This window comes from Dermacentor silvarum, chromosome 4 (genome assembly GCF_013339745.2).
Source record: "Dermacentor silvarum isolate Dsil-2018 chromosome 4, BIME_Dsil_1.4, whole genome shotgun sequence".
In the NCBI taxonomy this organism is placed as follows: Eukaryota; Metazoa; Arthropoda; class Arachnida; order Ixodida; family Ixodidae; genus Dermacentor; species Dermacentor silvarum.
In genome coordinates this window covers 27919193-27991281 of record NC_051157.2, presented here as the reverse complement: position 1 = coordinate 27991281, position 72089 = coordinate 27919193, and the positions used below count along the sequence as shown (strand labels likewise).

The 72089-nt window shown below is 47.4% G+C and overlaps 1 protein-coding gene across 1 annotated transcript; it reads left to right on the top strand.

Annotated features, from left to right (window-relative positions):
• Window positions 1-34553: 34553 nt before the first annotated feature.
• Window positions 34554-51328, top strand: LOC125944671 (uncharacterized). Its single transcript, XM_049665362.1, has 2 exons — window positions 34554-34784; window positions 50284-51328. Exons 1-2 carry the CDS (start codon window positions 34554-34556, stop codon window positions 50440-50442), a joined length of 390 nt encoding a protein of 129 aa, XP_049521319.1. The 3' UTR covers window positions 50443-51328.
• Window positions 51329-72089: the final 20761 nt, after the last annotated feature.

Genomic DNA, 72089 nt, shown 5'->3' with positions numbered 1-72089 from the left:
GCACTTGAAAGGAAGAAGAAAAAAAAATAAGTGTTAAAGTTCACTCATATAGCTGCCTGCTTACAGCGTCAGGTTAAAAATTCCCACGCTATCAAATACGGCTTTCACTCTGTCAGGTCAAGTTGCTTCACCAGCCTTGATTCACGGTGCCGGCCACATTTGCGCCTTTCTTTCGGGAGAAATCCAGAGCGCAACACGTCGATTCTTATCATTAACAAACCAGCTTCTGCTCACCAATTCTAAACTACAGTGAAGGAGCGAATCACGAGACGAATGAGTCATTTAACGCGATCGTGGCACAAACCCGGGGGGAATGCCCGTAGTTGCTTCACAGTCGGCTCCTTTCTTCACTGTCGGCGTTCACGTCTGATTTCTAAGTAATCTCTTGGATGCCACAGCGTGGTTCGCGCCTGCGGCTTGTGGGCTAATTACTCCCTCCCCCCCCCCTCTTCTCCATCGCTAATGAGAAGGCTAGCCGATGTTTGTCTTTATTCCTATCTATCAAGAACACTTGGTTCTGCTAAGGGGCGCGGTCTGTCTAATTAGCGCAGCAGGAAGTCAAAGTGCGATTCGCGTCTTTTGAAGCCTGATGAGTTAATCGAACTCATATGTTATTCTTCGCAACAATGCCAAAAGCGCAGACAGAAAAACTCTTAGGCAGCAGTTAGCATTTCGTTAGCGTCGTAAGTTAGCGCCGTTATGTTCGTCTTCGTCTCGTGTTTTGCACTTGTCTAGCACTAACGCTGAAGTAGACCCGCAAAATAGTAGGCATCTTTGTTTGTACGCCAGTTGCGGTCGAAGCAACTAGGATTACTTCAATTTCAATGCGCGCAGTTCGTAGGCGGCGCCTCCCTTTTAACCAGCCGCACGTGACAGCAGGGATCGATATATATATATAGGGTGTTTCAGCGAACACTTTCAAAAATTCTTGTTCAATTCTTGTTCATGAGCTGTTCTACTCGAAGAGGTGGACATTACATGCACAAGGAATTGAAATGCATAGTCGAATAATTAACAAAACTTTACTAATTAAGTTTTTAACTAATTACCTGATGACCCATATTGCAATTTACAAATTGTAGCCGTGGAGTTCGCCAGACGGATCCACTTAGAATTAATTCTCAGGATGACACCAGTTACGAGATATTAATTCCCGAACTTTGCAGAGAAATGCATTGGCGTTTTACAAACAAAACGTCGCTTTATGCATTGAATCACAGTATTAACTGGCACGCCAATGCATGGCGTGCCAGTTACGCGCAAAAAAAAAAGCGTTGCTTGTTAAAGCAGCAAGAGATAAAACATTTACAAACAGCTGCCAATGTATATAGATTACATTTAGGGATTGTAGAACCTCAAAACATTTTTTCTCCATTTTTGATGGCTTATAATGCGCATATTCTGAATTCAACATGGCGGCGCTAGCGACGTGGTGCGAGCGTTTGAGAGTATATAGCTAGAGTAAATCTTTACTGTTTGACAAATCGCATTACCGCTAAAGATTAATACGTTTTCCAAGGTAAAAAAACACTTACGGGGCACCATAGTTATGTGACACGTTTTCGTCTATTGATTAGTTGTGCACGCGGTATGCGAGAGTACACGTTTCCGCTCGAAAAGTAGATGCCCGATCGTGCCAGGGGGCCAGTGTACATAAACTAAATTAAACAATTTTCCTATTGCCTACTACTGGATGTACTCCTCAATGGGCTTGGTGGATTCCTTGCCCAAACGCCACCTCGAGCCGCTACAGGAGGCTTACGATAGCTGGAGTGCAGCTAGATTTGACTGCTCGTCTTGTCTTTCGCTTGTTCCTGACCGGCGGGGAGAGTGCCGCTCAGTTGACATGTCCATTTCGCCAAGTTTCGCTCGTGGATGCGGTCTCACGCGCGTCCAGAAAACACGTTGCGGTTTGCTTATCTCGGCAAAGCGAAATGACGCGCGAGCTGTGGCCTGCCATGGGCGACTGTACAGGCGTGTACAGGCGTGTTTGAAGAAACACGGCTGTACAGGCGTACTTCTTCAATGGGGGTTTAGTCGGCGCCGTGTCTGACTTTTTTCTTACTTTCTTGTGGTCCCGTTCGTTAGCGCTACGTTTTCAATATGATTCCTATACCTTGCGGATATACGCAGCACTGATTTGCATATCAACTGTACCAGCGTTTCGAGTAGTCGAATAATTCGGTTTCGTACCACCGTATGCTAGCCTCATGGTTAGCTCGGATGGTAGGGCAGCAATGGTTCTGGTACGGGATTCAATCGCCGCACCACGAAAAAATTTCTTCGACTCCGAAGATTTCGGTTCGCAAGATTTATTCATTGTTTATTGCTGCTTACGGGTGCATGACAATTCTTCCATTTCACGTTCATGTTCACTCCGGCGTATTTGGAATGCGTAGTGGCCATCGGGAAGAACTATGTGAGCGGCGCACCTAGACGTAAGCTCTATGCTTCATTTGGTCATTGGTGACTATGTTGACTATTTCCGAGGGCTCCAGCAGAGTTACAAATTTGCGCGTGTCAGTGTTCAAGCCATACTTAGTCTGGTGACAAAGCTTAGTTGCAGCCATGCCAGACTTTCGTAACACTGCCGATGCTATTTGAAATTATCATTTAAAAGTGCCGTAGAGGTTTAATCGTGCGAGAGTCATTGGAGTGGGGGCGAAAGTGTTTTGTGCTACCCTTGTGGGCATTGGCACACGTGATTTAGGAGCCGTCAGCATATTAAACGCTAATCGTCGATACAGGGAGGTGGTTCGTGCACGGTAACTATCATGCCAGGTCATCTGTTTGTGATGATTGTCCTTGGAGGGCGATGCGACACCGCATCATTATCAACAATGTCTGCTGCACCTGTAGTGCAGGGCGCTCGACGCCAGCGCACAAATGAGCCTTGGGCTTTAACTGTAATCAGTCTGATAGTCAAGCACAAGACTCGTTTCTTCATTTTGTTTGTTATTCTTGCTGGTCATTGTTCTTCGTTTTACGTCCCCGTTACTGTATGCACCTTTCAACTCGCCCAGCTTACCATCCTCATGCAGGCGCCTAGACCGGTTTTTCTCGGCTTGTTGAGGCTCCTATTCTGAGTGTTTGTTTCCTTTGTGATGGTCATTTTATTTTACAACGATAGCTGTTATTAGCTCACTTCCGAGGTCGTTTTAAAGTCCGCCGCTGGCGCCGATGTCCATCGCAGGAATCGCAGAGTGTTCTACGAGAAGTTTATAAGGAAAGAAAATATGGTCGGCCACCCGAGGGAATTCGAACTCCGGTCTCACACGACATGTTCCTGTATCCCAGTTTCACATCCGGTGCATCTTACGAGGCCGCAAGCGAGAACTGCGTGTGTCGAATTCGTTGACGGAGAGCACAACGACGCATCGACACCCTCCTTCATCGTCTCTACCTTGGAACTGCCTACAACAAGCAAATATTTTTATTGCGATAGCAATTATATGGACACTTCAACCGGATTTCTGTTGTCGGCGTCGCCGCCGCCGCCGCCGTCGCCGTCGCCGTGAGGTTCCGTATAGATAAAATCTTCACCGCGCGCCGTATGCCCGAGCGGAAGCGTGCGGGGACGCGCGCTATCACGGAGAGCGAACGCACTCAATCTCCCACGCGCAAGCAGGGAAGCGGGCAGCCAGCGCCGGAGGGAGCGGGGGGGGGGGGGGGGGGGGCGCACTTTTCCTCTGCCAGCAACCGCGCTCGTCGCTTGCCGCACCGTCTCTTATCTCCACACGGCTCTGACCTTTATGCACGCTCAGTTTCCGTTGAAGCGATAGACCGCACGTAGTACCTTCGCCCGCTGCTTGCTGCCAGCGTTTTGACAGTCGTTGTCTGCAGTCATTCAGTGTGATCTATTCATGTTTGTTTGTGCGCGCTCACACCACGCTTGTTCATTCAGTTAGTAATAGTCGGGCCACATTTTCCAACGCACGCTACACATGTAATGCTGCCCGGATCGGCAGTGCAGCGCTACAGGTGTGTCCCTTCGCACGCGCGCTGCCCACGGGAAGCGCTTCTCATCAACACCACCGTTTCACACGCGCCTTCTCGTGGCCATCGAGTCTCTCTTCATGTCGGTCTACTTACGCCGCAGCACACCTGCTTACTTAATCAGCTCATGTTTACTACAATTCATATTGCTACCAAAGCCGCTCACCTTACATCGTATGACATTGCTGTGTTGCTATCGCATTCATTGCTTCGCCCTTAGGGCGAAACTGTGACATTCTTTATTTACGCATGCGACCCCTCCAATATGCTTGTACAGCCAGGACGACCGAGGATGTATACCTCCTAATCTCGACTGTCGCAAGCACACCAAACATAGACAGCGCCTCGAACAAGAACGTTCGGCTTTTGATTGACTCACATCGGCCGTTCTCTCTAGCCAAGGTTTTAGGCCCATGGCCTTCAAAAGTGCATCAAAAAGCTATGAAAGTAGTTCAACGCTTCTTTAAACAAGCCCGCATTTGTGATGAGTATTGAATCTACTGCACCGTGCGTAATTGTGTCATGCGTGCATTTAAAACGTGTACACCATACATACTTGACTGAAAATGACATATTATCGAATAAGATTTTCACTCTCGTGGTGTTAGACGTCTTTTTTATATTATCACTCAAGCGAAAACGGGTAGCCGTTGCCAGCAAACGGCGACAACCATTCCCATGTTTATTTTTATCTAAAAGAAAAGAGCATATATCAGTCGGAGGGTTTGCTTTTTAGCCACTCCGCCGACGCTATACATATCTCGGCCGTCCGACCAAAGCGCACAGGGCCTTGGGCTCGAGCGGTTTGCTCGAGCGGTCATGGCTGTAGCAGAGAAGGCATACTGCGCGTAGAAAGCGTGGTCGTACCACTTCCTTTTATAACGGGCTCACGCCGCACTCTCCAGATCACATCGAGCTACACCGAGAAAAAATCCAGCACCGAGATAAAAGAATTTAAAGAAACCCACCTCACCACCTGAGAAGGCCACCTCCCCAATTTCAACTTCAACTTTACTTTTGCATATTTAAGAGGGATCTGGAAGCGGAGTGAAAAAAAAAAGTCACAGTGACTGAAATTTTCGTCACAAGAGGAGGATATTGCTCTGTGCGCACTTGCTGATGTTTACTCCAACCGCTACCGCACGAAGCTACGCTAGACTTACTGCGCATGATATAGCGCTTCTGTCAACGCTACAATGCAAAATAAATATCCACCTCGCGAGCTACGATTCGCTGACGCCACTCTCTGCAGCTGCACTATAAGCCACAACCGAAGAGTAAGAGGGTAAACATTCCAGGTGGAAACCAGCGAAAAGCAGGAAAGGGAAGAGAAGAAGCAGTTTTTTTTCCTCTACAACCGAGTAGCGCCACCTCCACAAACGAAGACACACGAACTAAAGTCGGAATTCAAGTAATATTTTTTTATTCTCGAAAGCAGAATGCTGGCGCACATCACCGAATGTTTACTCGATCCGATACCAGACGAAAATGTGCAAAACTTATTGCATGAAACATTGCGGCAGCTATCGCGTCACTGCGTCGCATCACGGGCAGGCCTGCGATTTTTTTTTATGAGAACAAGTGTAAAATAGACGAACCAGAAATTAGATATGTGAACCATTGTTTAAGTCAGACATGATCTCTCGCAAGGCACTAGCCAACTGATAACGTGAAGTATATCCCGCATTGACATTTAAAACATATCCGATTCAGAACGAACACCGAAATAAAAAGCAACATTATATCTGCTTCTGTCATGCGCAGAAAGTGTAAACGTTTTGCTAATGCCTTACAAACTAGTCAGGACACGACTTTACGGATTAGCATTACAGATTTCGCACAAGGAAAAAAAACATAACTCTACAAGACATGCCTTCGGTAAAGTGATCCGCGAAACCGTTTCCCAAGGAGAGCTCCCCTTTGGATGTATGTGGGAATCATTCAACACTAACCAAAATCAACTTAACTAGACTGCAGAATAAGCCACACCTGAAAAAAAGAACGATACGTGATTACGAGAAATCACTAAAATCTGAAAAACAAGAAACGTTACTACCCCGAAAACTTGCGTGAACTACAAAAAACAACTTGCAATGAAAATTGCACTGAGACTTTTTTTTTCTTTTTCTTGGAGCCTACATCCAGGTACACGCAACTCGCACTGAATGGGAAACAGTGACGCCTTCTCTACTCGAGCGTTCAGCTGTCATGTTTCTATTGAAAAAGACCACAAAAAAATTCGGCGGCATGTTACTCCTGTAAGGCGTGAAGGCGAACGCCTGCTGCACACGTGGTAATGCGTTAGGTTATGCGATCGGAGGGGTCAGACTTCTGGAAAGACGTAACGAATCGCAGTGTGAAGTAAACGTATGACCCTGTAGGTCGACCTCCAAAACCACACATGCGAGCACCTAATGCACTACCTAAAGGTTATTTCTTTCGTTCTCTCTTTCTCTCCGCTCTTTCTTGCTTTCTTTGTTCTTGTAAGTCTTTCGCCTTAATAAAGAAAAGTTCTGCCTCTATCATGAGCAGAAAAGACAAACAGTCTACAAAAAATGTGATGTTCTTTGAGCATCTCAAGTAGAAGGGCAAAAAGGAGGAAACCGACCACTGAAAGAATACAAGAAAAGATGTTTCGGCTCCCCTCACGGGAGCCTTGTTCACAAGGGGAGCCGAAACGTCTTTTCTTGTATTCTTTCAGTGGTCAGTGTCCTTTCTTTTTTTACCCTTCTTCATGGTGCCTCCCGACCAGACGGGCTTCCGTCAAAACCTCGACTTCAGCATCTCAAGTAGTTCGACACGCGAATAAACCCTATTGTACATGTCTTATAAGAATTGAATACAAAAAAGACAAAAGTGTAGTAATGTTATTCCATAGAACAATCTTTTTAATCACCGTGTGTTCGCAAACGCACTCTTGCAGATGCTCTAGAGGGGGTGGTCCATTCTGAGGTTTCCGCGTGGACTGGTTGCAAAGGAACAAAGAACGGATTCGCCTGGAGCAGCTCTAGTGGCAACGACTTCTGGCCCACGAGCTCCAAAGACTGGGAGACAGTAATAAGAGACACAGGACCGCATGCACACTGTGTCTATATGCCTCAAGCAGTCACCTGTTTCTTTTTTTTTTCCTGATGGGAGACGGCTTTTGTACTCATGCTTGACTTAAAGGGTCACAAGAAAGGAAGACCATACAGGTGGAGCGCTTTGTTGTTGACTGTCGGGCATACACGGCCCTTAGCTGAGTCCCTGTAGGGCGACTTCAATGCAAAAGTAGAGAAAAAGCAGGCTGACGAGCAAGCAGTCAGCAACTACGGGATTGATTCTAGGAACACTAGAGGGGAGATGTTGGTAGAATTAGCGGAACGGAATAGGCTCCGAATAATGAATACCTTCTTCAGGAAGCGCAGCACTAGAGTCACTGGAATACCTTCCAGTGACTCTACGCAGCACCAGGAAATGGACCTGGAAAAGCCCTTATGGAAAAACAAGGAATGAAATAGATTTCACACTCTCTGACGATCCCAGCTGGGTGCAGGATGTAGAAGTGTTAGGTAGGGTAAAGTGCAGTGACCATAGGTTAGTGAGTCTAGGATTTCTCTTAATCTGACGAGTGAAAGAAAAAAGGTCGTCATGAAGAAACAGGCCAAGCTAGACGCAGTAAGGGTAAAAGCTGACCAATACAGGCTGGTACTCACAAACAAATATGCAGCTTTAGAACAGCAAGTTAAAGACAACATAGAGGTAATGTATGAAACCGTAACTATAGTTAATCTCAGAGGCAGCAATTGAAGTGGGAGGTAAGGCACCAAGGCAACCAGTAGGTAAGCTCTCCCAAGTAACAAAGGACCTAATAAAGAAACAGCAAAACATGAAAATGTCAAACTCCAGAGGTCAGATAGAATTCGCTGACCTGTCGAAACTGATCAACAAGAAGAAAGTAAGGGAAATCCGAAATTATAACGTAGAAAAGATTGAGGAAGCAGTAAAATATGGACGCAGCATGAAATCAGTGAGAAGAAAACTAGGCATAGGACAAGGCAAAATGTATGCACTGAAAGATAAGCAGGGTAATATCGTCTGCAATTTCGATGACATAGTAAACGCAGCGGAAGAATTCTATACTGACCTATACAGTACCCAGAGCAGCCAAGCTACTTTCATTCGAAGTAGTGATGAACAGGATACAGAAGCCCCTTCTACAACTAGCGATGAAGTTAGAAGGGCCTTGAAAGGCATAACCAGGGTAAAAGCTGCTGGAGAAGATGGAATAAGAGTCGATATAATCAAGGATAGAGGAGATATCATACTTGAAAAGCTTGCGGCCCTTTATACGCAATACCTCACGACTTCAAGTGTACCGGAAAGCTGGAAGAACGCCAACATTATACTCATTCATAAGAAGGGACACGTTAAAAAATAAATAATTATCGACCCATTAGCTTGCTCTCAGTATTGTATGAAATATTCACCAATGCAATTTCAAATAGAATCAGGGCAACACTTGACTTCAGCCAACCAAGAGAACAGGCTGGCTTCAGGAAGGGATATTCTACGATCGATCATATGCGTGTCATCAACCAGATAATAGAGAAACTGCTGAGTACAATCAACCTCTCTATATGGCTTTCATAGATTATAAAAAAGCATTTGATTCAGTAGAGATACCAGCAGTCATAGAGGCATTACGTAACCAAGGAGTGCAGGATGCATACGTGAATATATTGACAAATATCTACAAGGATTGCACAGCAGCCGTGGTTCTCCACAAGAAAAGTAGAAAGTTACCTATCAAGAAAGGGGTCAGGCAAGGAGACACAATCTCTCCAATGCTATTCACTGCATGCTTAGTATGAGTATTCAAGCTCTTAGACTGGGAAGGCTTAGGAGTGAGAATTAACGGCGAATATCTCAGCAACCTTCGGTTTGCAGATGACATTGTCTTATTCAGCAACTATGGGGACAAATTGATTCTGATGATGGGGACAAAAATGATTGAGGACTGATGATGCGGACAAAAAATTATTGACGACCGTAACCGAGAAAGTGTAAAAGTGGGGTTGAAGAATAATACGCAGAAGACAAAGATAATGTTCAATAGCCTGGCAAGGGAACAAGAATTAAGTATCGCCAGTCAGCCTCTAAAGTCTGTAAAGGAGTACGTTTATCTAGGTCAATTACTTACAGAGGACCCTGATTTATAAATTTATAGAAGAATAAAATTGGGCTGGAGTGCATACGGCAGGCATTACCAAATCCTGACTTGGAGATTACCACTGTCATTGAAAAGAAAAGTGTACAATCATTGCATTCTACCGGTGCTAACATAAGGGGCAGAAACTTGGAGGTTAACGAAGAAGCTCGAGAACAAGTTAAGGACTGCACAAAGAGCGATGGAACGAAAAATGCTAGGCCTAACGTTAAGAGACAGTAAGAGAGCGGTGTGGATCACAGAACAAACAGGGATAGCCGATATTCTATTTGACATTAAGTAGAAAACGTGGAGCTGGGCAGGCTATGTAATGCAAAAATTACCGTCCAGAAACTGCACACTGGAATATGCGGACGCCGTAGTAAAGGGCTCCAAAATATTTTAATATGATTAGCATTCTTGGAGTACCTTACGGATTTTTGGGGGGCTATCCATCCATTCAATCAGTCGATCCAAACAATCAATCCAACCAATCAATCATTTCATCCAGTCAATCAATCTATGCAATCAAAGAAATCAATAAATCAATACATACATACAATCAATCCATCTTATCAATCAATCCAATCGATCACCCAATCAATCCAACACATCAAATACATCCAATACATGCAATCAAATCTAATCTATTCATCCACCCAATTCAATCCATTCATCCATTCAATCCATCCATCCGCTGCCTTGCCGCCGCTATGCGGCAAAGGCAGCGGAAGCCGAAATTCACGTCGTTCACACTCCTTGCCCACCGCGTCGCCGGAACGCGGCACAGCTCAATCTTCCGTGTAAAGCGCTAACCTCCAAGCAAACGCGGGATATCCCGGATGTTCCAGCGTCTCGTAACTGCGCAGTTCTCTCTGCTCGCGTAGAGTTTGCGTGTTTTAACAACGAAGCTTTTCTTAGCCGACCGTTCGCCGTCTGTCCGGCGTCACACAGGTCACGTGACCAGGAGAGGCCTAAGATACGGCGTTCGCCGACCGATCTTAATCCACAGGTCATCCTTTAGCACGTTGTCCTTGTGCTTCATGTGGCTCTTGTCGAAAAGGACAGCGTGGTTACGCACCAATTAGATGAGGATTTGCGCTGTCGCGACGTACATTTAAGACTGCGACATGGCGAGCACGTCCGATTTGGCCGCCATCTTTCGAATTTCTGGCTCGCGCTCCGAATGGTCCGCGGTAAGGGAATCCGGTGCAAGCTGCCGCAAAAATGGGTCTGGGACTATTTGGCGCCGAAAGGGCCGCCGAACTGGGTTCCGCGCCTCTCCAGACGCTGAATGTGTCAATGTCACCAAAAGCTTCGCTTACCATTGAGAGAGAGAGAGAGAGAGAGAAAGTTTAATGATACGAAATGCAGAGAGGTTGGCCTGAGGTAAATTCCTCTAGCCAGCTACTCGGCGTTGGGGGAAGGGGAAGAGGGAAAGAAAGAGGGAAGAAAGAGGCGCCTGAGAGGTCGCTTACCAAATATTCAAAAAGGTGCGTTGGACCTGCATTGCTTTTTATTTCAATTTCTTGTGTCTTCATGTTGATTGGATGGACAGAACATATTTTGAGCCGGGGAAAAAGATACATGCGTCTACAATAAGTCTTGTTTTTTTATTTAAATGTAGGAACACCCGAAGGTAGGGTACGCCAGAACCGGCTAAACCCAAATGCCAATTTCGTTACTCAAGCAACTAGTAAAAAAGGAAGAGAAATAATAAAACTTCAGACAACACGATACTCCCACGAACACAAGTCTTGGTCTTTATTTGGGTAATCAGAAAGAAGGCGATGAAGTTAGTCATGGAATATATTTTGGTTTAACACGCCTATTCTAAATTGCTCTATTCATAATTTATTTTCAACCACCAGGCTCCGTCTTCCCACCACACAGACAGTATTTTTTGAACGTCACCTAGACGAACTCCTTCAAATGCAAGGTGCAACTGACGAACTCTCCAATGTCCTTTGAATGCAATACCCCTGATGACGTGCAACACCGTCTGTGTGAATTCTGCCTCTATGCGTCAGTGAGACAGTCTTTAAAGGTGGCACTATACCTTCAACGGATCTCCACCTTGAAACGGCGGCACATTCTCGGCCCAAGGCAAAGCACCGCCTGTGTTGTAAGCGCCAGTAAAGCGCTGCTGACGTTCTTGCGAGCGATGAGCCTTAATGAAACTTTGCAAATATCTCTACAGTATGCATGTATGTGTGTGCGCGTGTGTGAGAGAGAGTAAGAGACAGTATGTGCTGTCAAATCTTTCTCACTGTGTATATCACAATCATCACCCAGCACCTAGAGTAGCATGTCAGGCGAACAGCCAGGCTAGCATCTGCAGCATGATTCTCTCTCAGGCTGTTGGACAATCCGGCGTGCCAGCAATTCCAAAGGATCTACATCTACACCTGTTTTTGATGGTGTATCGTTTGAGTTGGAAACATTATTTCGAACAGTCTCTTTTCTCTAAATATTTACTTTCTGTAATTGATATAGATTTACCGTGGAACTGTATCATGTTTGATGTGAGGGCCGTATTATAATATGACGTGTTGAAGAGAGTTTGAAAAGGTGTGTCACCAGAAGCAATAAACAAAATGATTGTCGTTATACTTCAGTGCTTCTGTAGAAAACATCTTAAACGTCGAAGTTCTCCTTCCTCCCCTTTTCTTCTTGTTGTAGTTGTTGCCTAGTGTAGGAGTAGATTATATGAAAAAGAAACGACATACAAATGAAGATAGTTTTTTTTAATCTTAGAAGCTGTCTTTCTGCAACATTCTCGCGGAGGTATTAAAAAAAAAGATTACGACGCTATTCCAACCATAATTCGTTTTCCGCGAGATAGCGTCAGTCTCTGTCGTGAAACATTTCCTTTCCTATAGATCTTGTCGGAAACTGTTCTTGGACAGTAAAAATGATCGGTAAAAGGCACGAACACAGCAAAACGCCAAAAGACTGTTCCGGGAGACAGATTGCTCGAATGCGCGTGAGATGTACTTAAACGTTCCGCTGACGTGGGGCTTGATATATTTCGCGTGTGCTCCGTGTTTGTTTGCCTGAGGTTTGACATTAGTTTATGTCTCGCGTTGGCTCAAGGGCTTTCGTTTTCGCTTAAATGAAAAAAAAAAAAGTTGCAGTGACGTTTCACTTCGTGAGCGTACGGGTGCTATAGTGCACACAAAACTAACAGACCTCGGTGATAGACTGTCCGCATCGCAGATCGCTTTCAAGATAGGGTTCGCACGGCCGCCCCACACGCAGCAGCTGCCGGAGTAGAACCTCTCCCTCCTCCCTCCCTGGAAGACGGAGCGCTTCCTCCCCGCTTTCCTCTCTTGCGCGCGCGAGATTGAGACGCCATCACCGTCGCACGCTTTCACTCGCACGTACAGCCTACGACGCGCGCGGACGATGTTATCACGAGACGAACCCGGTACGTCCATTACACACACAGCACCCGTAGCAAGTGCCAGAGCAGGTGAACCGAGCGCACCTCCACCTACCCTCCTCCTCTTAGACGCTTCACCTCTTTTCTCCTTCCCCGCTTTGCTCAACGCCACCTCGACTTTCTCCTAGATGGCGTTGGTTTTCCGCGCGCTCAGCGCCTTCTTTCGTGCTTTCCCCGGCGCGCGATTCTCTTCTCCACATCCAGGCGCCTTCCTCTTTCGACGCTCGCTTCCTTCGCCGCCTCAAACTTCCAATCACAGACATCACTGGCTGGCCACTTAGGCTTGCGCGAACAATATTCTCTTAGTGGTGCAGTTGGTTCACGGTGGAGTACTCAGAGGCGGCGCGCCATGGCGAATGAGTGGCTATTGCGTTGCAATGCTATCGTCGCAATCCACGGCTCGATTTCCCATCTGGCCGGATGCATTCAGCTAGAAGCAGAATGCAATAGTGCTCGTGAAGCGCACTTTGTGTGCATGTCAAAGCTTCCCACGTAGTAAAAGTTATCCTTAAAGGGAAACTGAGACATAAACCCAAATGGAGCAATTTGCTACAATGGAAACCCAACCGGGTTCCTCGAAAGAAAGCCTCGCAGTTGAAGAAAAAGCAAAAATGACAATGACTCAGCAAAAAAATGTCACAGTTCCGCCATAAGGGCGAACAATGAATGCGATAGCAACACAGCAATGTCATACGAAGTAAGGTGAGCGGCTTTGGTAGCAGTATGAATTGTAGTAAACATGAGCTGATTAAGTAAGCAGGTGTGCTGCGGCGTAAGTAGACCGACATGAAGAGAGACTCCATGACCACGAGAAGGCGCGTGTGAAACGGTGGTGTTGATGAGAAGCGCTTCCCGTGGGCAGCGCGTGCGAAGGGACACACCTGTAGCGCTGCACTGCCGATCCGGGCAGCATTGCATGTGTAGCGTGCGTTGGAAAATGTGGCCCGACTATTACTAACTGAATGAACAAGCGTGGTGTGAGCGCGCACAAACAAACATGAATAGATCACACTGAATGACTGCAGACAACGACTGTCAAAACGCTGGCAGCAAGCGCATACGCCGCAGCGGCGAAGGTACGTGCGGTCTATCGCTTCAACAGAAACTGAGCGGCGAATGCACGGCGCATAAAGGTCAGAGCCGTGGGGAGATAAGAGACGGTGCGAGCGAGCGACGAGCGTGGTTGTTGGCAGAGTAGAAGTGCATGAATTATAGAAATGACCATCTACTGTAGAAAGGAAAAGGATCATCCATTTCTACAATAGTCCTTCCGGGGATGCGTTACGTGCAAGTAAGAAATAATAAATTCCGCTTGAAATAAAAATGTAGTGCAATGTAGGTATTCTTCATACGAGGACAAGTGCTATACTAGAAGTAATCGCCTCGACTGTTTATTACGTTTCATGAACGTCTAAACAAGCTCCGAACTGTTGTTGTCACCACCACCACTACTTTAGAACATTGTAGCCAAACTTTACAAATATAAAATGGATAGTCGGCACGTGCAGTTGCCGTATCCTTCCGAAGATACCACCTTGAAGCCACTGTTTTTTCTCTTCGTTACTGCCCTAACTTTACACCATTATTCACCATACCGTTTTACAAGGCAATATGTGACCATCGAGTACCACCCTATAGCTTGTAATAAAATTTGCGGAAATAAACACTGAAATAGACCTGTACGTCTTCATACGAAGATATAACAGCAATATCGACAAACTTTTACCCCAGCAATTTATCACCGAAAAAGTCCCCAAAAGTTCTCCCAACCAAGAAGCCCCGAAATAAAGGACGCCGTATTTGAAAAAAAAAAAAGGAATAATAACGACCCCACTGAACCCTGCCTATAAGGTACATCACTGTAGAAAACTCTTGAAAGGTAGCATCTTCACAATACTTTAATTTATGAGGACAACCCTCTTGCCGTGATGATTACATTAAATCTTCAGGCCGGTAACCAGCACACTAGAAATATTTTTGCGACGATCATATAGGTGACAGCATTACCATGAACGAGCGAGAAGAAGAGGAACCACAGGGCGTGATTTTTTGTTAGTCACAACCGGATGAAGCCAACAGAAGACAACTTTGCCATGGTAAGAGCATAAGGATCGTTACGACGGGCGGACGGTGGCCAGTTATAGTGGTCAAGCTAGTCGGGAGCTCTGCGGAGAGAAAAAAAAAAAGAAATAACTCCAGGCAGCGGCAGCGGCGAGGATTCACAGATTGAGGATTTCGGTTGGTTTGTTGGTTTATTGAGAGAAGGGTTCGGCATAATGCAATTCATGCATACGTGTACATTAACTTGAAGTAGGTCCCATAGTAGGCAATTCAAGGGAAGCTGCTGTTAGATAACGTACAGAACAAATGAACTTTGGTAAACCGCTAAAGTATTTGACAGCCTAATACGAGAAATGTATGATTCAAGTGCGCAAGGAACACCGCTCCCATCGCTCGTCCGCCCACAAAGCGGTGAAGGCACTTTCGTGCTGCTTGAGGACGACGGGCTTGTGTGATTAATGGTGCAATACCACACGGGCCAGTGAATTCCCACTGCTAATTTCCTTCTTTCCTTCCATCCTCTCTCTCCCTGTCATCTTCGTGTTCCCCTTTCCCATTCTCCCGGTGTAGGGTAGCCAACCGGGCGTTATTCTGGTTAACCTCCCTGCCTTCTGTCTTTCTCTTTCTTCCTCCTCCAAGTGCACAAAGAAACAAACGTGCAGGTATTTAACTACACTACAGTAAACTTGCGTAATTCAGAAATCTAAGGCTGTGTAAGTATACCCCGAAGCAGCTATTGTGAGGGTAACGATCGCGACCCATCAAGCTTGATAAGTCATGACTTCGTTTCCACTTTCTCGCCTGCTGGTATTAGTTACGACCCAGTTATTGCTCAAGAGATGCGCGACTCTAACGGATTATTCGTCATACACATCCGAAAACGTTTGCTGTTTGGCTATATGTGATAGAGAGCAAATTGCGTCTGCTCAAAAATAAAAAAAGAGAGAAAGAGAGAGAGAGAACAGCAGGAGCAGCACGCGTGGGACCGGCGATCAGTGAGGTGGACTGCCAGCAATCGAAAGTTATGACTGGCAGCTGTCTAAAACTAGACTAACCACAATGCCTGACACACAAGAACCGGACGCGAAACAAGAAAGGGAAAACGCCACGGCTTCACTTCTGTGCAAAGGGACGTTAATGTTGCTGACGCTAGGAAAGGAGAATTAATCCGAGTAATTGGAGCAGGAAAGACCCGCTACCGGGGTCTGCGCAGCTAAATGGTTGACGTCCTAATCGTTGCCTTCGTGCGACGACCCGCTGAGCACTGTTCATGCGCCAGCGGGCCATCATCGTTGTATCCCGTGGGCCCCCTTAACTAAAGTTTATAAGGGAACCCGCACAGTCTATGAACGCCGGACAAATGGCGCTAACAAGACCTGACGAGCGTCTAGACCCTCCGGTGCGGATGTAACGCCCCGTGCGTGATATGGTCGGTCGAGCCCGTAACGCGATTAGGGATATAAGGAGCGTTGCCCGACAGGGAGATATGAGATCTCCTCATGAGCGACGGGAGAGTAGAGTGCTGGCTCTTATACGGACGTCCCTCATCCCCGAGTATACCGCAGGATGAAGAACTCGCTGTTTGTACCGTTGTTCAGGAACCCAGCATGACATTAATAAACAAGCGAATGGATCGTAATTGCCAATCATCCATAAATGCAGGTGGCCCGCCGAAGCAGACAATCGGTCCGCGTCGCTTGTATAAAGCGTACGCCTGCGGGTTTTTTTTTTTTTTTTTTTTTTTTTTTTTTAACAAGCTCCTCGTCTGATTTCGCTTCCACTGACTATTCGCGGTGTGTAAGCACCAGACCGTGCTCAGACCAGGGGAGTTTTTGTTCATTTGTGTGAATGGGGTTCTTCAGTGATTTAGTTAAACTAGTTAGCCCGGTAACCTCCATCAATTTAAAAACCTAATAAAACTGTAATGAGACGACACTATCACCAATCTTATTTGCAACATTAACTGAAATTTTTTCTATTATTGGGAAACAGCATTGCGCGCTCTCGACAATGTTTGTAAGGCGACAAAGTTTGTTATTGGGTTATAGTTGGTTCAGTATGTTTAAGCAAAGATTCAGTGCAAAGCAAGGACTATAAGGGAGACACGGCTCTCAAATGTCCTTGTGTTGCACTGCAGCTTTGCTTAGGATTGCAACCACCTGCTATAACAATGTGTCCTAGGCATATGTCGGCGGCTTGTCCATACTAATATTTACACAGTGAGCCCTAAATGTGTTCGTGTTTGTTTTTTATTTCATGGAGGAAGAAAAAGAAACTAGGAGGCAGGGTAACTTGAAAAAAATGAAGCTAGAAAAAGTCGGCGCTGCGTGTGTTCATGGCACGGTAGGTTTTAGTGACTTTGACCACCGCGCTCAGCGCTCGCCCTTTTGAAAAGTCGAGTACGGCCACCATGTACGGCTGCCGCACATTCGCAAGTTGCAACGAAGTCAACAAATGTATACGTTTGCAATAAAAAACGAAAGCGGCACGAGGATATCTGGAGAAAATCTGCACAGAGAGGTTGGCATAGCAGCCGGAGAAGTTCGCGTCGATTAAAATCTGTCGGGTGCCAAACACAATCGGCCGAGACACTAACCCTTCTTTCTCGCGTTTACCCGACCGTTGTGCGCATGTGTGAGTTCCGCGAGAGACATCTGGGTAATTTTGCTTCTCGAAATCTGTCTTTCCCTAGGTCCACAGTACTACGAAGGAGGACGCGTTTTGCTCTTTTTCTCACTAGCCGACCTACTATGCGGCAGCGGATAAATACTTCGGAATAAGCTGGCTCTTCGTTATTGCTTCGTGACACCGCGTTAAAGCATTGCGCTCACGACAGGGAGGCCCACTGACTTTTTAAACATAAAATGCTTTTAACTCTCGTTGTCGGTGACTTTCAAGTGACCTTGAGCCAAAAGCCAGAGCCGTTATCGCGGCACGTAAACGAGAACAAAACGATATCATCCGGGTGACCAGTCAAAAGTTAAGAAAATGCGTTCTCTGGCCCCCAACCCTCTGTCCAGGGCCGCATTACATACGCTAGTTACTCCCCAAACAAGTTACAAAAAACATTGCTTCCGAGTTCGCCCTAATGTTTGTTCACAATATCACTCAAGCTGTAACTTCTAGTACGCTCAAGTTTTCTCATTTTCAATAGCGAAGTTCAAAAGGCGGATACATGCAGGGCACCATACACTTGATTGTCTTTTTTTTTTTTTTTTGGCGATGAGACCGGGTTGCCTGAGCTCCTTTAAACGCCAGCGGTCCGTGAGTTCCGCGGCACGAGTTTTGCGTTGCCTCGAAACGTGGCTGCATGCATGCTGCATGGCGCCTCCTTCAGGCACTTCTGAGCAATGCGCTCTGGGCAATGCGCTCTGTCTCCCTGGCGTCCTTCGCTGCCTGTCATGCCGCCTTCAGCCGGTTTTCTTCTAGCTGGGCAGCTTGCATATGGAGAGAGAGAGAGAGAGAATAAACTTTAATAAATAGAGCACGCGAGTGTAGGTAGCTCCTCCGCTCTGCAGTGGGTGGTCCCCTGAGTCCAGGAGTCCAGCGGCCTTAGCTGCCCCTCTCGCTCGATTGACCAGGTTGAGCTGGGCCGTCGAGTCGGAGCTGGACAGCGCTGCCTCAAATTGCTGTGTGGTGGGGTGTGTTATGGGTGTTAGCTGTGGTGGGTTTGCGCAAGCCCATACCATGTGGTAAAGTGTTGCACATTGATCACAGTGTGGACATTTATAGGAATAAAGCGCAGGGTGTATGGACCAGTGCACAGTATGGCGAGCTGCGGTGTGGTGTGGTGTGGTGTGGTGGGGGGTGCCGTTGCGAACATGCACTACACCTATTTTAAGATTGTGGCTAGTGTCATCTCCAACCAATCTGCTTTGCTGGTAGCGATTTCATGCTTACATCTGCTCTCGATTATGGCAGAGCCAGCAATTTTTAACAGCGAAGCTGTTGAAAAGGCAGCCGTAATTTGTGGTTCGTGTCAAGAAACTATCAAGAAATAAAAGAAACTATCTTTTCTTGCCGAGGCAGGATTCGAACACGCGTACCCACGGTTCTAAGGTGAGCGTCATAACCACTAATCTATACAGCTACGCCTGCAGAACAGGATTTAATGTGAACCATATGATTGTGTTCGAGCGTCGTCGTCTTCGTCCACAGCTGGCACGTTCGCACGCTAGTGCTCTGCGAGGTGAAGAAGAGGTTTTGCGCGCTATGCTTGAGAGAGAGATGAAGAAAATGAGAGAGGGATAGAAAGAGAGAGACACACACATTCACGGAGCGGGTCTGCTGGAACGCGTTGTGGGCATTGCAACGCGGTGTCTGTGTTGCAAGTTTCCCTTTAAGCTCCGCTATGCAACGCACAGCGATGGTCGTGTCCGAGAGGCGCGAAAAGAAATTATCATCATCATGAGTAATATACGATGAAAAGTTCGCGCGCACCTCCGGAAAATGCTGGGCTACGATCGCCCAGCTTCGCTGTTTCAAGCATTGCGCGGCCCAGTGCAAGGTTAAGCGTTTTTTTTTTCTTTGGAATGCCAAACATTCTTTGTTTTTTTTACTCTTTTTAAAGACTTCTTCACTATTACATCAATTCCCGCTTTTACTTTTGCCATAGATTTTCTTTTTTCCTATGCGTCACCTTCAGGCCTGACACGGAGGGTCCCTGCCAAGGGGAGCGAAGCACATGGTGAGTGGGGGGTAGGAATAAGCATATATGCCACTGTGAAAGCCGCAGACCAGTCAACAATGGCACGTTGTCACTGTGAATTCGTTTTATTGTACAAAATGTCACAGTTTCGCCCTAAGGGCGAACCAATGAATGCGATAGCAACACAGCAATGTCATACGAAGTAAGGTGAGCGGCTTTGGTAGCAATATGAATTGTAGTAAACATGAGCTGATTAAGTAAGCAGGTGTGCTGCGGCGTAAGTAGACCGACATGAAGAGAGATTCGATTACCACGAGAAGGCGCGTGTGAAACGGTGGTGTTGATGAGAAGCGCTGCCCGTGGGCAGCGCGTGCGAAGGGACGCACCTGTAGCGCTGCACTGCCGATCCGGGCAGCATTGCATGTGTAGCGTGCGTTGGAAAATGTGGCCCGACTATTACTAACTGTGGTGTGAGCGCGCACAAACAAACATGAATAGATCACACTGAATGACTGCAGACAACGACTGTCAAAACGCTGGCAGCAAGCGCATATACGCCGCAACGGGGAAGGTACGTGCGGTCTATCGCTTCAACGGAAACTGAGCGGCGAATGTAAAGGTCAGAGCCGTGTGGAGATAAGAGACGGTGCGAGCGAGCGAAGAGCGCGGTTGTTGGCAGAGTAGAAATGCGCCCCCCCCCCCCCCCCTACGCTCCCTCCGGCGCTCGCTTCTCGCTTCCTTGCTTGCGCGTGGAAGATTGAGTGCGTTCGCTCTCCGTGACAGCGTGCGTCCCCGCACGCTTATTTATCTATATAGATTTTATCTATACGGAACCTCACGGCGACGGCGACGACGACGGCGACGCCGACGGCAGAAATCCGGTGGAAGTGTCCATATAATTGCTATCGCAATAATACAAATTTGCAGGTTGCACATGCAGTTTTTGTTCATGGCTGGATGGCGCATATACGCCACACAGCCGGCGAAGGTAGCCGTCGAAGGTGTACAGCAAAGCGGCAAACGTGTTACGTGCTCCCCTCCGTATCGGTCGCTATGATCCCGTTTGGAGGGAAGCTTTAGCGGCGGTAAAGCAGAAAAGGGTGGGGGGGAGCCTTCGTAGTGCCTAGGCAAACGCAAATTAGAACCAAGAGTCCCCACTAAAATGTCCCCAAATTTCTCTCTGGAGACTTTTGCGTGTGGCAAACACGAGAAAGAAGCTCTTGTGACCGAGACCGCCGAGCGCAGGCCCACGGTCATGTGTTGGGTTGACTGTTGGAGGCCCACGGAAGAGAGAAAGAGAGAAGGTGATGGCTTCATGAATGTGTTGACTTCCGAAGGATGCCGCGTCACATCGTATACTGGCGCCTAATTTCTTTCCGTCCTCCATGTTTCTTGTTTTCTTGTTATTGCTGACTGAAGACGACTGAAGTTTTGGCATATTTCCATAACGTGACGTACTTTCTTTTCTATATGATCTTTCACACCCTATTTTCGTCTAGTTCATGGTAGGCAGCGGGTTTTCGTCTTGTTAACCTTCTCACTAGCGCTTTGGTCTCTTAAAAGAAAGCTAACGAGATTTGTAGATATGTGAAGTGACCCCTCCTGCTCCTCTTCTAACGGTATTCTGCAGTACTGCGCCGTCTTTTCATACAAATTTTGATGCATGGCTTTTTGAAGAGAACAACTATATATGCAACTTCTCAGACACAGATTGAAAAAAAAAAGCAGAAGAAGAAACCTGGTGCAAGCTAAAAATGAAGAAAACTAAAGAAGATGCAGACGGAACATGGGAGATAATTCAGGGAATAGAAACCTCTTTCGCACGCACAGACACCATCCTACAACCACTTAATTTATTTTTTCTAACTTTAAGAGACAAGGCACGCACAAGCCTAACCACCGTCCCTGCGTTAGGCAAAAGGCACCGTCAAATATTTTTTTTTCGGTGCGAATTTCCTTTAAGCCATTCGCCATTTTTCACTTTTAATGTTATCGCCAATGTTATCGGCCTGTTACTACTATGCTTTCTTCCCATTTAATCCGGGGCTCTGTGCATTGTCTCTCCAGTAATATTAGTGCTTTCTTAAAGCTCCATCGCATACTAACTGAACGTAACTAGAATGATAATGCGCTGTACTATGTTTAACGTACGGCAACCGGGAACGGCGATTATATCTCAAGACTATACTACGCAACCGTTCTTCCTTTTGACTTTATTAGGTAATGTTCTGAGGAACGTCTGAATGACTCGATGTCTTTTCCAGAAGGACCCTTTTTATGATCTCTTGTTTTACAAAACTCGCAAGGTACAATTAGTCTGGAGAGATTTCCCAATTAATGCTGAAAGTCTTGCGGCAAAACCTGCCGGAAGACGCAGTACTCCTAAATCCCAAGTGTACTGAAAGCTGCTTTTTCCGGCTTCTATCCAATATCACGAGCCGGAAATACACACGAGGATAAAATTGGCTTGCAGTGAATACGGTGGGCATTACCAAGTCAGTATCGGTAGCTTACTACTATCCCTAAAATGAAAAGTGTATAATCATTGCATTCTACCAGTACTAATAAACGGGGCGGAAACTTGGAGGTTAACGAAGAAGCTTGAGTAGAAGTTAAAGACAGTGACACCAGCGATGAGACCAAAAAAAATGTCACAGTTTCGCCCTAAGGGCGAAGCAATGAATGCGATAGCAACACAGCAATGTCATACGAAGTAAGGTGAGCGGCTTTGGTAGCAATATGAATTGTAGTAAACATGAGCTGATTAAGTAAGCAGGTGTGCTGCGGCGTAAGTAGACCGACATGAAGAGAGACTCGATGACCACGAGAAGGCGCGTGTGAAACCGTGGTGTTGATGAGAAGCGCTTCCCGTGGGCAGCGCGTACGAAGGGACACACCTGTAGCGCTGCACTGCCGATCCGGGCCGCATTGCATGTGTAGCGCGCGTTGGAAAATGTGGCCCGACTATTACTAACTGTGGTGTGAGCGCGCACAAACATGGATAGATCACACTGAATGACTGCAGACAACGACTGTCAAAACGCTGGCAGCAAGCACATATACGCCGCCGCGGGCGAAGGTAGGCACGGTCTATCGCTTCAACGGAAACTGAGCGGCGAATGCACAGCGCATAAAGGTCAGAGCCGTGTGGAGATAAGCGACGGTGCGAGCGAGCGACGAGCGAGGTTGTTGGCAGAGTAGAAATGCGCCCCCCCTCTCCCCCCCCCCCTCCCTCCGGCGCTCGCTTCCCGCTTCCTTGCTTGCGCGTGGAAGATTGAGTGCGTTCGCTCTCCGTGACAGCGTGCGTCCCCGCACGCTTCCGCTCGGGCATACGGCGCGCGGCGAAGATTTCATCTATACGGAACCTCACGGCGACGGCGACGGCGACGCCGACGGCAGAAATCCGGTGGAAGTGTCCATATAATTGCTATCGCAATAAAACAAGACACGAAGACAGCGGTGTGAATGAGCGAGCTAAAGGGCGGGCGCCGGTATTATAGTTGAGATAAAGAGGGAGAAATGGAGTTGGGTAGGCCATGTAATGGCGTAGCACGGATAACCGGTGGTTTATTACAGTTACAAAATAGGTGCCAAAGGAATGAGGGAATAAACTTTATTATGATGATCGTGGTGAGTAAGTGTGCATCTAAGGTGGAGTGCCTTCGAAGCCCAGGCAGTATCCACCGCCTCGGCAGAGTCAACCAGTCTCTGTTGACCAGGTCGCCTATGTGAAGGTGGGGTTTCGGAACATGAAGGCCGTTGTGAATGGCCAAGCACTGCCGGAGAATATGCACTAGAAAAGGTAAGCGCAGTCTATGGCGGCAGAGAAGTAGGCGGTGTGATGAAATTAGGAAATTTGCAGGTGTACGCACTAAGGAAAATAACGCGTTCGAGGCTGGAGTGGGGGTCGGAACAGCCTTTTCGCACGCTTTCTTTTTCTGAAATTTTCCGGAAATTGGTGTACGTGTTAGGAGGAATCTCTCAGTGCACACTTTCATTCATTTCAAGCTGCTAGAAGGGGGATTTGTGCGAAACACACCTCATACAAAATTTAAGGGTGATAGGGCGCTTCAAAATTTAAAGCAAGAAAATTGTCATACGGGTTTGTTTCCAAGTGGTTTGCGCCAACTCGTTGTTCCCACACGTCAAATGGTCATATGGATGTCATACTGCTATTTCATGTATAGGGCGTCCCTGGTGCTGAAGTGCAGAGTCCAAGCTGTTACTTTTATTATTGCGATAGCAATTATATGGACACTCAAAAGCAGATTTCTGCCGTCGGCGTCGCCGTCGCCGTCGGCGTCGCCGTCGCCGTCGCCGTCGCCGTGAGGTTCCGTATGACGTCATTTGGAGATGAAATCGTCGCCGCGCGCCGAACGCTGTATGTGCGAGTGAAAGGGCGCGAGGGGCGCGTCTTTCACGGGGAGTGAACGCACGGCGGAGAACAAACGCGCGTTCTGCGCCGTGCTCGCTTAAGGGCTGCAGAAGTAGGCGTCTCTTTTCTCCTTTACAATCACCATATATGTAGAGCAAACGCGCCTTCTTCGGACGCGCGAGAGGCCGTGGGGGAGGGGGAGGGAAGGGAGGCGACGTTTAGCTGCGGCACCAAGTGCCTATTTATATCAGAGGCTCCAGCAACAGTCACCAACGCCGCACGCATTTTGAGCTAACGCGGGCAAAACGCCGATGGCGTCGACAACAGTTCTGCGTGTTGTTGCTACCAAAGCCGCTCACCTTACTTCGTATGACATTGCTGTGTTGCTATCGCATTCATTGCTTCGCCCTTAGGGCGAAACTGTGACATTTTTTTTTACTATCCTGCCTTTCACTTTTTACCACTGGCTTCATTTAAATTGCTTAAGGTCAGTGCTGTTTTAGCGATTAGCTGCTAAATGTCAATGAATCATATCGCATCAGCTGCATATCGCAGTCCACCAGGCCTATGTTTTTTTTTTTTTTTCTAGTGTACCCACACATAGACCCTACTTAGGTGATACCAAGGAGGTTTAAAAAAAACATTTTTTTTAACTTCCTTGGGTGCTGCGTTCACTTTCTAGTTTCCCGGCGCACACACGCACTTCAGTGATGCCGACCTCGGAGGCACACCCACGCCCGGGCGCAAACACAACCGAACGTGCTGTGATAACAAAACAAACCAAACGCTTTATTGAGTCTTCCCAACAAAATGCGCAGGCTTCCGGGACGCTTGGCGAGCAGCCAGGAGGCAGGCTAGCAAGAAGCGGAGGTATTCTGCAGCCTCCGGCGTCCGTCTTCACTCGGTGTTTTCGGTCATGGTCACCTTAGAATACGCCGATTCCAGCTCCTTAAGTGCAGTCGTCTCCTTCAAACATTCTGCGGGCGCGGGTGGTCCCAATCGAACCGGTTGGTGTCGTTCATGAGGGTGAAGTAAGAGCCATGTGAGGGTATATCGTTGCGCCACGTGGCGGGGGAAGCAATGAAATTTCGCTATTTCCGACACACCTCCCTACTTGAGACCTTATGCTACCTGAGTTCAAGTGACAGCAGGTTAGCACGTTTTCACGCCAATCTCTTTCTCTGACGATGAGCCAGTCGCTATTATTGGAGCCTTTTGGTCCCCGGTGGTGAAAGTCTCTGATTTCTTGGGATCTTCCAACTATACGCTAAGGCGCCGCGATGAATTGCCGCTTCGACAGCTGGGTCCCGCCCACTTCGGTGACGGCCCATGTGTGTCGAGATGCACTTGGTCGGTCTTGACAATGTATGTGCGGCCATACCTTGAGGGCTGTGGCTGCCCTTATGACAGCACCCCGTCGCCTCGGGCGCTGTCTCTCGTCCGCCGTTCTGCCCTTTTCGAAATGCCGCGCAGACGATGCCGGACCGAAGGGGGAAGCGTTGCGTAGCGACCCCCCTTTTTCTGCGTCGTGCTCAACCGAAAATCCTTTCCTCGGGCAAAATAGGGTATGTGAGGCAGCGGCGGCGGGATGGCCTTTGTCTCCGGGCCAGGGCAATGCTGGCTGGCTGCGAGACAGAGTTGGGTTGACTTCAGTGCTCATTTTCTTTTTGTGTGCCTATACTGGGCCTCTGCTGCACCGACGGTAGTCGGCACTTATGCTTACATTTTCTATAGGATTTTCTTTACGAGATGGCAGCTCTGCAGGGACTGGCTTCCGCGATGTGTTTTCGCTTGCTTCTCCAAATCAACGACTTCGCGACTCTGGCGGCTTTGTCGAAGGCAGCCGGTGGTCCGTCACTATTTATTTCGCCTCCGGGTTGAGTACATATGCCTGGGGGCCTTCCCACCGGCTGGTTCGTTAGAGGACAATTTCGTAATTGGCGCGCCTCACTTTCTTCAGAAACTTACCATGGGAAATACCGCTTGAGCTCCGTGACATGAATAGGCCCGCTGAGCTCGCCCTATTTCGGCTCTTTCAGCTTGCAGTTGAGTGGGGAGATTTTCTCCCCGACTTGGCATGGTGCCACCCATTTGTGCGCTAGACCGGCCGCAAAGCCAGTGCTAGAATCACCGAGCACGTGATTACGATTCAAAACTGCGTCTCCCATTTCGAATTCAACATCTCGATGCGCTAGGTCATGGGTCGCCTTTTGACTTGTCATTGCTTTCGCAAGGCTGCAGTCGCGCGAAACGCCAGTATTTTCTTGGTTGGGTGCTCACTATCGGCTGAAGAAATCCAAGTGGTTTTCCACCTCGCGGCTTCTATGCTTGGCAGACGGGGTGTATATTCGTGTGTATTTACATACGCGAGCCCTCCTACCCGGCCAGACAGCGAAGCGACAAAGTTTTTGCCATGTTTCTGGCGCACTGCCATGACCGTCGGCGTTCCGATAGTGCTGCAATGCATTTTACCGTCGTTATTGTGGGATAATGGTGTCGAATCACTCATATGAGTCCTCCGTGCCTGGCACATACACCAACAAAGCTACATCAGCACCCATCAGGAAACACTTCAGCTCAGGCGCAGCACTTGCAGCTATACTAGAGCTCGCGCCGAGTACAATATCAACAGTCGTCGTGCGCGCATTACTCACCAATTTTTCAAGTTTTATCTATGTTTCAACATTAGCGAGCATCTCTCTATATACAATACGAGTCTTCCTACTGAGCTTAAAGCGGGTTTGAATTAATCGGCTGAATGTCATTTCGAAGCGCACATTTGATCAGATGAAATGAACGTGCTCTCGTGGCGCGGCAGGCGGTGAGTTCCTTGCACCGTGCTTCACTCGTGATGGGGTAAGAAGCGCAGCTACCCCTTCCTCCTCGTCTTCTCCGAGCGGTATGTACAGCGGATTGGTCATTTGGTCAAAGCGGCCCTCAAAAAGCGCTCGAAACGCCATTTGGTGCGGCCGCGCAAACGACACTCGGGTTGGTTGCGTGTCGATCGGCCCATCCCACTTGCGGTAGCTCTCGGAGCGCTGCGGGTGATTCTCACGAACCGTATTTACAGTTCTGCGCGACAAAACAGACACGGCCAAGATTGGGTCTTCCCTACCCCCATCGCATATATCAGCCAGGCACATCAGGTCCCGTGATTTATACCCAGGGCTCGCCATCCTGTTCTGCGGAAGCGACATTAACGTGCACACTTCCACAAGAGATCCCGTTACGGCGCCAATCTTGCCACCGAACTGGAAGCCCCTGGTTGGGAAAGACAGTGTAAGTGGCGGACGACCAATCTATAGATCGGTAGTCCGCCACTTACACTATAGATCGGTCGTCCGCCACATACGGAGGAGCTATAGCTCCTACTTATGCGCTATGGGCACTGTCTAGCTTCCCGGCGGACACACGCACCTTGCATGGGGCTACCAACCTCGGAGGCACACCGGCGCGCGCGCATCAACACGACATACACACACGGTGTCACCCGGCACCCGCCATGGTTGCTTTGTGGCTATGGTGTTGGGCTGCTAAGCACCAGGTCGCGGGATCAAATCCCGGCCACGGCGGCCACATTTCGATGGACGCGAAATGCGAAAACCCTGGTGTACTTAGATTTAGGTGCACGTAAAAGAACTCCAGCTGGTCCAAATTATTCCAGAGTCCCCCACTACGGCTTGCCTCATAATCAGACCGTGGTTTTGGCACGTAAAACCCCATAATTTTTGTCGTCGCCCATTGCTCTCGGTCAAGGTCACCTTGGAAGACACCGATTCCAACTACTTATGACGCAGTCGTTTCCTTGTGTGAGCGGTTTTTCAGGAGGGAAAGTGCTAGTTTCTGCACCCCATCGGGAACACGGCTCAGCAGCTCTGTGACCCGCTCCCAAAGCTGGATGGTGGAAGAGATAGAGTAGGAAGGTTGGGTTGGTGGGGGCTATGGCGAGCCAGGGCAAAGCAGGGTCACCGCAAGGTGGTAGTGGTGCGGGTGCGTGTATTGCTCGACCTCGGGGGATCCGGGGAGTCCGGTGAGGTATCCCTGGATCTTTCAAAGCTAAGCAAACACGCGTCCGAGAGCCTTCTTCAAGCGTGGGTGGCACCAATCGGGAACTTACCTTCCCGAGAACCGGCTGGTGTCGTTCACGAGCAACAACAGTTCGTAATTTGACACAAATTTTAGATAATCGGTGCACGAGTACAATGCAACAAAGTAAAAACAAAGTAATCTAGTTCACCAATGTGCGCGGTGCGAGCGCGCACCGGTGTTGGAGAAATGCTGTGTTGTTGAAACAGCTAAACAGACGACAAACTAAATTATCGAAGCAGATTTGATTGACTGACTTGACGAGTAATGTGTGAGCATCCCGATTATATTTTTTTCTCGACAAGTAAAAGGTGTTTCTGCGCAAGGTGAAAATCATGTCATTTTGCTGTGTCGACTATACATGTGCGCCCTCTGGCAAATAAAGACCAGCTGTCTCTTCTATGTTCGCCCCCAGTTCTACGCGATGTGAATAGACACGGCCGTGGAATAGATATCCATCGGCCATGAATATCCGGCGGCCGTGTAATAGATAACCATTTGTTCTTAACCTGCCGTCGATTTAAAGGCGAAAATGGACGGTGTGTTGAAATTTTATTCCCCCAATTTGGTATTTGTGCAAAATTCTCATGATATTTTCTCGATACCTACTCATATGAATTTAGCCACTAGAACTCATGTACGGCAATTTGCAAAAACAACTGCGACGCAGGGAGCACACCATGTTAAATTCCTGAATGAGTAATATGAAAGCGGAAGGGAAAGAAGTGTCAAGAAATTCTTACCCGATTATGTTGTCAAATACTAGTGTGGCGACACACTCTCCGCATATTTCGATGCGCAGAGAGAGAGAGAGAGAGATGCTTCGGAGACGCACTCTACGCGTCTCCGATGCACTGCGTCTCCGACCGCACTGCTTCTCTGCACCGCGTCACCACCGCAGCGTCTCCCGAGGTATACGTCACCGACGGCTGCTATAAATGCGTGCCGCAGCTAAACGTCGCCTCCCCCACGGCCTCTCGCTCGTTGGAAGAAGGCGCGTTTGCTCTACATACATGGTGATTGTGAAGGAGAACAGAGACGCCTACTTCTGCAGCCCTTAAGCGAGCACGGCGCAGAACGCGCGTTTGTTCTCCGCCGTGCGTTCACTCCCCGTGAAAGACGCGCCCCTCGCGCCCTTTCACTCGCACATACAGCGTTCGGCGCGCGGCGACGATTTCTTCTCTAAATGACGTCATACGGAACCTCACGGCGACGGCGACGCCGACGGCAGAAATCTGCTTTTGAGTGTCCATATAATTGCTATCGCAATAAAACAGGCTGGCCTCCTTCGGAGGGGGTCCTTTTTATTGCGATAGCAATTATATGGACACTCAAAAGCAGATTTCTGCCGTCGCCGTCGCCGTCGCCGTGAGGTTCCGTATGACGTCAATGGAGATGAAATCGTCGCCGCGAGACGAACGCTGTATGTGCGAGTGAAAGGGCGCGAGGGGCGCGCGCTTTCACGGGGAGTGAACGCACGGCGGAGAACAAACGCGCGTTCTGCGCCGTGCTCGCTTAAGGGCTGCAGAAGTAGGCGTCTCTTTCCTCCTTTACAATCGCCATATATGTAGAGCAAACGCGCCTTCTTCCTACTCGCGAGAGGCCGTGGGGGAGGGGGGGGGGAGGAGGAGGGAAGGGAGGCGACGTTTAGCTGCGGCACCAAGTGCCTATTTATATCAGAGGCTCCGGCAACAGTGACCAACGCCGCACGCATTTTGAGCGAACGCGGGCAAAACGCCGACGGCGTCGACAACAGTTCTGCGTGTTGCCGGTGCTGCTGCATGTCCAAGTTTATACAGCTGATAAAGCTAATATCATTACTCCGTATAGCTCTCTACAAATTTGCTATCGCAATTGATGCTTCGCCTTTCAGGTGAAACTGCGACAACTTTTCTTCTGCCTCCGATACGAGCGTAGCGTCGTTATGCTCGTCCGCTGCCGTACGTTCCTAATCAAATAAAGTGTTACGTTTTTATGTTGGGATTCGTCCATCAGCAGACGCGCCATCCCACACTAGTATCAAGCTTATTTCAATCAATCTGTGAGAAGATGAGACTATAGATATTTTTTTCGTATTTTGCCACCGTTTTTCTTCTCTTAGGAAAAACATTTTCGAATCAACGTTCAGAGAGCTTTGTTTAAATGTTTCCATTCTGAATATTTTTTCTCTAGGAATCTCCTCTCTTGGAAACTGCCAAAGGGATCTTTGCTCAGCCGTGGAAGAATTTATAGTTGTTTCACGGAAATTTTCTTAAGTACATTATACGTTTTTTTAAATTATTTCCTCCCGATAATTTGACCCATTTGAATATTAACAGCAATTTCCTAATACCACCCAAACCTTGGGCAATCCTCCGCAGTGGGTATGCGCTATTTAGAACGGAAACCAAACCAATCCAAATCGCCGGTGCCCTGGGCCTCTTGGTGTTATGCAGTTCTTTACGTTAATGTTATTGTCTCGAAAGTGCTCTCACCAAGGGTGAGCAAGATGACGCTCCCACGACCACCTGAACGAAGTCTGGTTGTCTACCTCATCGATACTTTTTGGACGAAATGACTTTGGAAGCTCGGACCAGCTCGATTCCTGGGAGAGCTCAACGCCGGAAGTCATATACTCTGACAATTAGTAAACCGTGGTCATGGACCACCGTGTGAAGAAGAATCGCGGGATGTCGAGTGAGCTGATTTCACCGAATCAGCGTGAGGGGCACTCTTTCGTGGCCTCTTAAGTGCCGCTCTCGGCGTCACACAACAGAACTACCTAAGCAGGAAATTTATAACGGAATACTTCGAAAGTGTGTCCCTTGGGTAAATCCACAAAATTAGGATCAATGCTGCAAAGAACATCGTGGCGGTAGATGCAAAAACTCAGCAATACAAGAGAAGCTAAAGGGACACTAGAGAGAAAATAGATCTCTTCTGTATCAGTAAACTACTCTTCTACAATGTAAAAAAAAACCACTCTTACCACGATAAGACTCTTGGTGAGTCAGGAAAATCGCAATAGAAAAAGGCCTGTGGTGACGCCTCCTTGAAGTTCCCGCACCAGCTCGCTGTGACGTCATGAATTTTGACAGCGTTTTCTAGGGCCTACTTAATTACTTAGCGGTAAAGATATACTACATTGTGTTCCAATGGAGCCAAAGATTAAACACGGAAAGTTTCGGGAACTTTTACTGAGCCAACGCGGCCTAAATAGGAAAAACTTTGAAATTGGTGAAGCCACAGTGTCGTCCCGGCGCAAAATTCCAGCGCGAAATTAAAAAACCAAAGCGTTAACGTTCAGTTTCTCTTCTATTAATCAACCTACTATTTCGAAATTACCGATGACAGAGTTTTCAAAGAGCGCTTTACCGTACGAACTGATTTAGTGTTTTGCTTTCGTGTCTCTTTAAAGACCATTCCGACATTAGCCACAATCCCTGTCCTCCCCATTATTACCTACGGGAGGGAGTCGACTGGTGTCATTTTCTATGTGAAAGTATGCGTGCCTCAAGAGTCTTTTGAAATCATCGGTGTACATTCTTGAGATTTGCCGCTTGGGGAAGCCCTGGTACAGCAAGTTAGTACTTGCATCTTATTACCAGCGTCTGTAAAAGTGGGGTGCACGACACACTGTTCGACCATTCGTTCCGAAGCCTCTTCAGTGCCGAAAGTGTCTCAATATAGACCACAATTAGAGCGCTGTGTGCAAATTTGAAGTGAAGTTCTGCCAGCGTTACGGCAGAAAACATGACATCGTCGACCATAATGTCTCGTCTATCAAGTGTTATAAATCTCCTGGACCTCACGAAGCGACGTCGAAGGATTGCTCGAAGATGCAACAAGAAGCTCGTATTCTTCGAAAAATGGCAAGAAAAAAACGAAAGGCTGTTCGCCGAAGTAAAGAACGCTCGCAAAAGACACGCCACCCAGCCACATCAGAAGACTTTCATAGCGGGACTGCTGGCGCCACGACACCCTTTGCCTGTGTCTGCATCGAGGACAGTAATCACACCTACAGTCAATTGAAGGTCCGTCAGAGCCCAGAGCGAATATTCGTCGCCCTCGACTGATACTGACACGGAATGGAATTTGCGACCTTCTTGACCAACGGCCATGGCCCTGTAGTGGTCCTCTACGCCAAGAAGCCAAGATTGATAGGGCCAGTAAAGCCGGCGACAAGGGAGCAAGGAGGGGGATACAATAACGAAAGGGTTCAGAAAATGCTGAAGCATCTGCTAGAATCAATGCGCGTGATCTTCGGCGGTCTCCAGACTCCGGCTGCTAAAAGCGCTGTACAGCTAGCTGCTCGCTGTATACTGGAGCTGCTTATCGCAGCTCGTTACATTCAGCAAGGTTGTTTCTTGGCTTCCAGTGCTGCTCACCTCCTTTCAAATACATTCTTTCTCTTTCTCCTGAATTAGTTTCTTCCAAACAACATCGTCAGCCGAATCTAAATCACTTTATTACTTCAAAATTTGCTGTCCTTTTGTAAATCATACGTTTGCCTAATAAGAAAAGAAAATCTTCTCCTCTAAAACTAATCTATTTAAATGTTATTTGTAGAATCTCCGCCGCAGCCTGCCTTGGAGGTTTTAATGAGACATAGGTTTCAAGGGCAAGAAAGGACAGTTACTGTCTTACTTTCTCAACTCCCTTAACTACCACGAATTTTTTTAACTTATGAAAAGTGCACATTTTTCTCAAACTGCATTTCTTTTGCAAATTTTTTTCTTTGAGAAATTCCGGCGGAACCCATCTCACGATGACTGCCGACCGACGGTGATGCGATTAGCATTCCAGCAATGCAGCGAAACACTTCGTTTCTGAAGACACATTTATATGCAATCTAGTCATTCCGAGACTCAGTTACTTCGGCTATATGGGACATAGACTGTTTACGGTATCGGGTCACTTTTTCGCCTATCAGCATGGCGGCATGTCGACAATTTTTGGACGCCGACGCAGTGACGGCGATAGAATGATATAATAATGACGCCGGTGGATCGACGAATACCGTATGGCGACGACATAATGACGACAATGAGGTGACCATTATGAAATTAGCATAATGATATAGCGACGGCACCGTCATGACGAACGATGGCTTGAGGCCAATGGGATAACGACGAGTGTATGACTACGATGGAATGACGACAGCCGTATAACGACAACCGGATGACGAAACTGGAATGATGACGATGGAACGATTACGACGGCATCGGGACCACAAGCACATACCTTGTGGCCCAATCAAGTAGGTAACTTGGGCCTATGGATCGCAGTAAGAGGCTTGGAAGATAGATCTAGAGGGTCAAAGTTCCCAAACTAGGCAAAGATCGCATTATTATAGATGCCAGCAATGCCTGTAGCGCTATTGCTGGTCAGGTATAAAAAAATATTGCGAAAGACAGTGTGTATTATTATTTTTTTGTGTATAAAAGCTACAAGTTAGTGCAACGTACGTCGTGATCGTCCCTCGGCAGTTCAGGAGTTAAACGTTCTCACCCCTTCTCAGTAGTGGGTACGCCCATGGAAAAGGAACGAGCAATAAAGAAGGCTTGACGAACTTTCTTAACCCTTTAACTGGCAGATCAACCATATTGTTGACCTAACAAAAGCATCTGCAAAAACTAGACAAACACAAATCTTAGTCTGCCTTTCGATTTATCTTTATTTATGTACCTGCTCAACAATGGTATTCAATAAAATGTCCAGCGTGAGCAGCAGCAGATGTATTGGTCACAAAACCTAAAGGCTTCGTCGTTATCTTCATAGCGCACGTGGGGGTCATATTCTCGCCAATCCGAATTTTTACTGCCTTTTTTAAGCCAGCTCTTATTTCTTAACTTCATAAAGGTACACCTCAAGAACGCACATTAACCTTGCCAAAGCAAGTGCCAGAGACCAGTTTTGGGCCATACCTGTCACCACCTGGTCAACAATAATTTTGACCTACTGTATCTCGCTTAGTTTTTAGAGAAACCGTTTAATATTTCAACTGGTACGTATTGAGCAAAGTAAAGAAGAAGTAAAGCAATAAAACCATTCTAGGTCAAGTCTTTCTTATCTTGCCAGTGAACGGGTTAAGGCCAATAAAGAATGTTTTTATTATCAGCTCACACCACGTAGCTTGAAAACCGAAAAAGACGTTCTTAACAAATGTCAGCGCTCGCGCTGTATGGCTTTCATCTTTTTTGTCCCGTGTGTTATTTAGATTACCTCAAGAACGCCGACTGAAGTCAGGCTCAATCGAAGTTTGACTGTCATATTGGACTAAGACTAAACATTCCGGTAGTACTATCATTGGGCTTTGACACTAGGATGTAGCCACGGAGATGTTCTTGCGTTCTGCTTCATTTCTTTATGTGAGAACAAACTATTACCATGATGTTTCTTGTAGCTTTAATCTTGTTCTTTGTTGACTATTCATTTCACAAAAATTTATTATCCACATTATTTATTATTGCAGCCTTTAATCTATCCTTCACTATTACATCTTCCACAATTTTGACTCAGTTAGTGCGACTGATCACTCGCGTAGTAATTTTGCTTTTTTTCTGGTATTTTTCTTTTTCTCTTAGAATGCGAATTTCTCTTAAGATACCTTCTGCCGATCGATTACTGGCCTATCCCCCTTAGTGGGTACGCGCCATAAATGCGGATCGTCATCATCATGATCACTCCGTGCGCTTGTCGAGCAAGGCAGCGCCAGCGAAGACGACCAGGAACCTCGGCGAGGGCATGCCCTTGATGCCGGCCTCCCGCGATCATGAGTGCGGCGCGGCATGGCGCAGACGCGAGGGCGCCGGCTGGTGTGTCGTCAGCGGCGGTGGCGGCAGCGCGGGATCCTGTCGCCGTCGAAGAACTGCCGGGTCCCGCCTTTGCCTCCAGCAGCGGGGGGCTCTCGGGGGCCCTCATGTCTCTCGTCATCCTCGCTCTCTTCCTCATTTTCATCGTGACCATGACGGCCCGGTACCTGCGCGCCGGCCAGCCAGCTGTGGTGAGCTCTACAGCGAAACTCTAGCTGCGACGCGCACACCACGTACTACATTTTTTTTTTTAAAGGCCTCTCACCAGGGTTTGGCATTGCCAAACAGACAAGCGCGGCACGTAGATCAGGCTTTGAAGATCGTGTCTTCAACGCGCGAAGAATGCATTGAAGACCGGCGGGGAGGGATTGACGAAAGAAAGGAGGCGGGGGTCGTGGGGGCGAATGTCTTGACAGTCGAGGAAACGGGGGACCCTCGACATGCGATATGGCAGAGGGCAGTAGAGGATTGCAGTTTGTGCGCGCTGCTGGAAGCAAAGGGAGAAAATCTGCTGCGTTGCGAATAACTCGTCTCCTCTAACGACATTTCATTTGCTTTTATCTCGGCTAACACAAAATGTTTAGTAGTACATGTAGAACGCTCCCTCGACGGCGCTGTACAACTTCTTGTGTACAAACGCAATTTTGAACAATTACTCCCAAGACAAATATTCAGTTAAACTGTTTTAGTTATATCAGGGTACTGTAAAAGCAAAGCGAGAAGCGGCTAGGTAAGCTATAAATGTTGCAAACACAGAGGACTGGTGGCGACGGCCCCGTGAAGTTCCCGCATGCCAGTTCGCGCCGTGACGTCATGTCCTTTCACAGCGTCTACTTGGGTCTGATTTGCTTGTAAAATTTTACATTGTATTCTGAATCAAAATTGAAGTGCAAGTAGTGCAGTGTCATTATATGAGCCGCGGTCGGAAGTTGAATCCGCGGCCTCGTACTGAGCAGCGGAGCCGTCGAACTCGTTTAACAATACGAGCCATCATGTTTCAGGATGACTTCTATACAATATGTCATTATGACGCGTGGTTATAGCGGTCCTTACAATTAGAATACACGTAAACATAGACTCCATAAGGTCAGTGGAACTCACGGGAAAATTCAAATAATTATTGAACTTATGATACATAATAAGGGCGAAGACCCTCGCTGTAGATGTGCCTGCGTTGTAGATGCCCGTATGCATCTAGATATCGCCAAACGATACACGTCACCTCACCCCTGGCAATCCTCTTTCTTAAGCTTGATTGACTGCTACGGCAAACTTGATGATCATCAAGTTCGTGCATGAAAGGGCCGCTGAAGAAGAAATGAACTATAGCGTTACAATGCGGGTTGGTTGGCATGTATTATTGTAATTGTAGTGTAGCGCATACGGACGATGACAATAGATTACACTATATTCATGTGGTTAGCGCCATGTCTGTGTTCTCATCTGCCATATATTGCCCTTGTCTGTATGCGTTACGCTATAGTATTTCGAGTTGATATATGTTGAGCAAGCGCTAATGAACTGTACTTGCTGTCGACTGTAGAGAGAGCTGGAGAGATAGATGAAGTGTGTAAGTTGCGTGCTGCGCACCACGATCACGACTCTGGTTTTCGAATTCTAAACAGTGAAATAAATGATGCAGTTTTATCCCGAGCACTGAGCCACGGTTTTCAGGAATTCCACGAACCATGCTAATGTGGGTCCTCTGAAGGCCGTGAGGCGCTGGAAGGCGACGCTGCTACGTGGACATAGTCCCACGATATTGAAACCGTTTTTTTTTTACGACGGCAATTAAAGTGCGTATACGAACCCAGTGGGAGCATATTTGGCTCTTAGGCAAGCTTACGTATTCCTTCGAAGAAAATTATTTGCATTCAAGTACCCATTGTGAATATTTTCTATTATCTAGTTTTCCAGCGCTATCAGAGCTAGGCAAACATTTATAACGCGAATATATGGGAAGTAAACAGTACCATGCAGTCGTGAAGTGCTTGTTTAATTACAAGGCGGCACTAGAGCGCGAAGGAAATTAATGTATTTCAAGAGTTCTAAAAAGTAAGAGCTAAGGCCCCGCTTTGCTTGTAATGCACAGAACGCAGATTCGGCAAATATTTATAAAGTTGAAACGGGATCAGTCAGCTTACCATTGCAAACTTTTGAAAGAAATGTTTTTAAAGTGTGCAATTTTATTTTATCGAGGAGTTAGGTGAAGGAGCAAGTTAATCGAGCTAGGGTCTTGGCCTCGGGTCAACTGCCGGCATAAATTTGAGTTTCGGATGAAATTAGAGTTTCGGTCGAAACTCCCAAATGGAGTTGCGTTTTAAATCCGCAGCTTTCATGCCAGAAGCTTTTGCACAAGCTCGTATATACGGAGCCAATCGAGGCCTTCATGAATAATTCTAAGAGCTAGGGCGTAAAAATTTTCAATCCTCAGAAGACAAACTAAAATTGCTTTCACAGGGATTGCCTTGTAGTCTTGCATGAGACTTAAGATAGCCACGGTCGTTCGGTACACCGGGCAGCACGAGGCTGCGACCAACGCAAAAAGCGCCATCTTCGCCAGTCGCCGGAAAGCAGGGAAGTTAAGACGACGATGGCAGTGCAACACAGAACGGAGCGCGACAGTATATAGGGCGCCCACACTCTCGCATGCGTATTTCATTGTGATAGCAATTACATGGACACTCCAGGCGCGTTCGCGTAGGAGCCGCCGCCGTGCTGTCCTGGTATGGACGGCGCATGCTCTGTCCGCACGTCGATGGCTAGAAGGTTTCCAGAGATGCACAATGCCTTTGGCTGCAAGAACAACGAAGTCATGACGCACCATCACACTACTCTCAATCCGCTCTGCAGCGGAGCCAGGACAGCAGTCTGTCTTCCGGTGAGGGGCCCCATGAGCGTTGGGCTCACATACATTAGCGTTGCTGCTGGGAAACTGTGCGCATACCACACCGTGGTGCATACACTGGTCCAAGCGGAACAGACACTGAACGTCAAGCTAAACCTAACCCTGTCATTGGGAGCAGACAAACGCCTACGGCTTTTATGTGCGACGCCAGTAACGTTACTGCCGGCGTTCTTGCCAGCGTTCCGAAACTCCTGGTTTCAGCCAGGGCGCTGTTCCGGCGGTGCGGCAACAATTGTCTCGCGTGCGGTGTCGTACCATGTCGCATCCGCGTATTGTTAGAACACCGTGTGAGGAGCTAAAGCGCGACTCCACACCTTACTATCGCTCTCAATGCCTCGCCAGCGGGCGAAATAGACAATTTTCTTTGAGCGATAGCTTACATACACCAGGTACAAACCCAGGAAATGCCTGGTTCCGTACACCTGATTTTCAAGCTCCGCCAAGGTCCAACTGCTGGCACTAAGCCTGACACTCCGGCGGCTGCTGCGTACGCCGCGTGGGCGCCCATATCTTGAAAGCGATCTGCGATGTGGACAAAGTGCCCAGAGTGCTGGTAGCTTCGTATGCGCTGTGCTTTCGACGCGTAGTTCGCGTTGAAGCGAGACGCAGCATGAACTTCAATTCGCTCGCTGCTGCTGCCGCACCGAGCAGCGTCTGTGTGTTGTCTTGTGGTGTAATTGTAGATGCGGTAGTTGCTGACTGCGCCGAACAGCGTCCGTGCCCTTTCCCAAAGCCAGCAAAACCGTGTTATCATTCCACAAACTTGGTTTAACCGCGTTCAACCACGGCAATTTCTTTCTGTGAATGGTATTACGGTGATAATTTGTCTGGCTTGATGGATAACGCACTTGATAACGCGCTTGATAACGCACGCGTTATCAAGTTAGAAAACTCGCACGCACTGTAATTTTATTATAGTGTATGCGGCTGAGTGCACTGAAAAAGAAAGAAGCATTTAATTGAACTGCCGTGAAGACTACTGGGCCCTTGCCAAGCTGGTCTTAAGGGCGCCTTATGGTGATATCGAGAGAAAAATTACTTAGCTCCGAAGGGGGGCTTTCGAACGGTCCCTACTTGAATGCAAGCATGATCAGAAATAATAGTGCACCCTCCAAAGGAGAGTTATTTAACGTTAATTTTCAAGATGGAACCAGACGAAAACATAAAAGCTTCTCTCTCACTCCCTCGATCCTTCGCATTTCAGTTTCCTAACGACTCCACAGGCCGAAAACTAGTGCAAGTACCACTTCCACGAACGTGTACGAGAAGCGTCTATTTCAATGTGGTCTCGTCGCCGTATGAAGGCAAAACTATCGCTTCTTGACTGTTTGGTTCGGGGCCGCATGTCATCGTTGTATACCGAGATCGGGAGTGGTTAACTGTGTACGTTAATTCGCCGCCTATATGAAAGGGAACACTTCATTCGTGTTCAAACTGTGATTATTGGAAACGTGCAAGTCAGAACCTTAAGCACTACTATTTGCTATGCTGTTCTGTTGAAGAATCCCGCTCGTAGAACTTTTCCTCGTTACAAGGACGCACAAAGGAAAGTTGTCAGCTTTGAACACAAGCTCGGTGTTCTATTTCACATTAGAGAAGAGTGTACACACGTACCGAGGAAGATATCCTGTTCACAGCTTACTCTTCTACGAGGAAGAAAGGTGGGTGGGGGGCCGGGGAACCGACATGGGTTATGCCACGTTTAGTTAGGAAGCCAAGAGTGACGGAGGACCCAAGATGGAGACGTGCAAGAGCGCATATCTCCTAAGTTAGCAAATGTGGATGGGCTTAATTGTATCTGAAGGCGTACAAAGCGATTTTCAAAGAATCATCACAGGCACAAGGACAGGGGTTTTGAAATCGAACTTGCAGAAGATATTGAGATAGACCAAGCGAAAGTAATAGCAAGCTACTTAGTAGGCGTGTTTGAGGTCCTAAAGCTCGTAATTACCAACCGGGTTAACCCACTTCGAAATCAACCGTCAGACCAACTTGGCTCACTGGATATGTGTCACCGGCTATGCGCCGCTCTTGAATGTTTAAAAACAACAAAAAACAATATAAAGTTTTTTTTGGGTTCTCGGAAGAATCGAACCCGCGTCATATATATTCAGACAACCGTGTCTGAATATATATTTACACACCTGCCACACGCAGACTTTACGGAGCCGCCACTGGATGGCGAAGCGTGTCCAGTGAGAAGCGCGAGAGAGGAGCCCGGCGGCATACACGCCTCACACAGGGCGCGTTGGCAACACTGTGCCTCGCTAGGGTACGTCTACGCTAATCGCATTAACGTCGGCTTTCATCGACAGATGGCTTCTGCCAGAATTCTTTCCGACAAAATGTTTACGATATTTTACTTCAGCCAAGAGCAGCTCCCCGTAACACTCGCCTTAACTATACAGATGCGTGTTGCAATTCCTTGACCGTTGGAGATTGCTAGTGCGACTACATAATGGCGGCCCCAATTATCGTAACGCACAATGTCGCGACAATCACGGCATAAACGACGCAAGTATGTTATCTACAGAGCCAAGTCCGAGGCTAGAGCCCTGAAGAAAAAGAAAAGATAGCTGGCAAGCGCTGAAGTAGCAGCCGCCCTTTGTCTTATGGTTGGAGGACCTACGTCGGAAATACCGAGATAGGGCAAATTAAGCCTAGATAATGCGACTGGATTTTTCTTTTTGTGAGGCACCCGTGTGACCGGTTGCGCACTCAGACAAATGAACTCCGCTAACCGATGGCTTCTTTAAGTAGAAAACGTCACGCATCAGTGAAGCCCCCAGCTTGATGCTTTTCCCTGATGCATCCAGAGACCTCTTGGCACTTGAGACAGCACCAACACACAAAAAAGTAAACACATTGTGCAAAAAAAAAAAAAAAGCGCCAGGACATCGCTGCGCATGAAAGCGTTGAAGAACACGTGCCTTTCATATCTACTCCTTTCAAGCGGCGCACTCTTTGCTTTGAGCAAACGAAGTTTTTGCTCAGTGAGTGTATCTCCTTTAAGAAACTCGTTGCGAGCATATCTGAGCCCCGTGTACAAATCAAAGGAGCAGTTCTGATTATGAATAATGAAAGAAAGAGCACCGATAGGTGATGCACCTGTACATTAAGTTGCATGATTTTAAATGACCCGTATAAAATATACAAGGTATAAAAAGCCCTAGAAAGAGCACATTAAAGAAGATTGAGCGGCTTACTCACTCGATATGACCCTCAATTGTCCTAATCCAGCACTTTTCAACTGAATCACTGAACAGGTCCCGCCTTGCATATGCAAAAGCAATACGGAAGCTCTACCTGTCGTTTGCAGTGACGAAGAGATATAGCGTAGGAATTTCAGAAACAAATAAACAAAAATGAAACTAGTTGTATGTTGCGCAAGACTGCGCTGTTGAAAACTCTCTCACACTAAGTCAATAATGTATGAAGGCAGCAAAGCTACCACCGCATTATCTTTTTTTTTATCAGTCAACTTTTTGTTAGAGTTTTCCTCTTTTGATTTTTGACACTCACTTTTTATTATTTATAAAGAGCTTTTCCATTACGGTATCGACCGAAGCAGACATGGCCGCAGCTCTGTAGCGTCATCGAATTTGGCATGAATATTTCACGCAGCCGAGTTCACCTTCGCCTGTTTTCGAATACCCGACTCCCATGGCGCAAAGATTTTGCCAAGCACTGCTCACACGCATGCGCGTAAGCCGCGGTGTGCGCTGTTTGACAGTTAGCGCCAAAGATGTGTAACCTCATTATGCTTACCTCCCTTGATTCGTAGTTTCAACAACAGTCAAATATTTATTCTGCGTTACCAGACAGAATAAGAACCACCACATTGAGAGTAATTGATCATTTCACACTGCAATCTAACATGCATAAGCTACTAAAGTGACCGTTGTTTTATTGTTACCCGAAATACAATCTCGGCCGAGTGGCTGCAGGGATTCATGGTATGAAAACCTAGGCGTAAAGAACGCTGACATGTGTGGAATGGAAAAAGCAACACAAACACCGACTAATCATGTGTCCCAGATAACGTTAGCCAAGCTTCTACAAAAAAAAAAAAGAAGATTTGGAGAACATGGTACAAGATACAATTCTAAAAGTTAAGGTGTTTGGTTGTCAGAGGCTGGATGAGTGGGGACAGTAGGTCTTTCGATCATAAATTGCACCATGTACTTTAAATTTTTTTTTTTCTTTAGCTAATAACATGGCTACCGCTAGCTGAGGCACCCTATATATGATAGTGGGTGTTTGTGTTTTTCTCTTACGTTCCTCCTGTGTCCGGGTTTACTGTGCGCCTGACTTTTCAAACCATCAATCCTTGGCAATTCGCTCAGCGTTCTAGTTATGCAGCTGAGAAGGATGTCGCAGGGTTCGATTTCCGATCCCGGTTATCGCATACCGATGTTGAGTAGAATGCAAAGTTGTTCAAGCAAGGATACTTAGGCTTAGGTGCATGTTAAAGAAAAATTGCTTTAGATTCATTCAGAGTTGCCCATTTTGACGTCGTCCGAAGCCTTTGTATTGCTTTGGTTTGCAGAATACTATTCGTTATTCTCATAAAACAGGGGGCTGCCAGATCGAGCAGGTTGAACCTCGGGCAGGGCGGATTGCGCCGCGCGTCGTCTGCTATGCCCTACGTGTTTACATGTGCACATAAGGCGTGCATATCTTTAAAGACCATTTCTCGCGTAGTTGTAGCACGGCCGCGAAAGCTGGTCCACATTTTTTGACGATGTGCACAAGCATTCTGCCTTTCGCTTTCGTCTTTGCGCTGTAGTAAGATCGGTGAATGCCCATGCCGAGTGCGCAATGTGTGACTGCCGCACCCTCCGTTCGCAATAATTCTACCACTTTTATTGTCGCTTTATGTTTTCGGTAATCCACAGAAAGCATTTTCTCCCGCTTTAAAGAAATCAAGTGGTTGCAGGGATACGTGAATGCTGTAGCGACTTGTCGCGATCTGTTGGTCTTTCCGCAATCTCTGTGATACCACACAACATGAACGAGGTGGCTTGAATATCACTCAGTGGTAAGAAAGAAAAATGGTTAGCAAACACTCATTATCACGTTACACACTTTATGTTACGATAAGCGTATCGTGATAATTGCAATAACTGCATAATGTCTCGTAGTGGTTACGTGGTGGTCTGATGTCTTTTTTAATATGTGGCTCTGATGGCACGAGGATTAGCTTTTTTTTTCATTCTTTTTTTTTTGCCACTTAAATGGTGGGTCTTTGTGTTTTGACTCACTGCTACAAAAGGAAAGCTAAAATAGGGTATTTAGGGTATTAGTGAGCATCATGTGTGACAGCAGTCTCTAGACAAAGGACATCATAACACTGAGTTGAAAGGCGATTAGTATAATTTCTCGTTAGCTCTTCAGTGTGCAGTTGTTAGCTGGATGGGAAACAGCGGACATATTGGCTGAAATAAAAAAAAATTATGATTTTAGCCTCTCAATTAATTACAATAATGGCACGTAATCGTGCAAGGCCAGCTTCGTGCATAAATTACGCGCTTTAAGTGTTACTGTGATAGAACTCCTCGTCTGAAGCAATCTAGTTATCCTGTTAACGTGCTGTCACTCACAGTGGTCTAGCCTGTTTAAGTGAACTCTTTAACTGGCTTCGTATCGCAGCTAAAAAATATATAAAAATATAAACAGGGCGACATGCTTTAAGTTGGCGATGGAAAGTGCACGTCATCTTGCCACTTTACCTGTGTTGTTCAGGGATGCTGCTTTTTTTTTTAGAACCAGTGCAAGGTTCGCAGAGATTGCGGTAATAATAAAGTTGCACAACAATTTTAGCAGAGCATGCAGAACACCAGCGAAACATGCACAAAAACATAGTTCTGATACCATGAGAACGATATCAGAACAACTGCAGCACCAGAGTTGCCTCTCGTAATTCTTGTATCAATTTATATGCGCTAAAGTTTACAGTTAGAGCAATACATGCCCCACGGAAGTACCGAAACACACATTGTTTGGCTGAGTGCCAGTCCCCCGGCTGAAAATCAGTTCGCGCTTCTTTCAAGTGAAAAGAAGCTTTCGGTGTATTTCGTGCAAAACAGCGGCATTGGAGGGCAATATATAATCAGTTCACTGAGATCAGCTTGTTTCATTACCATAAAACTGGGCCAAATCGTTCCCAGCGTACATTTCAATGCGTTCCGCCAACCGCCAATCCACACTAACGTGACGACGGTGGTGCCACCTGCAGCTCGATCTAACGGCGAATAGGGAGGCGTGTATTGCTCTAACTGTAAACTTTGGGGCATAGAGATTCATACAATAATTACGAGAAGCAACTCTGGTGCGGCAATCGTTCTGATACCATGAGAACGATAGTTAGCACATGTGTTTGTCCAATCTTCATGTTTGTGGCTTCGAACGTTCTTGTGACTATATTTAGTACGGTTTATCTTTCCAAGTTTCCAAGCGCACATAGGTGTCTAAAGAGATCAAGGCAATTAGTATCTGCCTGAATGCTTAATCATTGCGAATTATCGCACTTATAACGCAATACTTTATTAAAAGTGATCAATTTGCAAAGTCACAAAGCCGCTTGAAGCCAGAGGGACGAAGTTTAGCCAAATCCACATACTGTGCATCATTCCCGGGCTGACTGAACCGACAAACTTGCAGCTTCCATAAACAATAGCAGCACAGTTCCCTCTAGTAATTTTTTTCAGGAAAATATATATCTTGGGGCGCACGAAAGCACCCAGAAAAAGCCTTAAGTATTGGGTCATACCATTTCTCAATGCTTGGCTCCTTTCGTCCCCTTGCTTACCGCATTAAGGCTGACTTTAGCGCTTTACGCATGCGCAGTCTGCGTTGCATGGTTTCGTCACGCTATAGTGCTTTCCCCTCCCCGAAAACGTTTCGGCGAGGAAACGGCAATGCGGCGTGCCTTCACGTTACATTTCAGCTTTTCTCACTCGAGTCGTTAACTTCGCCGGTCGGCGACTTATCCGCAAGTTCTTTGACGTCGTCTCTCATTGCGAGGTTTCTTCGTGCGCTATAAGTGTGCAGGCGTTGCGCAGCCAAACTTCTTCACGTCGTGACTTAAGAAAGATCAAGAGCTCAGCTTCTCCAGTAGGCGGTAAGAGGGCGCGCGGGGGGAGAGGGCATTTAAAAGGAACTTTACATGCAGCGGCGAATGGCTCTTATGAAAAATCTCGAGAGGGATGAAAGGAATGGAATATATATATATATATATATATATATATATATATATATATATATATATATATATACAGACTGCCCAGCGAACGAGCATATAAACCACGCCGACCGGTGTCGACGTTTAAACGACACTCTAGGGAGCCTTCGTCCGTTCAACTCTGCTCCCCAGACAACTTAAGAACTTTGAACTTTCTTTGAATTGAGAAGTCGAGTGCGAAGTCGGTTAAATGTCTATCGCGGGATTCAGAATAAACTAAACGAGCCTAATTCGACAGGTGCAGTTATGTTGCTTTTGTTCTTTCTTTGTTTTCTGCAACACAGGTCATGAGTGGAGCCGTTATGTTTCGCCGTGATAGCTCTACTATTTTACGGCAAGGCCAACAAGCATACATATAAAAGCGGAGAAGCGTTTTTTTTTTAAATTTATTTACTGCCTTTTCTCTGTTTTGGCGACATTCCTGCCCTCAATTAACTAAGTACTCATGCCATCCAGCTGCTAGTTCTCTCTCTCTCAAAGTAGACACAGACATAAATGGTCAATCGCCACTCTAAATTTTAGCCTGAAATGTTGACCGCTTTGCATTCAATGGTAAAAAAGGACTGGATAACACTAATATAGTTTTGACGAGAAGTGAGTAAGATCGCAAATTGCGAACAAATTGCTTCTTGATGTTCGTAACCTTTGACATTTTTTTAAGCAGTTCCATAACCGCGTGGTCAACAGCGTAGTTCCTCGGATGGTCTCGCACTTTCCGCAAGCCATTTGCAGAAGCTGCGAACGGGTACTTAGAGCATTTTGAAGACATACGAAATAATGGGCTAATCTCGGTAGCTGAAACACCGTAAAAATGACATCAGACTTTTTTTTCCAGCTTTTCACGTGTTGAAAGCGGTCTGGTTGGGAGCGCAAAGCAACCATCAGAGGAAGTTCTGTGGTAGATTACGGGATTGAAGTCTGTCTGCTGACTTATCCTTCCATAGTCAGACATGGGTCGCACAACTGCAAACTAAAAGGGGGGAAAGAGGGGTTGGTAAGAGGTCATCTCCTGGAAGCTCATGACCGTCACAAAAAAGTCCTGTAGAGTGATAAATGGGTTTAACATCACAATGCGACCCAATTATTAATTGAGACGCCGTCTAAAAATAGGGTTCCAGGCTAATATTGCCAACCTTGGATATTTTAACTTGCACCGAATGCTCGGTACAAGAACGTTGCCGCGATCGCCCATTTTGGAATGCGACCTAAATGATGCGCAAGCTATTCCAAATTAGTCCTCTGTACACTTGGCTGTTGGCGTTACAGTGGCAAAAAAAGAGCAGACGCTCTTGCCATGAAACGCTTTGAAGGCACGGAACAGCGAGAGCTCCAGTGAAATACCAGCTCCCTAAAGAAACAATGTCGCCTCTATCGCTCACTCGGGAAATTGCCGCATCAGCCGCACTTGGAACGACCCTCCTATATAGAGTAATAGCTAGGATCGGCCTACAGTCCTGCATGGTCAATTTAAGTCGGCCGTTCTGCTTCGCCATCTTGCTTGGAGTGTAACGAAATGGGCGACGAAGAGCACTTTATCCGGTTCAACAAGCATTTGTGTTCTGAAATTAAGTCTTCTGAGCAGCACGAGAGGAAGAGGGTTTCGTCAAGAAAGTGAAGAACCGTTAGTTTCCCGGAGGAAGGACCGCGGATAGTGCGTTAACAATTGTCACTCATTCTACTCGCATTTGATCGACTCATGGCTGCAGATATACAGCGTGTGTCACTTAACTTGGTCCAAACTTTGAAAACATGCAAATGCTACGTAGCTGGACAGGACCAACGTAATGTTTTCCGCCACTTGGAGCTACTCAGAGTATTTTTTTTTTTTTTTGCATTCTGCCAAATTAGATAGTCTTAATTAATCCACTTCTCAATTATTAAAATTAGATTAGAAGTGCCAGTGAGAAAGTTGAGGAGCAACATGAGAAACTCCCGATACAGCTTTCTTTTGCTCAATACGTGCTTGTGTGTTTTTTTCGAGCGTGAAAGAAGCCCGCGAATACACTCAAAGTGCCTCAAGCGGCCAGTCGCGCGGCAATTTTACGTGTATTCGCGGGCTTCTTTACCGTTCATAAAAACTTTTATATAGTACGTACTGAGCATCAGAAAGTTATATCAGGAGTTTCTCTTGTTGCTCTACAATATTCTCATTGACACCTTTCATCTAATTATAATAATTGAGAAGTTGGTTAATTAATGAAGACTATCTGATTAGGCGGAATGCAAAAAAATAATCTGAGTATCTCCAAGCCACGACAAAAACATTACGTTGGTTCGGTCCAGCTACGTGGCATTTGCATATATTTATAGTTTGGCCCAAGGTACGTGAAAGACCCTGTCTTTGTGACAAGGAAAGAGATTGATGAGGCGGAGGGATTGCCGGCCAGAAGCCTGTAGCAACATCAAAACTTCGACCGCCACCACTATTCCAGAGCGTCCCTGAGACCTCGTTTTACCACTACATGCACAGTCTTCTTCACCAGTAAATGACAAGCGCCTTTACTACAACGAAGATAGCGGTGGTGGCGACTGTTATCTCTCGGCAAGCCGCTCAATGCCCTCGCTCGCTAAAATGGGGGCGGAAGTGACCACCCGTAAATGAGTTTTCGTACGGGACGCGACGGTGTGGGAACCATACCACATTTATGTTTTTCTTTTATTATTTTTTTCTTCTGATCACCTCGCGTGTTCTGTTTATGGGAAGTTAAGGTGGTGTTGCTGAGGCGGCTTCTTATCCTCGTCCGTCCTCGTCTCTCAGCCCTTCTGTGCTTGGAAACAAGACCACTTTGTGCCTTTCTGTTTCTTGCTGCCGTAGCGAGAGAGAACTTGGATCGACTTGCAGACTCGCAAACGTTGGCGCCCGTTCAGTTTGGTTCCTGACTCCGAGGGAGGACTATTGATAGCGCGTCGGGTTTCTTTACGTCTTATACAAGTTTAGGCATGTTACAGCGAAAGGAAATGAATGGTCGCAAACGTCAGCGCCGGTTTCCTCCTTCGGCTTATAACGCGGAAGGAGGCTATTGCCAACAAGTTTGATTTCTTCGTTGTTTCATGCCAGCTTCTGCATGTTACATCAAAGGAAATCGCTGGTACACCAGTGCCGAGCCAACGATTTCACGCCAGCAGTGCGCAGTTGCCATCCAGACGCCTCACACAAGAGCTCTCCCGCAATTTTAGCTTACATCAAACGAAGGCCATGCTTTCGTTGATTAAGCGGCCTCCAACTTGCGTTCACCCTCTTACGTGATGGCAGTACTTTAGTAGAGGCTACCTGGACCTACCCGCCTTACCTTACCGCACCTTACTTACTAAAAGATATACTCCTTTTGAACAAGCTTGGGCTGAAAGTAAAACAAAGAAAGCGGTGCAAGTTGGGGGAGGGGGGGGTGGTAATATGGGAGAATGGGAGGGATGTCGGAGTGTGTTGCTGAAGTGCAACGGCGCGATCAAAATTACACCCGCGCCATATGCCGGAATTCAAAGCCATCTATGAAATCAAAGCAGCGGGTCATTTTCGGCCAGTTTGCTGCAGATCAAGCTGTAGTCACTTCCTCATACACTATCAACCTGAGGTACGTAGGGCTCGACGTGGCCGTGCCTGCAAAATGCACTTGGGAGATACACGCCACGGTTTAGGCGCTGCCAGCTTTACTCTTGTGTTTGGTTTTTGTCCCACATACTTTACTAACAAAGAAGCTGGATAAGAAGTTAAGAACCGCGCAACCGGCAACGGAACGAGAAACGTTCATGTGTAAAGTTAAGAAACAGGAAAACCGTGGTGTGGATTGGAGCAAACGGGGGTGGCCGACATTGTAGGTGACATTAAGAGGGGGAAATGAAGCTGGGCAGGCCATGCAATGCGTAGGGCAGATAACCGGTCGTCTATTACAGTTGCAGAGTGGGTGCCAAGAGAAGGGAAGCGTAGTCGAGGACGGCACGTAATTTAGAAGTTTGAGGTTTATTCTGGTAAAATACATATACAAAAAGTGGGTATAATATCGTGCAGAAGGAGTTCTTACAGTGAAAACACTGTAGGGGGACCTCCTATAATATGTTACATGAAATGTAAAACCACTAAACAGCAAAAAGAAAAAATAATGAAAAGCTGTTAGAATAAAATATGAGTAGTAACACAACTATTAATAGAATAAACGAGTACAATTAATTAAGTGATTAAACAATTCTTGTCAATAAATGAATAGTCATTATTCAGCATATAACGATAAAGGTCAGGTTATTTTACTAGTCGAATTGTGTTATTGGTTACAGATAAAACTATGAAGCAAACGTTTAAATGATGATACAGAAACAGCAGCTTTAACATTACGAGGCAAATAATTCCACAAATTAACTAAAACAAAACCAACTCCTTGAGCACCGTAGTTAGTACGAACTTTTGGAAGTGAAAAATTAGTGTTTATAGAAAAACGTGTATTCTTTGTATTGAGAAGTCCTTGCATGAAAACAAATTTTAGAAAGTTATGGTCTGTAATTGCTCCATTTGCAAATATGTAAACATTAAATTTCACAAGATTAGTAATGCAGAGTATGTTAAGATTGCGGTACAGTTCGGTGACATGTGATCGGGGATAACTGTTAGTAATTACTCGGATTGCTTGATTTTGGACATGTCAGGAAAAAAATATGGGAGGGTTAGGTTTGACCCCAGGAAATTATGCAACAATTTAGATGGCTATGAATGAATGCATAGTATAGAGTAACCTGATTATGTAAACCAAAATAACATGTAGCTTTGCGTAGAATCATAACACATTATGGCGTTTTTCTTTGTAGTTCCTGAATGTGTAAGTAAAAGTTTAAGCGCGTATGAGTAAAGTTTAAGAAGTATTAATAGGGAGAAAATGTGCCGGCATAAGATAAAAATCAGCTGGCGCAAGACAGGGGTAATTGGAGATCGCTGGGAGAGGTCTTCACCCAGCAGTGGACATAAATATCACGATGATGATGATGATAACATCATTGTACCCACCACGGGAATACTTCCGTATAATATTTTTTCCACCTTGCATTTGTTCAAGCATACACAGCATATCATATTGAATTTTAGGGAGGCACTTATCCTACCTGTTTGCATGGAACCGCTCAGCCGACAGCGAATACGATCAGTAAGAGTAATTATAACGCTTCCGATGTACAGTGATCACTCATCAGCATCGAATTTATTCCGACGGGCACCAGTGTTTGAATGCAAAATTACTCCCTGTTGATATGACTGGCTCCCGCGCTGGAATAAATTTCCACACCTCGTGAGAGCGATGCGTCCTCATCCCTCGTTCTTTTTGCGCATCCTTTAAAATAAATTCGCTCTGACTTGCCCAACTTGCAGTCGTCAGTTTCAGTCTCTGCGTTCAAAATACGGATAAATTCAATTTTCTTAGCGAGCCCGTGGTCCGTATATACCTCTGCTCGCGGTGGGAGTGTGTGTGTTATGAGTGTGTGCGTGAATGGTGAACACCCAGAGAACTATCGTCTACATTGTGCTCCGGCTGACCGCGATATCGCCAATGCCTCCTGGCAGGTGCCGCAGTCTGTGGCGGCTCCGGTGTACAGCCGGAACCTGACCTTCCACAGCAACGGAACCGAGCGGCCCGAGCAGGAGGAAGCGGAACCTGCTGTCACGGTCGCGGGGAACCTGACCCTGATCCAAGCGCCGGTTGCCACCAACCGAAGCAACTAGCCAAGCCGCTCGCGACCGTGGTCGAAGGACTGCATAGAGGCTTGGACTGGATTGCAGCCTACTTCGGCGTGCACGTGCGCAAGAAGCCGCACATCGACTAGCGCGCTAAGCGAAACTAACTATGGTTGTGTCGGTATCGCAGATTCCGCAGCAATCGCTAGAAACTATGCACCCTGTCATTTCTTTCTCCTTCAGTTGCCTTTGTTTTTTGTTTTTTTTCTTTTCTACCGAAGCACGTCACTCCGAGAGTCGCCTTGCCGTTAGCTGTTCACGTGTCCGTGATGCCTAACTATGCCGTAGTTTAACAAGTGCCCTCGTGTTCTTCCCTCTACATTTTTTTAAACTCTGTTGTTAACGTGTTCCCTATGTCTGACCATGCTACAACTATGTATTCTCTGCCTCTTCTCTTTTTCTTTTCATGAAGAACATAACTCAAGCAGTCGTCTCGACTGTGGGCAGTTTACGCGTTTGAAGGCCCTACAGAGGCTTTGAAGAGGCAAGTTCAAGCAGGAGGCCCCGCTTGGATTGGCGTGCGCGTGGCCAAAGGGCCTCACACGAACTAGCGGCATGCTCGAAGCCAACTTCTCTAAGCCTGGATCTCAACAATGACTTTTTTTTTCCTTAGCTGACTATACACATCCGGCGACGGCTCCTTCAGTGTTGATTGTTAACATGACAATGTTTCTCCCGAAGCATTTTCTTTCTCTGTTCCTCCGTGGGCTTTTCATTTTCTTTTTGTTCACTTCGTGGTTGGTCTGGTGTCCGTGGCTCGCTTCGAGGAAGAATTCATTCATGTGTACACAGTACTTCGTAGTGTTTAATCCTTCGTTAGCACGAGCTCTAGTTTCACACTACAACAGTACATGAAGTGAACGCTGCCGCTGCAGCCGGCCAATGAGAATTGGCGTCTCCTTTCATGTCAGGGCATGAATTAGGTACTCCGTGGGTATAGTGTTGAATGCCAATGCACACCTCTTAAAAAAGCCAACTGCAACAAAATTTCAATTTGAATATATTGAATATAGGCTATAAATGACTAGTACATACTGTCGAATTAATGCTTAAGCTAAAGGGGTGGTAATAGTTTACATTTCTCATAATTAAACTATAAACAGCACATTAGCAGACGACGCGTGCACCGGTGGTGAGTGGATGTGACGAAAATTCGAGCACCTTACCTCCGAAATATCTGCACGCCACAGGTAAAGCCAAATCTCTGAGGTCATTCCGAGAGGCCACCTTAGCTCTCAACCATGCTACCATAACCGAACGTTATGGTAACATGGTTGAAACCCTAAATATGAAAGTTAAGATCGAGATCAGATTGGCAAAAGGATCGACAGTGATGCCTGTACTGCGATGCATGTATCTGAATGAATCGAGCAAGCTAGGTGACTAGTTGTCCCCGCCTCGTTTCAAAGGAGATGACAATACATATCATAGGTAAAGCATCATAGCACAGGTAAAGAAGTTTGAACACTCGTCTGGTTAGTGAGAGTTAAAGAACAAAAAAGCGGCTAGAGGGTACATCACTGTGACGTCCCAGATATAAAAGTTTTCCCGTAAGCAGACACTACAATGAGTGGGACCGTCATGATGGCGTAGTTGCGCGAGCGAGTGGGCATCTTTTTATTCCATCGCGTGTTATGTGTACAGAGTGGCGCCAGTCAGCGTTTGGGCCTGTGTCACTGGGACGCACGTAACATAAGGTTTGCCGCTTCGCGGTGCACCTTCGACGCTCTCACTATTTTGCCAGCGTCACTTCTTCCAGTGCCAAGGTCGCGGACTCTCACGCGGTTGAAAACTGAATTACGGCGCCTTCGGCCTGAAGGTTGTAAACAGAGACGAACTTTTTATATGATTTAATAGTGCATTAAAATAATATTTAAAAGAAAAAAAAAGAAATGAAGTATCGAACACCCTAGTCAAACCAAGGACCTCGCAGTTATTAGTGCAATGCCTGTGCGTGGCGCCACGAAACGTGAACTGGAAGAGTCTCTATTACACAGGTTCTGCATTGGATGCTGTCGCCCTGTTGCTATTATGTTGTGACTATAGTGGGGCTAAGTAATACATCTTGAAACTTTCCAAGCTCGATGGTTGACTCTCTTAAAAGACAATGCTGTCCACCTTTGCAGTGAACTAGGCCCGAGCAGACTCCGCCAAAATCTATGACGTCACGGCGAGCTGACGCGAAAACTTCAACGAGGCGATCGCCACCTAACCTATCTTTTGTTCATTCGTCTTTTCTCACCAAGCCTCATCTCAGTGGCTTCAGGCGTTCTAGAAAAGTAATTTACTTATGCAGCTAAAAAAATGTTTTACAGGGAAGCTGTACACCTCTACCTCCCAATGCATATGTCGTGTCCGTGGGGAAAAATTCAACTAATCAGCGGGAGGCGCGCGCCACGCGCGCCGATGGGTTCCTTGCAGATCCACCAGATGGAGCTCGCCTCCGCGCATCCGCGGAGTAGCCAATAGGGGTTCAGAAAGTTTACTGATAAAAATTCATCGCGCTTTTTAAGATAGGTAGGACATTGGGCAAAACAATAAGAAAAGCTTGGTAGCGCAACCCACCGCCCGTTCCAAAGGGGACACTCGTAGCACCCACCCATTCATCCCGGAGTTAGAGGCGATTGGAAGTTCGCCGCAGAAAATTAGCGAGATCACAAGTAACGGAGGCGAACAAAAACAAAGTTCCCATTGGTGGTTCAGAAAATTTGACACTGGGAGTTCTGTAGGTTAAGACAGGTAGGGCATTAGGCAAAATAATAACAAGCGTTTGGCGGCGCGACCATGTGCATCGCCCCGTTTCGAAGGGGACGCTCATAGCATCCATCCATCCATACGCGGCAGCGGCGGCCGTTCGGGGGAAAGAAACAGAAAGAACCTGAAAGCTCGCCTTCGCACACAGCGTTCGCCTCAAACGTTTCCCGGTAAAGATTACGGTTGCATAAGCTGCAGTCGCCGGGAAGCGGCAACTGTAGCATACGGAGCAGGTAGTGACGTAACTACACTTTCGTATGTACAAGAAGAAACCACCTAGCAATTTATCTGTGTTGTGACAGTGCTATGGGAAGGCCATGTATAGTGAGGACTCCTGAAGAGCAGCGTGCATACGAGGCGCGGCGAAAGTGCGGTTAAGTGCATTTCTCTTGTCTGCTGGTCCACTCTTTGTTGGTGCGCGAAGTAGTAGTGGTGGTGAAAAGCATTTATTGGGCTATATATACAGAGAGGTGATCGGGGAGAGGGCTTTAGTGGGTCGCGCCCCTTGCAATACTGGGCGGAGTCCCTCCTTCCGGGACCCCGTTGGTCTTGACCGCTGCGCGGGTCCGCCGACCTAGGGCTTGTTGGGCCGATGGTTCCTGGCAGCCGAGCAGGGCCGCCTCCCAGTCCTCTCGGGTAGGGGAAGGGGTGACGGGGGGGGGGGGGGGGGAGGATTTGGCCTGCTTGCCCAAACCATCTGAAAGGTGTCGGCCACCTCCCCACAGAATTAGCAGCGGCCGTCAAAACAAGGATCAAAGTCCTTGAGAACCGCCGGGCACAGCAGGTGGTTTGTAACGAGCCTAAGAAGAGTTCATTCGCCAGCTTTACCCAGTCCCTTCATAGGAACCGGGTAATTACGCCGGTGTTCGGCACAATAGTGCTCAGTAATCTCTTTAAAAGAAAGAAGAGGGTTGTGATCTGGGTCAAGGTCTTCCCAAATGATGCCTAGTGCCCGGTAAGTGAGCGCACAGGGCTGCCTCATGGGCGGCTTCGTTACCTGGCATGCCTTGGTGGGCGGGGACCCATATGATTGAACGATGAGTTGGATCGCAGTCGCGAATATTGCGGCGAAGAATTTGGTCAGCGAGAGGAGTGATCCGTCCGAATTGAAAGTTACGACAGGCTCCGCGGGAGTCTGTGAGGATGTATTTAGAGTCGGGTTGGGAGGCTGCGAGGGCGATCGCCACCTCCTCCGCATGCGTTGAGCTGGGTGTTTTGAACGAGAGGCCGTCCACTTATCTTTGCTCGTGTTTCGTTGCAGCCGTGTACCATCACCCCACCCTGGAGTGGTTGGGGCCTGCAATATCGACGTAGAAGACGTGTTTCTTAGAGCCATAGTGGTGGTGCAGGGCACCCGAGCGCGCCTGGCGCCGGCCATTATGGTCCTCCTTGTTCAATCCTAGTTGGAAGGGGTGGAACGTAGAGGGCGCGTCTCCACAGTTCAGGCACTCGAACCTTTTCCATCGTATGGTGGTCATATTTAATATGTAACCGGTCCAAGAGGCGGTGACCGGACATGGTCTGGGCGAGACGCGTGTATTGGTTAACGAGATGCACCTCGCGAAGTTCCCGATAGGTGTTCACTACCCCCAACGCGAGAAGACGCGCGTTGGAAGTGGAGATCGGGAGGTCGAGGGCTCTCTTGAGCATTTTGCTGAGTACAACCTCCAAGCAATCTTCGTTATGTTTCCGTAAGCGTAGGTATGGAGTCGAGTACAATACTCTACTAGTTACGAAGGCATGTGCGAGCCGCACCGCATTCTGACTTCACAACCCTTCTCGCTTGTTGGAAACGCGGCGAACCATCCGGCACGCCCGGTCACCGACTTAGCGGAGTTTGGAAAGAGTTGTGTCTGCCTTGCGATGTTGATTAATGAAGAGACCGAGTATTCGAATCACCTCCACTTCTCGGATGGGGCCACTGACGAGAGAAAGCTGAACTGAGATTTTGCATTTCGGGGAAGGTCGAATATGCACAAATTGAGACGTGGGCGGGGAGCATTGGAGGCCGCAGTACGTGGCATAGTGGTCTACTATGCTCGCCGCTACTTGCAGGCATTCGTCCATCTCTCCTATGTTTCCCGTAGTGGCCCAGATGGTGATGTCGTCGGCGTATACAGCGCATGCTGCACACCATCGACAAACGCCAGCTGTGCCGGGAGGTTTGTCATGGCAATGTTAAGAAGCGTGGTGGTGTGCCTTGTGGTGTGCGCCGTGTTCCCATCTCAAACGGGCCGAACTCGGTCTCTTGTATGCGTATATAGGCCAAGCGGTCCGTTAAGAAATAGCGGCGGAAGTCAAGTAGCAGGCCGTTGAAATGCTTTAGGCTAATAATTAGGTAAAGTGCATGTGAATGTCGCCATGTGAATAATTTCGATCTAGGTCGCAGTCGGTAATCGTTCTAGGTGTCGTTTACAGCCTTCGCTATCCAACTACATTCACAGCGTGGATTGAGACGAATTATTTTAACAGCGAAGCTGTTCGAGTTAACCGTAAAAAGTGCCGCCAGCTGCCGCAAAACCTCGTCAAGCTATGACGTCACTGCATTGCCTAGCAACCACCTCGTGGAGCGGCGTGTGCCTCGCCTCCTCTCCGTGCCGTGCACATGTTGCCTTGAATAGGACGTTAAGAAGAGCGGAGAGCATGCTCGGGAGAGGGTAAAAGAAAATGAGAGCGAGATAGAGAAAGAAATTGTAGCAGCACCAACGAGGCAACGCGCAGAGCTGCTGCCAACGCCACCCGCGTTGCCTAGCCGCGCATGCGCCGAAGCAGTAGCGATGGCGTCACCTCGCGTTGCCTAGTAACCGCCGGCGCAGGTGCGCGCTCGCTTCCCCCGACACTGACACAGCTCCGCCGAGCACCCGCCAGCAGCGCGCTACTGCGCATGCGCCATGATGTCATCCCGGCATGTCGTCTGCAGCGCGCCGCCCCTACACTGTGCATTTATTTCGCCTAGTGTGCATGCGCTTGGCCTCGGAGTTTGCCATAAAAGGGGCTGCGCCTAGTCGTGTCAACTTTCGATAAATAATCGAGCGGCTAGCCTCCAACGCGTTCGGCGTCGCCAAGCAACAGCGTTCTGGGCACTGTGCCAGTCTTGGTTAGCCTGTCTGCGTTTGTGGCACGCCAGGAGCGCTGTCGCTCGTAGGCGCCGACGCGTCCAGCGCTAGTCACGCAAAATGTCGCGAAAGGGATGTACCTCCGAAAATGATCGCTCGAAAATACCTTCCCTACATGCGTAGTTAAGTTAAACCAAGTTAAGATCTAGCAGCAACCAAGTTAATACCTAGCAGTAGCGGCCAGTAAGACTTGAGGATTGACAGTTTTGCTGTACCTAATACCCGAACCACACAGGCGAGGTAAAGTGCAATTTGAGCCAGTGTACTTCGCGGCTAGTGTCATTCGCAGGCTGCTACACGGGAACGCTTAGTGACACTCACTGCAGAGCGCACTCACCGGCGAGTGTGTTCGGCGAAATGTGTCGCCTCGTTAGGAATGAGTAAAAAGTAAGTAAAGTATTATCGAAAGCAGACTCAGGAGTTATTTTTAATAACATTCTTTTAAATTGCTAACGTTATAAGGTAATAAAATGCGCCGCACCGCAAAAAAAAGCTGTTCACGACCACGCCGGGCAATGGCTGCGCAGTTGTTTGGCGAATCGAGTCGTTTTGGATGTTGCTGGTCAAGTTACCGTCGTTTCCGGTGCTTGTAAAGGTGGGTTGTAAACGTTGTGTCTAACAATATTAAATTGTTTTCGGGCACACACTTTTATATTAACAAATATATGCTTTCCCGTCTGACTCCCAAGTGCAATGACACTCAATTAGAAAGCACAATGATCTTTCTCATGCAGCAGCGCACCGCCAAAGTGACACTCAGTGCGCAGAAGTGCACTCGCTCAAAGTGCACTTTACTTTGCCCGTGTGGCACGGGTATAAGCTTCGCCCGACCAAGTACAAACGTGGCCGCCTTTTTAGTCATTAGTGCCTATTTGATCAAACAATTGCTACAGCAGCCTTCGCAATTACGGCTTCCATATAGGATCGAGCGACAGGCCTAATGAAGCTTCCTTGCAAGGATAATTAAGGGGATGCGAAATGTTCCCGCCAACGTACGCTTTCACCGCAACGAAAATTTCCGGCGAATCGAGGCATAAAAAAAATGAAAGTGCGCAGGTGCTGCTTCCGCCCAGTCAAATGAGATAGCTTCGAGCAATTTCCGGTGGCCCGCCTATTTATGAAGTGGAAGCGCCGAACTGCGGCCGCTTTGACAGGTGTTGTCGAGGAATTAATGAAGTTGCTGCCACTGTGGTCAGGACGCAGTTTTATGGTATACGAGTATGGCGGAGACCTTCTTTTCTTCCTTTTCGTTCTCCTTGGTCTTTTGTATTTTGGCCCAGCGGGATATTTACCTGAAAGTTTATGCGGCCGCAATATATAGGTACCGATGTCATAGCGACAAGTTGGCTATTGATCGCCATATTGCGTCCCCGAACAGAACACAGACAGAACTCCTCAAGGGTTTTCAACTTTTCTTTCGAGTGCGTCTGTGCAGTAGGGCAAAGTAACTAAATGTTTGCTAAATGCGCTGCAAGATGGCTAAAATTTTCGCTAGAACTATTGAGTGAATTTTTAACAGTGCATGCATTTTGGAATATTCTAATTGAGGCTAACATAGAGTAGCGCATCTAGTCAAACATTAAACGGTCGTCTAGTGTACGTGCAGGTGAATGAATAAGCAATGAATTTACCAACAGTGTGCAGAGGGTATTTACTTTGGTAATATATCTTCAAAACAATGACTTATGACAGCTGAAATTCGGCGTGCTTGGTGTTGCTCGATGAATGCTACGCTTAATTAGGCAAAATTCCATCCTTTCTATTACAAGGGCTGTGTTCTTTATAACAATAATTCTGGTTGCTCCTGTGCCAGAAAATAAATAAAAATAATAAATTTTAAGAAATAACGCCACAGAAATCAAGTTATCCCCGGTACAAGTCACCCCCTTTGGTGGTTAAGCGTTTCACGACCAAGACATTATATTAGCAGCATTATAACGACTCGTCTCGTAAAACCGCCGGCCACCAGTATCACTAACTATATAGTAAAAGTCCCTATATAGTAAAAGTACCGCCATCTACTCTTTCCTCCGCTGTCTCCTCTACTAAAGGGCTCGTTTTTTTTACTTTTTGCTTGCGAAAGCAAGTCGACGGTGGCGCCCCTAGAAAGTCCACGTTGAAGCTTTCACGCTGGGCGTGCGCCGCCGCTCGCGACTGCGGCTGCGCAGAGTGACTTTCAACACGGCTCTGAGGCGGAAAAAAAATATAAAGAAGTGAAAGCGCGCGCTATCATCGTCCTATCGAAGATACAGGAGAGAGAGAAGCGGTGTTGATCAAAGGATGACGGCACTTTTCTTATATAGGGACTTTAGTATCGCCGAACAATCTCAAAGACTCAAAGATTGAGCAGGACTGGCGCTTCGGGTGATTTGAGAGGAATCAAACGTGTAATTCAGCATTGATTGGCTATGATGTACAATTATGATGTACAATGTACAAGGCAATTTTTATTGAAGCGGGGGTGCCGTTGCAGTGTGTTTACTAACGCTATTTCTTTGAGCTCGTAAGCACTACATGCTCAGCAGGAAAAATGCTTTAGTATAGTGTTTCGGCTGTTCAGGCGGACGCACGCAAAAACATCGCGGCTTCACCTAGCACATGTTCACGATTAGAATTTTAGTAGAGCGTTCTGCATGGCCAACGCGAAATACTGTGGCGCCATCGTGTGTATAGAAATCAAAGCACTTTCGCGGCAACAATGTCACATTTTCTTTAATCTGGAAGCGTTAGAAGAGACTGCTGATCTTAATGACGAGAAACGATCGCTAACACCTCGGCCTCAAATAGAGATGAACTAAGCGAAAGTTCATTTTACCACTTATTTCTTGTGGTCGCGGCCAAGACTACAAGTGAGAAGGTCGAATTTGGATCAACGTGGGCGGCCTGGGCACGGCTGCACTAGCTACCCAAGGCCACACAACAGCCGGCAACGGTAAATTCAAAAATATGCCTGCGTACGTAAAAGCTCATCAGCGTGTTGTGCATGCCCATTATGGACCCGTTATAGTGTATCGTCTGCAAGGGCTTTTCGTAAGCTTTACTAAAGCTCTCTAAACTCGCCAAATAACGCCGGTGAAGATAGAGTAGATAAGGCACAGGGACTCGACAACGTATACACACGGAGAAAAGAGCGATCATTCATTGAAACTTTGTAGCTCATTGCGACCTTCACGACTCAAACCTCGGGGACTATGATTAGGTTAGAGTACAGACACATGACCTGTGCGATGCAAGTATCCCTACTAGAGCACTGCATGGGCTCGGGCTTACCCGAAAGCCCGGGTCGGGCCGGGTAGGGCAGAAGAAGTAGTTTAATGATTTGAAAATGTATAGAGGTCGGCCGGAAAATGGAGCGTCTGGCCTGCTACTCTACGTAAGGGAAGGGGAAAAGGGGAAAAAAAAGAGGGCCATAATGGGGGATGATAATGGGAGGAACGAGGTGAAAGGACACATTGCACAAATGTTATCACAAGCGTGAGTCCAGGCCCGTGTCGCCTAAGAAACGTGAAAAGCACGCATAGGTGCACGGGTAGGGCTGTTTTTTCACGGGCACGGGCCGGGCTTGGGCACGGCATGTGCTTTTTGACCCGGGCCCGGGCCGGGCTCGGGTTTTTTGACTGTGGCCCCGGGTGGGCTCAGACTTTCTGGTGGTGTGCATGTAACGTGCAGCGAGTTATCCTCGCGCGTCTCTACTATGAAAATCATGTCTTTTTCGGTCTCTGGCCGGGTTCGGGCCGGTTTCGAGCCGGTTTCGAGCCGGGCTCGGGCCGGCTCGATAGTAAAGGGGTGAAGTAAAGTTAAGGTAAAGGGGTGGCGGGCCGAGTCGGGCGGGTAACGTAGATCATTTCCGGGCCCGGGTCTGGCCCCGGTCTCGTCATAAAACTTTTGGTTGGGGTCGGGCGGGCAGCCCAACGTAAGAACAGACCCGGGCCGGGCCCGGGCTGAGAAAAATCGGCCCGTGCAGTACTCTAATCCCTACCATGCACTCCCAGTGAAACATGCGAACAGATCCGTACAGAGAGCCCTGGGTTTAACTTGTTTATCGCGTGTAACGTGCTTTCCGGAGTTGTTTAGCGACAATCCGGATCACTTGTCCGCAGCATTACCGGTCACATGCTGTGTCTTTGCAAAGTGCCCTACTGCCTGCTCCCAAGCGATCTAGGTCAGGCCGAACTGCGCACTCATGAGTCCCCGCTTAGCGCTTGATGCCCATAGGCAGAAACGTACATTTCGCAACAACATGCCACGTGTCTTTCGGGCACTCTGCATCATCATTATGGATGGGCGGCCATGCTCCGCTCGCATCGTGCAATAGTTCGTGCGGAAGTCCGAGGGCTATGGTTCCGCGCAGTAGTGAGATGTCCTGAATAAACCGGTTCGTTAGCTGAGCAACGGAAGAAGCTTAGTGCGGGGCGCCTCGCAGCCTTGCGTTTTTGCCACGCTGGGTCCGGGTGCGAGCATGGCGCAAATGGAAGCGGACGCCCCCTGGGCACGCGTCCCTTCGGCTAGGGAACACTCGGTTCGTTGCCAAGAAGGCAAAGAGAGAGAAATATTTACATACTATGCACGGTCAAGTGGAAACAGTGCTCGGCCGAGCCTCCAGAGGCATCTGTAAGGCTTTGGAGCTGCCGTAATGGGATCAACCAACTGGTGGGCTTGGCAACGTCGGGTGCTGCGCGCCATGTGGAGGAGATGAAAATTGGATTACATTCAGACAGCCAGGGTCGTAAGCTGGCATAATCTGCTTCTGACTTTGGAAATATGGCAAGCTTTCAATCATAAGTGCTTGAGGCAATTAACTTTATAGGCATATGCATTGAGATGGAACGGTTTATGATGAGTACATTTAAAGAACCGTGACTATCGCGTTGAGCTGCCGGGCACAAGGAGGCAGATTCGATTTCCGGCAGCGCGGCCTCCGCGCTATCAGAAATTTTATCGGAAACTTTCTCAACATTACTCCCGCGTTTCCGTGTCGATTTCTTCTAACTTCTATTGACCGCACAAGTGCACATTGATGTCATATGGTGCTGAATTAGCTTATGTAGCCAATCATTCGGACCCCAAATCCTGCACCCTTTCTGCACTGGTACTCGCCGCCGTATAGCCACTGCACTACCGCGGCGATTCCATTCCACCACTGCAACGTGCCTCATAATGGGATCGTAGTTTTGACACGCAATACTACGGAATATAAAAATGTTTCCACACCCTTAACTTTTATGAGTGTATAATCAGCCCCTGTCGACTGTGGCGCTTGATTGAAGGTTATCTGCTACATGTGTTCTTAGTTCACTCGCATGATTTATGATGCATGCGCATAGTATCAAGTGATTTAAATGCACGGAAATCATCAGCACGGGGTCTTTCGGCGGCAGCAACAGCAGTTCGTTTCACAAATAACCGGAGAAAGGCACACTGAAAACTAACGAATCAGAAAAAGGCAATCGACGTCGTCAGACGTACATACAAGAGACTGCAGAAGAGCCGTTCAAGAACCGAACTAAGAAATGACCCAGAATCATGGACAAGTGGTAATCTGTATATCAAAAGGACCTGCACCATATGTGTTACGTTTCGGTATACCGTTCTTTGCTAGGCGCGATTGAAAAGGGTGGGGAAGGTGGACGTCACAAAATAATGGCATAACGTTTGATGTCATTGCAATCATGTTTTTTTCACCAACGATTTGGAGCACGTGCTCAGCCTTTTACCGGGTTCTATCTCCTCGTGAGGTCAACACAATGCCTCCCGCAAAGGCATGCTCAAGGGCTCAACGCGCCCAAGAAAAGAAGAGGGCAGGAAGTTCTGCAGTGGGGCTCATCAGCTGCAGTCCACCACACATCCCCGCCCGGTCCTGGTATCAGCAACGGAGATAACGGCGCGGTAACGTGGCTAGACGGGTAGGAGCGGCAAACTCAGGAACTTATAGTGTTTGCGAAGAGCTCACCGGGCGCGACGACTGCGCGCACTTTCTTGGAAAGAGTATGAGTAGAAGTAATGTGCAGGAGACGTCATCCCCGACTGGACGCTCGCTAACAAGCTGGCCGGATGCCCGATCTCGTATTGTTTTCTCTTTATAGGGGTTGCGTGTGGGCTCACACCCGTCCTGATCAACACCAATACATCTGCCAGCGTGGTAAGAGAACTCGTTATAGCTGTGACGTAGCTTTCCGCACGTGGACGAAGCGAACGAAAAGAAACAACAGCAGACATGTGTGACCTCGCCAGCTAGGAACACAACCCAATTTCCAGCGAAGCAGTTTCTTTCGAGCACTTGCAACAAGAATTTGAGTTGCCTGTAATTAAATCACATACCTTAAGATGCTGCCCGTGTATGACTGGGGTGGCGGTTTGGGCGAGTTGGTATTTCATGACGCTTTCTTGAATTTTCGCAACTCTTCGAAGGAAACAAGACACACAAAAAAGGCACATAAGGAATGTAAATAGCAAGAGACAGGGGGGGGGGGGGGGGGCTCTCTCTGCTGTCTAGTCTCCCCCGCCCCCTGACGCTCCGCCCCCGCCCCATTTTTTTTCAGTGGTTTGGTTATGTCTTAGTTCTTTCACTCATTCTGAGTTGCGCTATTTCATGAAAGCGTCGTATGTGATTGGCCGATTTGAAACTCTGCCCGCATATAACGCTTTCGAGCACATGCTGAGAAGTTTTTCTCAATAGCAGTAATTCTCCTCCCCCCCCCCACTCCTTTGTGCTTAATTTCGCTAAATTTGATTTTGATCTCGGTTGCGCTAAGAATTCCACCAGAGCAGAGGGATGAATCCTGCGCTATTTGTAAAACATACCCACGATCTTTGGACATTGCCCCTGCGGCCATCTGTCAAACTTCACTGCAATTCACCAGCTTAATTCAATGAGCAGCATACTTAAAAATGGTACTTCAGAGGGCTGCCTAAATTTCAAAAACCTTCAGTCAACAACGCCGAGAGGGAACGCCCTCCTATTACTACTTGCTTATTTACAGCACCTATTAGTAACTTTGATTCCGCGTTATAGCACTGTTTTAATCCTGACTAAAACACCGCTATAGCACAGCAAAGACGTTACGACTAAGTGCCATAAATACGTATGTTAATAAAAGGGCATATCCTCTCGATGTTGCTAACTTAAAGTTGTTGAAATTACGACGGCGTTCTGAAATATCATTTAAAAACGCTGCTTATTGAGTTACGCTGTGCACTGCGCTGATGCTCAGAAAATAACCGAAGATGCAATGTTAAAAATTCCTGGACTTGCTTTCCTATAACACTCCGGTTCGCTTGCATATGCTTTTGCTTCCAAGTCTGTAACTAGCCCACTCTATTTTAAGTTCATCTCACATTACTCACAACCTACCGCTCATTTTAAACAAATATAAACAAGGTGCCTTTTTTATTTCCCCTAGGACACCGGAGAAACCTACTACGAACTCGTTTAACGCATCAATAAAGGAAGAAAACAAAGTGTTCAGTAATTATTCGCAACGCTTTTAATCAGGCAAATAACGTTAAGGTTTCGTAATACGTTGCATTTAACGTGACTCCCACTTAAACCAAACATAAGCTTGGTCTAACGCAGAGTTATGTCGGGCGATTGGGAAGCATAGCTGATAACGGCCGTCGTGACGTTGGCCAGACGTCCAAACTTCGATGTGATGCGACAAGTCTTAAGAGCCTCTCTTTGCCGATGAGGAAGTGATAAGCATACTTGGCAATACCTCTCAGAATATGGCCCACCTTGTCTTCCTCGGCCATGTGGGCATCGACCGACTTGCGCAACTTCAGTATCTCCTCAATGTACGTTTTGCAAGTCTCCTCGGTGACTTGAGCCCTCTGCGACAACATCTGCTCCGCACGTTTCTTTTTCGTTGCTGGGTCTCCAAAGCATTTCTTAATTTCCTCCACAAATAGTTCCCACGTTGTCAAAGTGTCTTCATGGTTCTCAAACCCCACACTAACGCAGTGAAATCAAAAAATCCCACGTTAGACAACTGGCTAGCGGCATTCCAACCGTTGGATCGGCTCACCCGCTGATAGTGGATTTTTTTTTCTTCCGGTATTTTAATGGTTGCCTGCGCTGTTAGCACGAAAAAATAATAATTAAGCATGAAAAAGGCAGTCTTTGGGCGCAGACTCTCACGTGTGATAACGATCATCCAGAGGTATGTGCTCTCGTCTAGCGAGCAACTACAACGCGTCCCACGTGGTATATACATATTAACAAGCCCGTGTGCCAGCAGCGATAACCAATAGATGGTTAAAAATAGAAGCAGAAAAATGTCGCGGCAATGCGTTATCTGTCTATTAATGGCAACGCGAGCAGCACAAGCTTTACCCTTGCCCATGTGCCCCGCCGAATGGTGGATAAAGACAGCAATCCTTATCGCCAAGCGATGCACGTAATTGGCTTGGCCATTGCAAGCGCGGAAAAAGACGAAGTAGCCAGTATGAAAGGATGCGCATCGAGCAGTGCAATGTTTTGACACCAGAAGTTCAAGGCCAGACGGCGCAGCGATGCATTTTCACACCACTCACGTGCCCCGGCTTATTTTGTCGCTCGGTGTACGTAAGATGAAGATACGGGAGCGAGCACATGTACAGGCACAGTTTAACACAACAAAAACGGAATGAAAAAAAAAACGCTTAGTGCAAAAGACTTGCCCTTATGTACGCGAACAATCTATAATGCATGGCAGTCAGATAACGCCTCCCTCACGGTTAATGACGTCGATCCTCGCGGTACACAACACGAACGCCCAGTTCGGCGAGCACGTGTGGTGTACTACAAAGGCAAAGTATTGCTTTTAACCTAACTTGCGCCAAGGTTTTAAGTAAGCGCAACTCTCAAATGCTATCAAAATCAAAGCGTACTCACCCAACTGTAGCTGCTTGGCAGACGAAGACGACACAATCCTAGGTCTTAGTCAAGTGGCGAAGCAATTGAAACTTATGCCTGCACTGCAGGCACCCTCGGCTGCTCACTTTTTCACCAAGACCAGACACGGCAGGACGCTTCCGAACGGTAGTATCTGCTACAGCTAGTTTAGAAGAACTTCTTGCTGGGCGAGTTGGTGCATAGCTGTATCCGCGCTCTATGCGTTCACGTCTTTTTCCTGTGTTTGTCCGTTTGTACGCGCAACGCTTCCCGATACATCTGCTACAGCGGAGCCCAGACTTGTCGGGGAAATCGGCGAAGAGACTGCGCATGCGCTTTGTGCGAGCCGGCACCCACGATTTTTGCTTCAGGCATTGCACTCTCATCATTTAGCTCCGTCGTTTCATTTCCCCTCTTCAGACAGTGTGCATGCGCGTGACTTGTTAAATGGAATGTCGCGTTTTCTCTCAGTTCAGGCATAGCGCTGTAATTTTTACCGAAAAGAAAATTAGCGGACAATTACGATACTCCACAATGCAAAATTTAAGCGCAGCTCTATGGCACCCTGCACTGTTCAGAGAGCGCTACGACGTTTCCATTTTTCACCCCAGTGTCGCCGACACCGGCCGCTAGAGAGGTGATGAAAATGATACGCCATTCCAAACGATATCGGTCACTTTTTGTCGCTCACTGACTGTTATGCCCTGCGCATGCGCACTTTCGACGTTTTCACAACTCGGACAGTCGTGCGTCGTGATAAGCAATCGAAAGTGTCACGGCCAATGCATACAGCGTCTCTCCAGTTTTGATCCCCCCACTCGCGCTGTGTGTTCTGGCGCTGCTGTCTACTCTTGAAAGCTTCAACGCAGGGTGCCTATACGTGTTTTCATTTCGCGATATATTGGCTGGCGCGGACAATCTGTCTCGTGCGGCACGTTGCAAACGGAGCGAAGTGCGGCGCGACTGCCTAGCTAATCTGGAGACCGCGAGAGCCAGCGCGTGGGTGGCGCGTGGGCGCGATTCACAGCAGCCGCCGCTGACAGACCTCCCAGACGACGTGCGCTATTCTCGCGCCATCTCTTAGCCATCGTCGCCGAACTACGCTTTTCTTCTCACACTTTCGCCATACCCTGCTCCGCTTTCCGCCTCATGGTTTCGTTGCACCCTTCAGTCCGCTTTTCTCCTCGCGTCCTTTATTCCACGCTGCGCTCCGCGTTCGCTTTGATCTTCCGCTGTGCTCATTCGCTCGGTTACACCGACGCCGACACTCACCGCAAAAACGGACGCCTAAGAGCTGCGCTCGAAAATGCGCGCTAAGAACGGGCACTTTTTACAGCAACGCGTTCGTACACCCCTTCTTCGCTTTCGGCTTTTCTGAATCGGCTGTCAGGCCTCAGAGCGCTGTCTTTGCTAGGTTCCTTTCAGGTGGCGTTGCCAGTCTGTAAGGAGCGGTTGTCTGTGTCACCAGCTGTCTCGCCAGGTGTCTTTGAAACCTCTTCAGTAGTTTTCTAGATGCCTCTGAAAGGACGGCCTAATGCGGAGGAGATTGCAGAGGAAGGGGACTGATTGACTGATTCAAGAGCCTGGTGACGTACTAAGATCGAAAAACGCAGCCGTGAAGCGGCGCCACTATACCGCTGAAAGAGCGGCGAGGCATCCTTTCCATTATTTCGCATAGTGGCAAGGTATACGTATACGGTACTGACAGTAGAAGATACGGTTTGTAAGAATGTATGTAGAGAACGCCTAATACGGTTTCTCGAATCCAAACTTTGGAATGCGCTTCCGCCTCATATAAAGGAAGTTTCTCGGTTTTTCGTTTGCTACAAGGAGATATACTATCCGTAATGTGTGAACCGATTGATCTTAATGCTGAAATATAAATACTCGTAATGTCACAAAAAATGTGCATACGTCAATGTTTGTCGACACTGGTGACACGTTAAAATAGTTCCTTTGTATATACATTTCTTGTGCTGAATTTGGTCAACGGTGGTTTTCGCTGTTTCACATACTACTAAAATGTTTGTTCAGGTTAACTTCGGTAATTCTCTTGCAATTCTAATTAAGCTTTTTATGGCAATTTTTATGAAGGTAATTTCTTATTTCCACTAATACATGATCAATATATTTAGATCGCCTACTAGCCACAGGCTATGGGTTTAAAATATTGTGTATTTTTCTGTCATGTAAAAAGAAAGAATAAATTGAAGAGCTGAAACGACGTCGGGCTGCTGCTGAACGCCTCCGCTATGCCACCCAAAGAGCCAGTAGCGAAGCAACCCAATATGCTGTCGCGTAGCCTATTACCATAGTCATCTCGGATTGAATCTGCATAATTTTGTTTCTTTAACTTCTCGTTTCAAGTATTGCTGGCGCAAAGTATTTGTATGGCCTGAAGAAAATTTGTTTCCTAGAGGAGTTTAGATTTTAGCGTCCTCTAACAAACGCAATAAACATTGCCAAATCGCTTCAGTGGATGCCAAATGAAACGGTTTCTTCCTTCTCGTGCATTTGCATAATAGGAGGTCCAGAGTGTAATATTCCTCATAAGCTTTCTGTAGTCTGAATATAAAATAACTGGCTCCCGGGCTAGTTGTTGATGCTAGCAACTTCAACTATATAGCATGACTATGGAACAATCAAAGACGCTGACACGCGTGCCTACACAGATTGAGCGCGGAACTGCTCACTTCTATTTTCTGCTCAAGGAAATGCGTACGTAAGTTACATCTGCATAAAACAAAACACACTAAATGAAAAACGAGCCTCATACGAACCGGGGAAAGAGATATCTGCTCGATGAAATGCAGAGAATTGTGCCAGGGTCTATGTAGGCGCCTATACGCCACGCTGCGTGGTGAAAGGAATAGCGGACAGAAAGGCCCTATAGGAACAGGATGGAGGGAAAATGAAAAAGAAGAAACGCTGCTAAGATAACTGCAATGCGCTAGGTAACGTAGAACATATTGTGTTGGCGGGGGAGGGCGGGGGGGGGGGGGGTTAAGCCTTGCTTACAGATCCTGTTCTTATCCGACGCTGTAAAGCTTACTCTCGATTAATCCTCCTGGTTACGTGAGGTGCATGTGGCGGAATCCACAGCTATAGAAAGGGTGTGCGATTTTGTGACATTATTGCTCTTTGGTACTCTCACTTAAGTCCCGGGAATGTGGCAGTGCTGCGTATACAGGAGCATCATATTCGTCAATTCCAGTGAACGCAACGTGAGACGGCAAGGTTACTCGAGAATGGACGTAGCGAGTCTCTGCCCTGTACTTCGAATAACGGAATGAGACTGGAAACATCCAACAATTTCTGTGATCTAACCCAAGCTACCGTATATTTGCCATAGACTATTTTCCTGAAAACCTAGAGAAGAAAGGCCATCCAAATGGGTAGCGGCAACACCGACGGTTCCCAAAAGAGCTAGTTACTGTCCATAAGGAAGATTCACGCCTTTAATTCTTATATTTCTAGGAGCCTCTGATATACTGGACGAGTGGTACATACCCCAGTGACACTGCAAAACGACACACACACGTTCACGATATCGACCGACTGCAATAGCTGTAGTAAAGCCTGATTAGATCAGACAGGCTAGGGCCGTGATTTTGCAGCGATGCCTTTTCTGATGCTATTGCATTTCGCACTTTTCTCGCTCAGTCATTGGTCAAAGCGACGCTCTGCCCGAGCTATCGACGGGATCAGCCGACCGTAAATGGTGGGTGATAAAAGCGGCCTAGAATCGAGTGAAAGGCTTCACTACAAGATCACGGCCTATAGGTGGCTATTTGTTGCCGCCCCGCGTTAAAGGGGTTGGCAATAAATATGATAATCATCATCACCACCACCACCACCACCACAACCAGGCTAAACCCGCCTGTATCTACAACATACCATCACCCCACCCCCACTGCCGCCGCCCCCTACAGGAACGAAATGACTTATTTGAAAAGGATGAGCTCTGCTTCCCACGAAGCACTATAATAGAGCTAAAAAACATACGTGTGATGCTAAAAGCATAGCGGTGAGCTAAAAGCATATAGGTCTGATGTCTTCTTCTTCAAAGGAGCGTAAACCTTAAAATTTTCTTTTCTCATTTCTTCAGGACATTTGCTAATTATCAACCTCTAGCCTATACTTACAGTGTCAAGTGCTACTTGAAGTTGATATCGAGCTTCAATGACAAAGTTAAATCGTTACCTTTGTCTCACCCGTACAACCATGACCATACATTTCTTTCTTGCCTTATGCTCTCTTTTCCCATACAAACCGGAAGAAAAACGAGAGACTCAGCATCACATTATGTGAAGCTTCCGCCTTTGAACTGTCTCACGAGCGCTTCAAAAAGACGCGATGTATTCCACAGCTTTTGGGAAAGAAAACCTGAGCAACGACTCTCACACTTCACCACGATATGCATCACTTTTCAGGCAAAGGTTTCGCTTCTAGCGAATGCCAGCTCGCAGCTGCGAACGCGACTCTGTAAATGCGCATCCTCGAGATGCGTGCAAATTCAAGTGCACACTGTATCTATTAAGCTGTTGCTATGGTTGCCGAACAAAAGATGGCCCAGTATTGCTTTTTTTCCCCAGTATTTATTCCACGCTCGGGTTGCTTGTTCCGTCTGCCCCGCGTATTAGTGAAAGGGCTGCCGCAGCGAGAGCAGCGTTTTCTCGTTGTGCTCCGATGTCGCGTCATGTCGTTTCATTTTTACGCCATGCGCTATTCTAAGCGGGAAAGCAGAGGAGCGACTGGTGAAGGCGGAATGATAGCTGGTCTCATACTAATTTAAGGTGAAAGCCCTAAACTCTGAAATGTTGGGCGAATTGGAGCTTGCGGCAATAAAGGCACATGTGTCTGAGTACACAAAGCGGTACATTTTTCTGCTCAAGAGCTGTGCTATTTTCTGATGTTCTTCTTTCTTCAGAGCGAAAGGTGTCGAGAACGCTTCCTCCATTTAGAGTAGCGTTTGTCACACGTGTCATCGTCACTTCTCGGCATCACGTTTCTTGACGCCAGAAAACAGGACCAAGGTCCGATACAGAGTCACCGACATACGAACCGCCGTGCAACCATCGTGCCGGCGCCTTGCAGTCATCGCCGTCCTCGACAACACCGTAATCGTTGCCCTTGTCATCCGACTAGCACCGCTGTTTTCCTTGGCGCTTTATACCTTCCTTTGAGGGTCTCACAGCAATCCAGTTTTAAATGTGAAGCATTATTAGATGCGGAGCATCTTATAGCGGCGGCCTGTCCCGCGGCGTCGTTGGCGTCGGCGTCCGTCCGCACCTCTCCTCATTCTCTCCACGCCAGCTGTGCGATAACGCCTCTCTCCCCCTCTCCACGCCATCTGTTCGATAACGCGCTTCTCCCACCGTGTCTTCATCCGCCACCTGTGCGATAGCGCGCGCATGCGCGCCTCTCTCTCCTCCTCCTCTCACGACCGCGATGCTCCGCATCAGCCCAGGGTTCCCCTCGGGAAGATGGTGTAATTTTTTTCCCTCATACCAGGCACATTGCATTAAGTTGGTCGGTAGGTACGTGTGTTTTTGTGTCGCTTCGTTCCGGTGCTCTTCAACAAAATGCAATTCGTGGCCGATAGCGAACAAGTCTCTGCGCGTTGCCTAGCAACCACCTGCCACAGCTGCGCCTCGCTTCTAGCTCCGGCAACGCTCCTCCGCCACCGCGCCAGCGCTGGCGTCAGGGGGGTGAAACTCCCTATACCTCCCAATAGTTCTGTTATAACAGACGCTCAGTCGACGCTAGCGCCAAGGTGCACTTCAGTTAGGCCCTAGCGGATGGATGACGGTACTACGGTGGCGAAAAAAAAATAAAAAAGAAAAGAAAAGCGGCGCGATTTTTTTACCCTCCCCCTTTCTTTTTTTCTTTCTTTTTTATCATAACGTTGTTCCGCTCGTTTCTCCTTTCCCTCTTGACTTTCCTCTCCCTCTCCCATGCCTCGCGTAATGCTCTTATTTCTTTAGCTGTCCGCGGCGCGCTCTTTTTTTTTTTTTTTTTTCTTTGTCGCGGGCGTTATCAGACGCACCGCCGGACCGAAGCGCGCGCTCCTCTCCCGTCCAGCCGTGCCATTCGTGCATTCGTGCTGCGTGCCTGTGCGCAGTGAATTCTTTTTGCGTTTTCATGCACGCAGTCACGTTCATTATTACACTCAAGCAAGCATGTGCCCACATTGTATTAAAAAAATAATTCCACTTACAACACAACAGTTCTTTGGACTCACTTTATTGTGTTCGTTTGCGAAAGCCAGAATTGGAGCAGACAGTGCAACACACTATAGAATGCTACAAAACGCGGATGGTGTTTCATGTACACACATGTAAAAAACATTTATTGTAATTGCTCTAATGGCCAATGCTCAGAATAGCTTCTCACGGCCTGCTTCTCGCTAGTTCTATAAAATCCACCTCCGTGAAGTGCGCCGAGCATATTCTGCGGTTGTTGACCTTGTCTCTGAGCAAACCCATTAGGTCCATCCTTCCCGCGTAGTTTAAGAACGCTTCCATCCTGAAGAACAGTCAAGAGCATAAATTATAAGATCGCAGTTGGAACATGCAAAACTGAGCTCGTTTCGCGTCGCGGCAGAGTACTAGTTGTGATATGTCAACCTTAATTCTCAGAAACACATTTTTAAACAATGGCGACCAATTAGCTAAAAATGAGTGCAAAGCGCACACCTACACACGTGTTCCTTGCGATACGCACAGATGGTACTATATTTATAAGGAGCTTTATGTTCGCTGCGTGTTGACATAACGATTTTGCTGCATCGTTGTGGTGTTTTCAAATTAGCTAGCTGCTGCCTCACCACCGGACAGCCATGTACGACTGCGCACGATTACTATCACAAATAAAAACCGGGAAGTAAACTGCAC

Excerpts from the sequence above, each read along its gene's own strand:
- LOC125944671 (XM_049665362.1), top strand. The coding sequence starts at position 34,554 with ATGAGTGCGGCGCGGCATGGCGCAGACGCGAGGGCGCCGGCTGGTGTG. Across the intron at positions 34,785-50,283 it reads GCGCCGGCCAGCCAGCTGTG|GTGCCGCAGTCTGTGGCGGC; the intron begins GTGAGCTCTACA and ends GCCTCCTGGCAG.